Source organism: Helianthus annuus, chromosome 17, assembly GCF_002127325.2.
Source record: "Helianthus annuus cultivar XRQ/B chromosome 17, HanXRQr2.0-SUNRISE, whole genome shotgun sequence".
Taxonomy (NCBI): Eukaryota; Viridiplantae; Streptophyta; class Magnoliopsida; order Asterales; family Asteraceae; genus Helianthus; species Helianthus annuus.
Window position 1 is genome coordinate 83,097,096 of NC_035449.2, and position 72,089 is coordinate 83,169,184.

At 39.1% G+C, this 72,089-nt stretch overlaps 1 long non-coding RNA gene and 1 other non-coding gene across 51 annotated transcripts; both read right to left on the reverse strand.

The window, feature by feature from the left end:
- Positions 1 to 8,134: 8,134 nt before the first annotated feature.
- Positions 8,135 to 13,169, reverse strand: LOC110926422. Of its 50 annotated transcripts, none has more exons than XR_004886719.1 (12): positions 13,028 to 13,169; positions 12,529 to 12,919; positions 11,874 to 12,017; positions 11,678 to 11,782; positions 11,556 to 11,592; positions 10,922 to 11,071; positions 10,215 to 10,271; positions 10,021 to 10,050; positions 9,743 to 9,853; positions 9,424 to 9,512; positions 8,772 to 8,867; positions 8,135 to 8,634 (listed from the first exon to the last, which is right to left on the reverse strand). It is a non-coding gene; the product is annotated as an uncharacterized LOC110926422 (transcript). The 50 variants fall into 50 exon arrangements; XR_004886704.1 differs by having other exon boundaries at positions 9,983 to 10,050; XR_004886699.1 differs by having other exon boundaries at positions 8,323 to 8,634; positions 9,419 to 9,512; positions 9,743 to 9,879; positions 9,983 to 10,050.
- Positions 13,170 to 26,172: 13,003 nt separating this feature from the next.
- On the reverse strand, positions 26,173 to 29,222 carry LOC118488990. The gene is made up of 4 exons (XR_004885583.1): positions 28,693 to 29,222; positions 28,326 to 28,620; positions 27,164 to 27,251; positions 26,173 to 26,211 (listed from the first exon to the last, which is right to left on the reverse strand). It is a non-coding gene; the product is annotated as an uncharacterized LOC118488990 (long non-coding RNA).
- Between the last annotated feature and the right edge of the window lie 42,867 nt (positions 29,223 to 72,089).

Here is a 72,089-nt window from a genome sequence, read left to right on the forward strand (position 1 = left end):
TTGTAAAATAATGATGTTAAACTTAAGATTTCGGATATAATGTATGTTTTGCATGTTGATCTTGCTAAAACATGTGATTTTTGGTTCATAAATATATGATTATGTTGATATGAAAACCCTAGAAAATGATGAACATAAGATGAACTTGTTTGAATATGACTTGAAGATGTAAAAATGGCAAAGTTTGATCTATCTTTACTAGTAATCAGATTAGGAAAAAGTGTTAGTGAAACCTTATTGGTTGTTTCCTAATCTGGGTCTGAGTACATGGTACAATTTCGGGCTGTTGCATCTGCATCATCACGTGTACGTGAAAGGGACAGCTTACGACTCGCAACCGCACCGTTGCGACTCGCAACCAAGGCAAGACAACTCGAGACCACGTAGTTGCGACTCGCAACCACTGCATGACTACTCGAAACCACAAGATTGCGACTCGAGACTACGTCAGTTGCGACTCGCAACCACAGCATGATGACTCGAGACCACGGTTACGACTCGCAACCATAACGTGACAAGCCGAAACCACCTGGTTGCGACTCGAGACCAGCTGGTTGCGATTGGGCTGTTCATTTTGGTTATTGGGCCCATATGTGTATAACTTGGGCTATCTGTTGACTGGATTATGTGTTGCTGTGACTGCTTAATTGTTTAGGCCGGCCCAATAACCCAACGACTGTTTATTTATATGTGTGTTACGTGCCAAGTATGTGTTTTACGTGAATGCTTGTATACCGAACCTGACCTATACCAGTAACCATGTTAGGACGTGGTGACCAACGTGATTGACAAGTAACCTAAACCTACCGAGCAACCCAAGGTGAGTTCACAACTTAAAAGCATGCGTCCCGGTGGTTTGGGACACGAGACTAACAACCCTATCCCCTGGTAAAAGGGGATACCATTTACATACTTTCCCTAGTTATTGGGAACAAAACTTATTTTTCTTCCCGGGTATTGGGAAACCTTTTGGTTAATTACTGTTTATACGGATTGCAACCAACGGCACTAAACGAAACTCTATCACTCAAGTCCCTACTACAAATACCGATTAGTCGCCGGGTTAGGCGAGCGGGTTATTAGTTGATAGCGCTATTTAGGTGTTTACCAGCCTCACACCGTGCCCTGGTTTGGGACGGTCGTGAACTAATGTACTCAGAAATCCGTCAATGATGATAGAACATTGACAACGGGGCATCCTGCGGATACGCAACGGTTACTAGTGTTCGGTATTGGAAAAACAGTTTAGTCGCTAACTTTTGGGGTAGCTCCCCAGGGCATGTATAAACGGGTAAATTAACCGGTGAAACAAGTTTTTGGTAATTAAAACTGGACAACTAGTGAACTCACTCAGCATAATTGTTGACCCCTTACTGCATGCTTTGCAGGTAACCAATGATTCAGGAGCTGCTGCTTGGGGATGTGTAGTGTTCGTCAAACCCGTGTGTTGGGATAACTGTTTTGATCAATGAACTGTCTTTAAAACTGTTTTGGTTTATGCTTCCGCTGTTTTGTTAAACCAATTACCGAATCTAAACTCTAATGTTGATTAATTACTTCGGATATTAAATATTTCTACTATTAATTAAATGCTCAGTATAATTGGTGGCTGGATCCTGGTCAGTCACGCCCTCGAAGCGGGTGTTATCCGCAGGTGGATTTTGGGGGTGTGACAGATTGGTATCAGAGCCATTGGTTATAGTGAACTTGGTTTTAAAAAGGGGAAAATCTTTTTGGAGAAAACCAGACTATAACCCGTGACTCGTGACGACACTACACTCCAAGTACAAGGCTCAACACTTTTGACCTCATAGCTCGGACCAGTGTTTACTTGTTTGCTTACTTTATGTTTCCTGTTTCGCTATACGTACTAGTATGCCTAACTAGTGAACGCCCACATACGATATTGCATGTGATTGCACGTTAGCACACCAATATGAATTCATGTACACATTCTCGTATCATGTGATTAATAGGGTGGTAATTCCCTAAACCTCCATGACTTACACTACTTGATACTCTTTGAAATCTACTCGAGTGTGGGGAACCATTTGACATGAGTTAAGAGGAGCTGAGATGAACATGCAAATCACAATATTATTGTGGGTGCACACATAATAATATAGTGGGGTGGATGTGAGTCCCAGTAAGGCTTAACAAGTGAAAAAGGGGTTCCGTTTCGTTATTTGTATGATGAGAAACACAACAGTCCATAGGAGCCGTAGCAGTGATTGTCTCCTACTCGAACACGATCTTTTCACTTCTCACTGCACCCCTTTCGAACCTCGATGCTATCGAGTATTACCTGAACACCCATATGAACGCCTAGCGAACTGTGTAGAACATTAGGTGCTTGTACGAACATCCCCGGGATGGATGTTGAAACAACAATGATTGGTCTATATCCTTCTCACCTCTCTTCGCTTGCTGGAACTTAACGTGTTGACGTCTTAAATCCCGAAGTGCGATCACTCCTGCAACACTATCTCAACATACCGTGTATTAATCAGTCAAGAGGATAGACGTAGTACCTTACTGGCTTCAGCATTTGAACGACCCTAGTCACCGACAACGAGCATCAGCGAATTGACTCCAATCGAACCCTTAACCCTAGTCAGCGGCTCATAGGAGCCAGCTCTTACGAATCAGTCGGGCCATAAGCGATGACAATTGACAATGGTGCGGAAACGCGTAACGGCCAGCTCAATAAGTACACCTTGGGACGCGGCACGGAAACGTGACAAGATGGACTTGTCAGTGAAGGATCGTAGCGCACCATTTCAAGCAACATTAGAAACAACAGTCGCGACAACATCAAGGTCAACAACATTGGAAATGATGCTCATGGAAGGGCATTTAGGGTTGACGCAGGCGACGCCAGGCATAGTAGCAACATGGTAGCTTGTATGGGTAGTTGTTTGCTTCATCTCTATTCTGCTTGACCCTGATACTTCTTAAAACCGAACCAGATGCGGAATCGACTGATGGCAAGTCAAGTAGAATCTCAAAAGTTCGTTAGGATGTAAACACGACCTTGTGGGACGAGTGTCCAATGTCGACCTTCCTTCTACCACACTCGGTGGTTACAACGCAGTAGTTAGTGTGAATTGGTTACCCAGGAATCACGCGAATATACCCAGTGAGGAGAAAACTTTGTGTGGAGGATCGGCATTTATTCTAAAGCATCAGAGTAGTTCAATAGTTAGCGCCATTCCAGCTGTGAAGGCCAGAAGTGTCTACAGAGGGATTACTCCGCTGTGTTAGCAACCGCTACGGATGTTAAGGCTAAGGAAAAGTGGAACGAGGATCCACCAGTTGTTCGTTGTTTCTCTCGGCGTGCTATCCGAGGAACATTCAGTTTTTCTTCCGAAAATTTGTTAGGCGGAATCTCAGTTTGATCTCACGTCTGAGGCAGCCCTGATTACTTGTACTTTTACCATTTTGCGCCAGGAAGGTCGCAAGATCTATCAAAGCAACTATAGGAACCGTTGGACAGGAGTTTTGTAGGGTCTAGTTCTTCGCTTTGGGGGAGCCCCACTTATCCTAGGGAAGATGGGCCTTTTCGTGTGTATACTGACTATTAAGAGCTCATCAAGGTGACAGCCCAAAACCGTTTGACTCGATCCTGTATTGACAACCTGTTGGCCAGTTACATGGGTCATGCTCCTATGTGAAGAATGAGTAGCGAACGAACTAACATCAGATGGAAGTCCAAAGGGAGGATGTTCCTAAAACGGCATAGTGAACGCAATAAGGCCATTTCCAGGAGACACCGGATGAATTATTCCATGACCTTTTGGGGTGAACAACCCACCGGCTGCTTATGGATCACACTGCAACTGTGTTTATCTAGTACGTTTTGAATCACTTCTAGGAGAAAGGGGCACCTTGAACAACCCTTGTATTCCATTGTAGAGCTTCTAGGGGAGGAGCGTCTACGTGCGAAGTCTACCTAAGTATGACTTCAGGATTCGGGAAGTACACATTTTCTTTTTATCAAACAACGAAGTGGGAATACACATGGATCTCGCTAAGATCCATTTGGTTAGGAACTGATCAACATCAAAGATCCCTTCGAGGATACAGGAGTTTCTTGGTCCCACTAGATACTATCGCAGCTTAATCACAAGATTTTCGAAGGTCGCACAGCTTAAGTCTCGTTGGCACAGCAGGGTGTTGTGTTCGTGAAAGACCAAAACAGGAGGACGTCTTTTCAGCTTTCGAATCCCAACTTTGTAATGCACTGAGCATCATCTTCACCCTAGGGTACGGGTGATCTAGCGGTATACCATGATGCTTCGAATCAGGGTCCCAGTACACACGGATGTAACACGAGAAGGTTATTGCTTACGCCTCTCGACAACTTAGGACGCACGAAAGGAACTACACAACGCTTGATTTGGAACGGGGAGCAGTGATCTTCGCACTTAAGTTATGACGGCATTACCTATACGGAACCAAGTGCGCCATCTACACCGACCACAGAAGTTTAGAACACATATTCAAGCAGAAGGAACCGAATATGCGACAGCGACGATGGGTCGGACTGCTGAATGATTACGAGTGCTCTATCAGGTATCACCCGGGCAAGGCCAATGTAGTGGCAGACGTCCTCAGTCGGAAGGACACTACGCCTAAGCGCGTAAGAGCTTTACAACTCACGATCCATTCTAGTCTACCTTCGCAAATACGAGCTGCTCAGATAGAAGCACTGAAACCAGAGAACGTTAGAGCTGAAGCCCTACACGGGTCAAGGCAACGCTTAGAACAGAAGGAAGACGGTGCTTATTATGTAACAGGACGCATTTAGGTCCCACTCTATGGCGACTTACGAGAACTTGCGATGGATGAAGCGCACAAATCTCGCTACTCAGTACACCCTGGTTCGGAAAAGATGTACCACGATATTAAGACTACGTATTGGTGGCCTAGCATGAAGGCCCACATAGCAACTTACGTCAGCAAGTGTTTGACTTGTGCGCGAGTCAAGACGGAATATCAGAAACCCTCAGGCCTACTCCAACAACCAGAGATATCACAATGGAAATGGGAGCAAATTTCCATGGATTTCGTTACTGGCCTACTTAGATCACAGCGCGGAAACGATACTATCTGGGTGATCGTGGAGCGACTCACGAAATCCGCACACTTCTTGGCAATCAAAGACAACAGATAAAATTCTCCACTCTGGCGAAGATATACCTCAAGGAAGTTGTTTCGAGGCACGAGGTGCCCACCTCTATCATCTCTGATCGAGATGCACGTTTTACTTCGGAACTGTGGCAAGCAATGCACAAGTCTTTTGGCTCACGTTTAGATATGAGCACAGCGTATCACCCACAGACGGACGGGCAGTCCGAACGCACTATGCAAACATTAAAAGACATGCTTCGCGCTTGTGTAAACGACTTTGGCAACAGCTGGGAAAGGCATCTGCCACTCGTGGAATTCTCGTATAATAACAGCTACCACACCAGCATTAAAGCTGCTCCGTTTGAGGCATTGTACGGACGTAAATGCCGGTCACCTCTTTGTTGGGCAGAGGTGGGGGATGGTCAAATCACTGGTCCAGAACATGTGGTAGACACTACTGAGCGGATTGCTCAAATACGACAACGCATGGCGGCCGCTCGTGACCGTCAGAAGGCCTACGCCGATAAGGGCAGGAAACCACTTGAGCTCCAGGTTGGGGAGCGGGTATCACTCAAAGTTTCACCCTGGAAGGGTGTGGTTCGTTTTGGTAAACGAGGCAAACTCAACCCACGGTACGTTGGACCTTTCGAAATCCTTGAGAAAATAGGCAAGGTGGCCTACAGACTGAACTTACCAGCAGAACTCGGTGCAGTTCGCAACGTTTTCCATGTGTCGAATCTGAAGAAGTGTCTGTCAGATGAGACGCACGTAGTTCCTCTGAAGGAACTCACGATCGACGAACAGTTGAAATTCGTCGAAGAACCTGTCGAAATCACGGACCGGGATGTTAAGGTCCTCAAGAGCACTAGAATACCTTTTGTTCGAGTTCGTTGGAACTCACGTCGCGGCCCAGAGTTTACCTGGGAGCGGGAGGACCAGATGAAGTCCAAGTATCCCCAGTTATTCCCAAACGAAAACCCCAGCACTGAAGCTACAACCGAATTTCGGGACGAAATTCCAAACTAACGGGGGGATGATGTGACACCCCGTTAAAACACGCTAGCTTGGCAGTGGCTGCTTCAACTTTCGGGACGAAAGTTCTTAAAACTTGGGGATAATGTGACACTCGAGGTTTTTCCGAACGAACACCTTGTAATATTTTGTGTATGTAATTATTATTAAATGAAAACGTGATCTTTATTTGCTTATTGTGTGTTAAATGTACGTATTATATATAAATGTATGCGAGTCGAGACCATGACTCGCAACCGGGCGGTTGCGAGTGGGCCTTTGGGCCGTAACCGGCTTGGGCCGAAACCCCAAGCCCAAACCGAAACATCCCTTGGTATATATACCCCACCTTCCCCACTTTCCTTCACTTTACACAAACACACAAACACACACTCCTCCTATTTTTCTCTCAACTAGAAACCTTCAACAACAACACCACTCTTCTTCTCTTTTCGGTTCAAGCAAGGATCCCGGACAAGAAACTCGGTCAAGACTATCACTCGGACACTTCATCTTCTCTCATTTCCTTCCTTTCTTTCGGCTCATCCTCCTTCTTCACAACCGGTTAGTGTTGTTACTATGTGCATGAGATTTATGTTTGTTGTATGAACTAGAAATGCTTGGTTAGAATGATTATGCATGACTCTTAGGTTGATTTGTAAAGTTTGACAATATTTGGTAACATGTTTAAGAAAATGGTAGTTTAAGAATGATAATGCCTAACCATACTATGCTTCATTGTTTCCTTGTAAAATAATGATGTTAAACTTAAGATTTCGGATATAATGTATGTTTTGCATGTTGATCTTGCTAAAACATGTGATTTTTGGTTCATAAATATATGATTATGTTGATATGAAAACCCTAGAAAATGATGAACATAAGATGAACTTGTTTGAATATGACTTGAAGATGTAAAAATGGCAAAGTTTGATCTATCTTTACTAGTAATCAGATTAGGAAAAAGTGTTAGTGAAACCTTATTGGTTGTTTCCTAATCTGGGTCTGAGTACATGGTACAATTTCGGACTGTTGCATCTGCATCATCACGTGTACGTGAAAGGGACAGCTTACGACTCGCAACCGCACCGTTGCGACTCGCAACCAAGGCAAGACAACTCGAGACCACGTAGTTGCGACTCGCAACCACTGCATGACTACTCGAAACCACAAGATTGCGACTCGAGACTACGTCAGTTGCGACTCGCAACCACAGCATGATGACTCGAGACCACGGTTACGACTCGCAACCATAACGTGACAAGCCGAAACCACCTGGTTGCGACTCGAGACCAGCTGGTTGCGAGTGGGCTGTTCATTTTGGTTATTGGGCCCATATGTGTATAACTTGGGCTATCTGTTGACTGGATTATGTGTTGCTGTGACTGCTTAATTGTTTAGGCCGGCCCAATAACCCAACGACTGTTTATTTATATGTGTGTTACGTGCCAAGTATGTGTTTTACGTGAATGCTTGTATACCGAACCTGACCTATACCAGTAACCATGTTAGGACGTGGTGACCAACGTGATTGACAAGTAACCTAAACCTACCGAGCAACCCAAGGTGAGTTCACAACTTAAAAGCATGCGTCCCGGTGGTTTGGGACACGAGACTAACAACCCTATCCCCTGGTAAAAGGGGATACCATTTACATACTTTCCCTAGTTATTGGGAACAAAACTTATTTTTCTTCCCGGGTATTGGGAAACCTTTTGGTTAATTACTGTTTATACGGATTGCAACCAACGGCACTAAACGAAACTCTATCACTCAAGTCCCTACTACAAATACCGATTAGTCGCCGGGTTAGGCGAGCGGGTTATTAGTTGATAGCGCTATTTAGGTGTTTACCAGCCTCACACCGTGCCCTGGTTTGGGACGGTCGTGAACTAATGTACTCAGAAATCCGTCAATGATGATAGAACATTGACAACGGGGCATCCTGCGGATACGCAACGGTTACTAGTGTTCGGTATTGGAAAAACAGTTTAGTCGCTAACTTTTGGGGTAGCTCCCCAGGGCATGTATAAACGGGTAAATTAACCGGTGAAACAAGTTTTTGGTAATTAAAACTGGACAACTAGTGAACTCACTCAGCATAATTGTTGACCCCTTACTGCATGCTTTGCAGGTAACCAATGATTCAGGAGCTGCTGCTTGGGGATGTGTAGTGTTCGTCAAACCCGTGTGTTGGGATAACTGTTTTGATCAATGAACTGTCTTTAAAACTGTTTTGGTTTATGCTTCCGCTGTTTTGTTAAACCAATTACCGAATCTAAACTCTAATGTTGATTAATTACTTCGGATATTAAATATTTCTACTATTAATTAAATGCTCAGTATAATTGGTGGCTGGATCCTGGTCAGTCACGCCCTCGAAGCGGGTGTTATCCGCAGGTGGATTTTGGGGGTGTGACACCACACCACTTGCTACGATTCCTGCTGTGAGAGCTTTAGAGATGTACACCTAGTTGTCTTTACGGCCGTCTGCATAAAGATGGGACCAACATATTGAAAATGTGTTATTGTGAAGTTTCGAACATTCAGAACATAACATGTATAGGCAATAATAACTTACTCAACTAACCAAATAAGTATAATGCCTTAAAAGACGAATAATCTACCTTTATAGAAAGTCGTCAATAACTCGTAGGTACCGAAACATGCTCCAACGCCCAACATTCTCCCTGTCGCCAAACACCCGAAACCATTGTATAACCCTGCAAGAATACGCACATTGAAAGAGATTCACCTTCAGTCAATCAATTTCATAAATCTTGAATTCACAGGTCAACATTATAGAATTTAAATCAGCATCTTGAGTGTCAAATTCGAAGTGATGGTTCCTTGAAACGCTAACTGATGTGACAATGGATAACATCTTAGTTTAAATAAGCGTGAGATGCTATGAGGCGTTTTGGTCCCAAAAGTCACGACGCAAGGCACACACCTCACATACAACCAAATAAGCTTTGTTTACAACCAGAAACTGCATATCTATCATCTATTTTACGCATAAACCTATCTATCAAGTAAACGTTTCATCATTTTTGCATCCCTTAGTACATGTAACCCTCATGGTACCCTAATTATTAGAAAGATTAAAGGCATTCACATGTAAATAATATTATTTGTAAGCATGTTCTAGTGAGTTGATGACTGATGCACTGATCATATGAAAGCATAACTCTTTGGTAAATTAAAAACCAACTACATAGATGACAGTCAAATGTACATTACTGGTTAGCAGATCGTAAAATCTACTACAAACCTTACTTTGTTGATTCCTAGATCCTTTGTACCATATGTCTCGCAACTTCTCCATAATTGATAGTAGCTCAAGCTGGAAAAGAGATAATCTACATCTAAATAAATTAAAAAAAAAAACTCTTTATATAATTAAAGAATTAGCAATTAAAAACCTCCTATATATAATCATTAGATAAACTACTACTATACAATACAAAATGGGAATGAGTCTATGAACTTGATTCACATAACTATTCTCCTTATTATCGTTCATTCTAATAGTAAGTATAAGCTAAATTATCTCTATAAAATATGAAAATTCATTTAAAAGTAAACTTGTACATACCATGATAAAGCTCTTCGTTGACAACACAAAATAAATATGAACTCCTCCTCTCAGATTAACATCACTTAAGATGTTCTTGTTATTTCTAGTCTTGTGTCAACATGTCATTTGCTAGATTCATGAATGATGAGTCAATTCTTTCATGAGAAAAAAAAAATAGGATAACCAAGTGTTGAGCCATTAATAATTAAATAAAAAACTTAACTAAAGCCCATTTATGATACAAAAAAATTGTTTTACCATCATTTTGTACTTTGAATTATATCAGGTGAATTCACCTATTCGGTAATCTTTAGTCAGTCCAGGTACTGTTCTGCACAAAACAAAATATATTCAAGATACTTGCAATATAACTTGAAATTTATCTATTATAAATAACTTGACGTGTCAAACCGTATCTGATGTGTATGTCTATTGGGAGATATGGCTAGAAATTTTAAAGTATAAAGTATTTACATATAAAAAACTTTACCATTTGTATATCTTTTGAAGATATGTCTCTCGCCACTCCAGCAGAATTTTTTTATACCTCAAATGAAAAAAAAGGTTATAAAAATACATATTCTACCTATTGTAAAAGAGTGAAAAAAATGTCCAAATTGAAGGACGTCTTAATGTATGCCAATATATGTGTTGTTATCGTATTATTTGATTAAAAAAATTAACCTACACAGGGAAAAAGAGTAAAAAAAGCAACATCATAAAACACTTTGGCATATACCCAACAATATTTGGGTCTCGTAAACAAAAGAAATAAAAAATAATAAAAGTAATAAGCAAATAAAAAGGCGTGAACAGTAGGAATCTTATCACCCATACTAAGATTAGTACCATCACATGGTAAATTACAATAAATGGTGAATATCTTAAATCGGGTCATCCCGCGACAAAAGTACGATAGGATGGCTACATTAGTAAGGATTTCATATTATGACACAATAGACACCTGTTAATGTTGTTATAATTTCTAAAATATATTTGGAGTTCGCTTTGATTAAATCACTTAACTGCACGAACAAAATGAAAATGCCTAGTTACTTCATCTTTAACAAAAAACTGTTGTTTTTGCATAATTGATTTAAAAAAGATATATATGTTGTAAGATTAAGAAAAGTAATATCAAAAATCATAAAGTCCACTTAACTTTTTTTTTAAATCAATTAGTGTTTGTAGGTTTACCTCACCATTCGTGATGCCGTCTTCCTTGTCTATCTCTCTCTCTCTATAAGCATATCTCTCCACACCATGAAGGAAAGGAAACGCCTGGACACGCGTGAGAAGACCGACCCAGCTGCCTTGCAATATTCCACCGCTATTCTTTCCATTTGTCTATACATAAAGGTAATATTAATAAACAACTAATTAATACATGATCAAAATTAATCAAAGAATATTACAAATTTAGAAAAGGAAACAAAAATACACGTGATTCTATCTAGTCAAAGCGATGCACTTGTTTTGTTTTTTCAAAAATTAAAGAAAATGTTAGAGATGAAATCAACTTACTCTTAAGCAATTTTAGAGTTTCCAGCAAAAATGTTGAAATAACCGGACAATTTGAGAAAAAAAAATCTTAAACCCTGCTATATATTAATTTTGGAACTCAAAAAACAACCGAAAACAAATATGATTGTTAAACAATCAATCGCCTTTAAAATGTCAGCCACCCCTTTTTGAGTGTCATCGCCTCCAATTATACTATCTTGTTAGCATCATGGCCTACTCGTGGAGTTTGAAGAATAGTACCACCACATTTGATATCATTAACAATTTATTGGATTTAATTCCTCTGAGTAAAAGCACTATAGCCTACCTATAACAAAGAATACTATCAGTTGCTGCATAACCCACTGCAAGAAGGATGGAATTATATGGTAATAAATTAGGTTTATAAGTAACGGATTGTTTCAAAATGATTCCAAATCGAAGACTTACTGAGTAAATAGTTAGATACAATAAAGATACATGTAGGAGCATTCCATACTCACTATATATTCCTATTATTCGTAGATATCCAATAATGCTAAGGCATTCTGGTAACTGCAATACATAACAAAAGACATTGTCAAAAATAATGTAATATTACAAGTATCAAATGCACAAATAACAGTCATAAAATTATTCGTGTTACCCATTTGATAATGTATGTATCATAATCCTAATTAGCCATGCCTTAGATCCCTCCTAGTCGCAGATTGGACCTATTATGATAGCACTTCAAACAGATTATACCAGCTTATCAACACGACAATCGTTCGCCAATCTGTGCAAAACCCTAAGAATAAAACATCCATCATTTACCCAAAAAATTATAATAATAAAAAAATCTTCTTCACCTATTAATACACCTATTTAAGCTGATTAATTTTACCAATAACCAGAAAAACACTAAATCACACCAAATAACCCAAAATCAAACAAATTAATCCACCAATTCTGCAAAAACCCTAACCCTAAACCGCTCATCCATTACCAATTTACAAATTAGAGGTTAATTTTCCCACCTAATAACTATAAAAACCTTCTGTTACAAACCAAAACCAAAACTAACACAATAAAAACACATACGGAAGTTCGTGACTACAAAAAAAACACTAAAAATCGAGCAACTTTATAACAAATTCTATCAACGACAACATCCAATAAACAATAATCAAGAGGCTAGTATAATAAGAATTAAAGCACAATCTGATACATTAATAACAAATTCTACTTACCAAAATGTGTCACTACTGGTATAGAGAAGAGAGATGGTAAACCAAAAGGAGAAGAATATTGAGGGTTACCTCACCCAAATTCCGCTTTTGCTTCGGACTATCCACCTTCTTCAACACCATCGACTCCTTACCTTCGCTATTGCTCCGCCTCAGCAAAGACCAGAACATCCACTTTTTCGATCCGGAACCAGTAGAATTACTCTTTTTGCATTTAGTTATGTCATCATCATTTTCCACAATATTTTATCCAAACCATTTTATGTCAAAAACCCTAGAAATCGATTTATGACAGAAACCCTAGAAATCGATCAATAGATTTATTCCAGAAACCCTAGAAATCGATCAGTAACAAAAAAAAAACAAAAAAAACAAACTGAGATAAACAAAAGACCTCGACATACCTGGCTGTGCTTGGAATTGGGCTGAAAAACAACAATCTTGATTGATAGGTAACAAAGATCTGGATAACAGGGGAAGCAGTGAGAACAGAGGCCAAGTGAAATCAAATTAGGGTTAAGAGGAAGAAGGAAATCTGATAAATAGAAAGACTTAGATCGAGTTCTAGTACCTTAGATCGAGTGTATGATTGTCGATTGGTGAGATTTTGTGGAACTGAGGAAGGATCTTGGCGGTGGCGATAGGAGGGAGACAGAGCTGCAACTATGTTTCTTTAGGGTTGTGAAAGACGAATGAGAAAAAATGAAATATAAAGGATCCATTATCCATCATGCTTGACCCATATTCCGACCCGGATTATTTCAGATCCCGTGTCAAAGATAAGTGGACGGAATTTTCCCGCCAAAAAGCAAAAATTAGTGGCCTGATAGCTTGACACATCAGCAGAATTTATCACATTTATTATATATAATAGATGTCTCAAAAAAACCTTGGCCCAATGAGTTAAATCTAATGTAAAACAATTTTTATGACTCGCTAATATTTTTTCTTACAAAGCCACTAGAATATCGGTTCAAATCACTTTAAGTTCACTTTTGTCTTTAACAAGTCCAAAATTTAAAATTTGCGGTCCAAAAATTTAATGAAATTCACAACCCAAAATCATATTATGCTTTGGCCCATTTATACTTTTGAACTTTCAACCGCGAAATAAGATATTAGCTCAATTTGTTGATTTTAATAGCCCAATGTCGACACAAAAAGTTTCAGCTCAAATAAACTTTCAATCCAATCCAATATATGATCAATTATTACTCAGCCCCCCAAAAAAAATTCTATTCAAATACACAGTAATTTTTATTCATACATTTCAGCAGCTTTGCAACTTTACTAATAGTCTGATACCCTTCACACGTATGGCACTACAAATCCCAACACTACTACTGTCGCAAAGGGCAAATTCTAATTCTTTCTCTATAACCTACTCCCGATTAAAAATCCAGCTGACACAACTCTAAACTACACAATACAACTGTCGCTAATTCTTAGGGGAAAGTTCATGTACAAATAAAGTTAACGTACTAAACGTACGAATAACATGAAAAAGCAAAAAGCACACGGTGGTATTTTTGTAATTACCTGCTTATAGGGCAATTATCAAAATTACTCTACAAAATGATACTGTACTAATTTTGATCTTGTAGAGTAATTTTGTAAAATGTTCTTGTAGAGTAATTTTGATCTTGTAGAGTAATTTTGTAAAATGTTCTTGTAGAGTAATTTTGATCTAAAAACTATACCTAACAAAAAAATCCCCAAAAAACCTAACCCCCCCCCCCCCCACAAAAAAAAAAAAAAAAATAAACTAAAAGCTAAACCATAAAGCTAAACCCCATAACTAAATGCTAACATAATTACTCTACAAGATCAAAATTACTCTACATGGTCATTTGTAGAGCACTTTTTGAATTGTATGTTGTTTGATTAACTTGCAGAGTAATTTTGATTCACTTGTAAAGTAATTTTGATGCAGAGTAACTTTGATACACTTGTAGAGTAATTTTGATAATTACCGTACAGGAACAAATTACTCTACAAGAATATTTTACAAAACTACTCTACAAAAGATCAAAATTACTCTACAGGATTATTTGTAAAGCAATTTTGATAGTTACTGATAATTACGAAAATGCCACCGCGTTTTTTTGTCTTTTCCTTCAGTTCGTACGTTTTGTACGTTAAAGTTATTTATATTTGATCTTTTGTCCTAATTCTTAATCGTTGCAGATAACAACTATTCTCCTTCTTAGAACAATATCTAAAACTTCAATTTTAGATCTTAAAGACTTCTTCTATGCCTAATGAATCAACTAAAACAATTCAGTTCTGAAACAATGTATTAACAGTCAATCGGAAAAATTCAAAACTTCGCTCTTTTATGTTCACGAGCACAAATAATATGGCTGGCAATTCTGACACGAACATGATAACACGACACGAACCTACACGAAGTTATCTTGTTTCGTGTTTGACCTTAACAGGTTTCGTGTCTAAACAGGTCGACACGATAAGAGCTTAACAGGTTTCGTGTCTAAACAGGTTAAAACCCGTTAACCTGTTAAGACCCATTAAGTACATGTTAATAATTAATAATTAAAAAAAATATTATATGTGGGTGTGGCCATGGGGTCATCAATCGTGGTACTCGAGATGAATTATACGCAAACACATGCGGTTCTTTTTCCATAATCCAATCCCTAATTTTAAATCTCTCTCACAAACACCACCATTCTCTATCCAGTTCACAGCTTCTCCAATTCGGTCGTGTTCGTGTCTTAAACAGGTCGTGTTCGTGTCTTAAACAGGTCGTATAATACGTTGGTGATTTTTTTCGTGTCTTAACAGGTTGTTTCGTGTAACCTGTTTATTAACAGGTTCGTGTTCGTGTTTCCAAAATCTGACACGATAAGATTTTTTGTCGTGTTCGTGTTTATGTGTTTCGGGTTCGTGTCTTATCGTGTTCGTGTCTTAACAGATCGGGTTAACCCGTCATGCCAGCCCTAACAAATAACAACACAAATTCATCTGCTATTTCTAAAAATCTTCTATTTTATCGACTGTAACCTACAACTATTTTTTCGATGTTATCTTCATCAACAGTTCAAAATATCAAAGTTAGAACTGTTTCACATCAAAGTTGAACTGTTTCGATCCAATCACTTTGTTAAAAACAGTTCAAAATTTCTGTAAGCTATCCGTAATAATCAAAACTTGTACCGAAAATCAGTTCGAAACCTCAAATGACATACTGAAACAAATCAAATCATTCTGAAATGCATAAAACTCAACCGAAAATCATCCAATTCAGTCCGAAGTGATTTTTAAATGTGATGATCAGTTAAAAATCATACCTAAATGTCCATATATCACGCCACAACAAACTTTTATCATAGTACCTCACATCCAAACCTGCAACTACACTTTTTATCACTACACAACACTATCAAACACCAAACAACAATACCAATCTACACTGCTTTCAGTTTCGATTCAAATTTGGATTCCAAGATTCGTCGCAAATACACACCTGTTATCTTCTTCAAAAACCTTCAAATAACAATCAACAATCAAGTTCACAAAAATGTTTTTCAGATCTGAACAACAACCACGAGTTAGAACAGATCTGGTATTTCGATTCAAAAAACAATTCGCTGGTAATGTTGAACGCATCGTTCCAGGTTTGAAAGTTTGCCATATTTAGAAAAAGGAATGAGCAATTGATCGTTTGAAAATAATTTATTCAATATACTCTGATACCAATTGTTAGTCCAGTTGGACTTAAAAACTTTCTCGTAATATGGCAAATGATTTCAACAGATATGAAAATAGTGTGCGAAAATAGAAATTAAACTTTCAAGAAACAAGAACTACAGAATTTTCAAGTTTATATCACTTTGAAACAAAATGGTTTACAAGGTGATTGTGAGGCTATTAAATAATACAAATGAATACTTGTGAAATTCTGAGGTGAAAGAACAATGGAGTTTTGTAGTATGTATTGAATGCTAGGCTTAACTCATCGTCCTTTGCTGGAGAGCTTTCTATTTATAGAAAGTCTTGGGCATGAATAAACATTTTTTTATTCATGCACTTGTCCTGCAAAAATTAGCTTTTCAACATATTCATTGAATCCAATTGTGTCAACTTGCTTCGATGATTGTGGCAGGATAGAACCTATTAAAACAAGTGGTCTTAATCAGAATTTCTGATAACCACTTCGTCAGAAATTCTGATGAACAAATCAGCGGAAAATCCGATGATCAGATTTTGCCAGAAACTGATGATATTCATCATAAATATCACCAGATCTATCAGAATGGCCTTTTCTGATAGCCTTCTTTTGTTCTTGGTCAGCTTCTGATTCCAGAAGAAGATGCATTGTTCATTTCAGGTGTATTATCTCGTTTCTTCTTGTTTTTTTGATCTTCAGGACTTTATCTTTCTCTATAGATCAGGCTGAGTATCTTTTTCTTCAATACTTACATAAAAAGTTTCCTAACACAATCTCTAATACCCAAAACATGGTATTTATAATCTAATACACCTATTGGATTATATCTGCCATAACTAAAAGTACCTCGTAAATAGCGAAGAATTTGCTTTATGAGAGCTACATGAGATTGCTTCGGGCATTGCATGTATCGACTGGCTACTTCGACCGAAAACGCCAAATCTTGTCGAGTCCATAAAAGGTATCGGAGGCAACCGAAAATCTTTAATCTTTTGATATCTCGTTGCATCAAAATCTTCTTCATCTCGAATTTAGAAACTTTCATGTTCGGGTCCATGGGAACATTAATAGGATTGCAGTTAATCATACAGGCGCCTGTCAGTATTTTCCTTGCATACGTCTCTTGCTTAATTTTTATCCTGTCCTTGCTCTGCAACACTTCAATTCCAAAATAATAAGTAAGCTTTACCAAATCCGACATTTCATAGTTTTGAGCCATCCCGCGCTTAAACTCCATAATAAATTTCAAATTTGAACCTTTCACAATTAAATCGTCCACGTACACGCCGATTAATAACTCATATGTTCCAACGGTTCTTCCATATACGGCTTGTTCTTACAAGCACCTGTGAAATTTCATAGTTAACAAAATATTGTTTAATTCCGTATTCCACACAAGTGGAGCTTGCCTTAGCCCGTATAATGCCTTCGATAAACGAACCCTTCCGGTTGAACTACATAAACGTATTATTTTAATTCGCCATGTAGGAAAGCGGATTTAACATCTTGATTATGCAAGCCCCACCCTTCATTCGCTGTGAGTAATAAAAGTAATCGCACTATTTCAAGTCGAGCAACTAGCGCAAACACTTCATCAATATCAACTTCGGGTTGCTGAACATAACCCTTTGCCACGAGTCTAGCCTTTTGTTTATTTAGTGAGCCATCCGCGTTTTGTTTAACCTTGAAAACCCACTTCAATCCAATTGCTTTTGCACCACGCGGCTACTCGGTTGACGACCAAGTATTATTTTTATTTATTGATTCAATTTCCACGTGCAGGGCTTTCATCACTCCAGTTTAGATTTTGCGTCATCAAAATAAGTCGGTCCGTCATTCGCAAGCAATAAAAATTCTTCATCAATATAACTCAAATTTATAATATAATCATTGAAACGTACCAGTGTAACCGTTGAGCGATTAGATCTTCGAACGACTTGCTCAGGCGTCACTAAATTATTTGAATCAATATTGTCACTGTTCACGTTTTTTTTTCTTTGGTCGCTACTGGATCTTGCCGATTGGGCTTGTTGTTGTGAGGTTGGGCTTTGCTGATCACATGTACGTGACACTTCGTTATGCATTCTATCCATTTGGTCATTTGTTAATAGTGGGCTACGCTTATTATCTAAACAATTACTCCTATTTGAGCCACATGAATTTGATGTACTTGGACTGCTACTAGGTTTTCTTATCTCACTATTTATTTACTAAGCCAACTCCCGGATCGATTACACCATCAAACTCTACCCAAAACTCCCGTATAATTAACCGAATTCAACATCGGGCATTGAAGGGATGTTTAATTTGGAACCGATTTCTCGGTATTCGTGCAACCACTGCCTTCGTCTTCAACCATATTTTTCTTTCGTTGACTATACGTAAGATTAAACGAACCCGGTGTAACTGGTTTAGTTTCTTCCGGTCTACATGTTTAATTCCCAAGTTCCAGTTCGTACACAAACCCGAAAAATAAATATGCAACTAAATTTGTTTGAAATGAATAAATAATCCAAAACAAAAGCAAAAGTTTCTTGTTGTCTTATTGGACTTTAGTATTGTGATTTGGGCCTTAAAAGTTTGATTCAAAAATAAAACCTTCAATCCAATAATAATAAAAAACAAACCTACCGCAACGATGAAGCAGCAACAACTGAAACTATTAGCAACAACAGCAACCTCTTTAGCTTCTATCGACAACAGAAGCAACAACAGATTAATCATACTATAGTCTCCTCTTTTGCTATTAATTCGATTTCACTACCACAGGTTAGCAGTGCAAATCCGATCTTCTCTCCTCAGGCCGACCCTTTTCAGTTGCCCAACACTCACCACATAAACATCACCATTGAAAAACAACTCACCACCACAAACATCACAACGCGTTAAAAAGTTCACGCGTTTTGGGTTCCACGAGTTTTGAAAAGGGGTGGCGGCGGTGTTATTTCTTGTTCCACGCATGGTGGAGGGCCATCACGGGGGCGCCCGTCCCCCCTAATGAAGCTTGGGCTATTTACTTATTACGTTGACTTCAAATTTTATTACAACTGGATCACTATCATTTGGGTTAAATTCAAATTAATGTTTTGGCCAACAACTAATTGGTGGGCTATGCTTGGGCCATATATAATAAAACAATTCAAGGGTAGTTGAAAAGGGAAATAGTTTAGTTGACAAGGGAGAAAAAGAGTATCAAAGAAAATAAAAAGAGGGGTGGCGGCTACTATGTTGAGCAAGGAAATTGTTGCTACAACAAATACAAGACCAAGGCCTGTAGCGATATCTACGGGGTAAAAGGGTTCAAGGTTTCGATTAGCCTAACGCAGGTCATGGGGTCCTCCCACGTTTGCAGAATGTGGAGAGAGATCACTGTTTTTATTGTTGTTATTCACTTGTTGATTCTGGATTGAAAAGTGTTCAGCCCATAAAGCTAGTACCAAATGTTATGATGTTGTGCCAAGTGAAGAAAAGAACTAGCATAAAGCGAGTTCTTGAGAGGAGAAGAAAGATCAGAGATTGAGAGCAATCTCAGGTGATCTTGAGTTGGGGCTCCTGCATATCAAGAGGTTGTGATTTATAGGGAAGGGATTCTCCCTAAGAGGAAACCTTTGACCAGTGATCTTGTCTGCAGTGAGGGACTTGCCCATTTTGGAAGGTTAAAGGGTTTGGATCTGCGAGTAAAAGAGTGTGCTCTACCACATGCTCTTGTTGCAGGAGGATTCACACGCAAAGGGTGATGTGACAAGGCTCTGACTTGTCGTTTTTACTGTTCATGACAGCTGACCATTTCCGAACCTTTTAACCTTTTAAGTTGTTGTGTACTCTAATCAGTTTATTAAGGTTTGAGCTACCCCCGTCATCAGCCCCCCAAGTCAGAGGTGTTTGAGGTGTAGGCTCAAAGGCTTCTGACTTTTGTACACTGCTTTTATTGCTTAAAGGCTTCGAGGCTTCAAGGCTTTGAGGGGTTCTGGGCGGTTGAGTTTTGAGATTAATTTTGAAATGACAGTCGATGTGATGGATAGCAGTTTTTTGCCTGTTACGTGATAATAACTTCCTAGACTTCATTTTCTTTTTTTCTTTCGATCATCTCTCATGGGTACTAGCAAAGATCTGCCTGTGAGTTATTCTTATCTCACTCAAGAGGAAGTTGAGGATTTTTGTAAAGAATGGGGGATCGATATAAAGTTTAATCCGGTGGCTCCGGGTTTAGATAAATCGATCGATCAGTGTCCCGCTGGTTCGATTGCTCTTTATTGCTGTCATTTCGAGTTTTCCAACTTTTGAATGTTTTAGAGTATTATCGTGTGTCGTTTGGTTAGTTGCATCCTCAAGGTCTTGCTGGGATTTTACACTTTGAGGTTTTGTGATAGGGTATGACCCATCGTTGTTGTTCCGATGTTTCTTTCGGTTGTCCAAGAACGACGATTGGGTCATGTTTGAGACATCCCAAGTTGATGTTTGTTTGATTTCCTCAATGGTTACTACCTTTGGTTTTTGGAAGGACCGATTTTTCTGGATTTCTGAGTCCATTGTTCCCTCCAAGCTTGTTTGGAGGCACCCTAACGCTGTGTTAAACAAGCTTAAGCCATTTGAGTCTGAACTAGATAGTTGGTTGTTAAAAGCCATTAGTAAATGTCCTTCGGGGCTTCGTCCCTTTCCTGAACACCTATTTTTTAGTGTTGATGGGTGTGAGCACCTTGTGGGTCAAGCCGGATCGTGACCCTATGCTCATGAGGGATGATCAGGGTATGATGTTTTGCCTTATGCTTTATCAAGAATGATGATACCTCTGATGTTGTGTTTGCGGATGCTGAGGCTACCCCTTGCAAAGATGTTGTTGCCAGAGGTACTGAACACAGGTTCGAGGGTTCAGGTTATGTGAACGTTCGAAATGTCAAAGGCTTTACTAGGGTCGGTGCTTCCAAAGTCTCTACTCGTCGTTCAAACTGTCGTTTGATAAAGGCTACCGACCAACCATTGGCTTCTGAGCCAGTGGAATTGAGCGATGACATAGAGGCTTCGGACGACTAGGAAGTTTGGGTTGAGGGAAAATAAAAAAAAAGACAAGGAGTTTCCCTTGGTGATTGGTAAGGAGAGTAAAGCAGCGGGTAAGAAGGTTGTGAGCTTGAACGGTTTCGGGAAGGGTGGTGAAGGTTCCACCAATGTTAATCCAGAAGAGGTTTATGTGGCCGATTGGAAGGTCATAGTTGGTGACAGCTTCAAGTCTTCATCCGTTTGTGAGGATGTTCTTACCCATTTTGCTCCTCCTACTGTTCGAGGTTCTTGCTCGTCTATAGATGATGAACTAATGATTTCGAAAATGATGATGAGTTCTTGTAAACCTGTTGCCTTGCTTCCAGAATGTGTATCCCGATTTCGCAAAAGGATGAGAGAATATGAGGTCTTCTCGAAGAAGAGGGATGAGATGAAGGCTTCACTAGCTGCTCTAAAGAAGGAGGCAGAGGGTTATGTTGAGAAGGAGAAAGATGTTGCGGATTAATGAGCTTTCTTCCCAGCACAAGACTGAGATGGTTGAGTTGGAAAAACACTTGGAGGCTGACAAGGTTCAAGTCAGGATCGATAAGGCTACCTTGGAGGTTCAGAAAAAAAAAGCCTTCATAGAGGAGAAAGAAGGGTTAAATGCTTCACTTGCTCAGGCGACTAGTGATAATAAATGGCTCATTGAGCATGGGTTCTAGCAAGTGGTTACCTATCTTCTCCATTCGTCGGAGTTCAACAAAGTCTTGGGTGATGTGTACACCGAGCTTCTTGCTCATAGGAGACACCAATGTTTGTTTGCTGGTTACAAAGCTTTGTGAACCTGGGGAACCTCAGAAAAAGTCCTATCTTTTTCAACCCAAAGCCTTCGAAGTCTTCAAGGAAACAGTTTTTAAGAGTGAGCATATGATTTACCCTTATGTGGGTGAAGTCTCCAAGTGTTTTGGTAAACCTTTGCCTGCCTTGTAGGAGCTAAAACCTCAGGGCCTTAATGAGGCTGTTTATAACGAAGTGCTGAAGTCCCTCTCGAAGAAACGCCCTTGCTTCAGAGATAGCGAGGAAAACGTGTTCTGAAGGTGGTGAGGGCTTAAAGGGTTTAAGCCTTGAAGCTTCCGAGGTAGCGGGTGCAGCAGGGAGGAAAAAGAGGAAGGCTAAAAAGACCCAAGATGATGGAGGTTCGAAGAAGCATGATGCAGCAAAGTCTACCATCCCTGGCGCTGCTAAGTGAAGAAGAAACTTTAATTCGTAGCATTTTTAGGATGTCGAAAAATGTTATGGATTGTTTGTTTGAACATCCTTTTATTTTAAGGGAACCGTTTAGGTCCCTTGGTGATTAAAGCATGAAAGGCTTGTGGATAATGTTTTATGTTTGATGGCCAGTATGGCCCTTGGTATCTTTAACTTATCTTGCTATGTTTATTGTGTTGTTCTATTTATTCCCTTGTGTTTTCATTGGTTTTGTATGTTGTCTTTGTTTTGGGTGGTGCATCTTTTGTTACTTATACCTTAAAGGGTTCAGTGCTGCAGTCACTTAGCTTTAGGATATTTTTAACAAGAAGATACAACATCTATCCTATTTATGTCATTCACTTAGTCATTTTCTTTTGGTTCGTAAGCCTATGTTAAGGCTTAAGGAACATTTAGCATAGGCTGCTCAAACCCGTCTATGAGACATATATTTGTTGAAAAAAATTTCTAAGTCTCATGGAGTTGTATTGATTTAGGAACTCACCCCTTATATAGGTCCATTCAACCCTTGAACCTATTGAGCGATGTGGCCTGGGACCTCATCCCCTTACATGGCCATTGCCATGGAGTTTCTTGCTAGGTTCTCAACCTGATTATAGGATAGAAAGACAAATTTTGATAAAAACTTCATCGTTCATTCATTTCAAAGTTCTTCGGTTACAAAGGGGATCGAACAACTTTTTGAAACTCTTTCTAATGCATTTTTTGACTAAACATGGAACCTTTTGAGGTTTTTGTCATTCCAATGGCGGGGAATCTTTTTTCCTTGTGGACCAGCCAGCTTGTATGATCCCCTTTGTGGGCTTCAAGGATAGTGTATGGCCCTTCCTACTTAGGGCCAAGCTTTCCTTGGCTTTCTTTCTTGTTGGCCTCATTGTTTTTAAGCACAAGGTCCCCAGGCTTGAAGCGTTGATGCTTCACCCGTGTATTGTAATATGATTCCATGTTTTGCTTGTACCTTGCTTTTTATATGGCTGCTTGATCACGAGCCTATTCGACGAGTTCCAGATTCAACATCGTCTCTTTCTTATTTGACTCGAGGTCGATGTTGAATGTTCTTTGTGTGGTTACTCCGATTTCAGCTGGGATTACAGCCTCTGATCTAAACACTAGGCTGTAGGGTGTTTTCTTGTGGCTCGTCTTCTCGGTTGTTTGAATTACCCATAGCACATTGGGAAGTTCTTTGAGCCAGTTGTTGTCGTATCTTCCCAATCGAGATTTAATCCCTTCAACAATGCTGCGATTTGTCCTATCAACCTGGCCATTGGATTGTAGGTAGGATACCGGGCTGAATACTTGAGTTATTCTGAACCCATTACACCAGGAGCTAGAAGGCTTCTCGACAAACTACTTCTCGGTATCCGTGACTAGCACCCCTGGGAGCCCAAAACGATAGATTATGCGTTCCTAAACAAAATCCGTGACCTGTTTACCGGAGATTTTTGCCGATGATTTTACTTCTGGCCACTTGGTGAAGTAATCCATGGCTACCAATAAGAGCTTGACTCCTCATTTGGCTGGTGGGAATTGACCAACAATGTTCATTCCCTACTTGTGAAATGGCCAAGCCGAGGAGATGGGAACGGAGTCATGTTTGGGGCTTTTGGGTACCGGAGCATGTAACTGACAAGCTTCACATTTTCGCAGTTTTTTGGAGGTATCTCGATGCACGGAAGGCCAAAAGTGTCCGAGGTTCATCAACTTTGACACTACCGATGTTCGGCCACAGTGAGCTCCACATATCCCTTCGTGAACCTCTATGATTAGATATTGGCTTTGTTCTGGGCCAACGCATCGAAGTAGTGGTGCAAGGTATCCTTTTTTTGTAAAGGATATCTCCTTGTAACACATACTGCCTTGACTTGATACGAACCCTTTCAGCCTTAGTCTGATCATCAAGTAATTCACCATTTTTGAGGAACTTTTCAATGGGAGTCATCCAATTTGGCCCTTCTTTAGTGATGACGTCTTGAACCTCAAGTTTTTGGATGGATGGGATTTTTAATACCTCAACTAGTACCTTCTTGGTGAGGTGGGCAAACGTAAGAGATGCAAGCTGGCTTGGTGCATTGGCTCTCTTGTTTTGAGATCTTGGAACTTATTTGATGGCACATGTTTGAAATGCATTCATCAATTCCTTTGATTTCTCTCGGTACTTCTTTCATGTTGGGTTCTTTTGCTATATAGCTTTTATTGACTTGGCTTGAGAGAGTCTGTGAGGACTTGAAGCTTTTGAACCCCTATTTCTTTGGCTAGCTTCAGCCCAGCGATTAATGCTTCGTACTCGGCTTCATTATTGGTGGTCTGAAATTCAAGCCGAAGAGCATATGTGAATTCTAACCCTTTAGGGTTAATTAAAACTAGCCCAACCCCTGACCCTTCGATACTGGAAGCTCCATCGGTAAAAAGCTTTCAGGTTTCAGGTTCAGACGGTTCAGCGGTGATTGTGTTAACTTTCGTCGTGACTTCTTTAGGGACTTCTATAATGAAGTCAGCTGGGACTTGGGCTTTGACAGCTTTTCTTGGGACATAGGTGATTTTGTGTCCACCTAGTTCCACAACTCATTTGGCTAATCGTCCGGAATTTTCTTGTTTTTCAAGCACACTCTTAATAGGTTCGTCTATGATCACTTGTATCGAGTGTGCCTGAAAGTACCTTCGAATCCTTCTGGCTGTTTGGACTAGGTCTAGAGCAAGTTTTTCCAAAGGAGGATACTTGGTCTCTGCTAGTTTTAGAGTTTTAAAAAAGTAAACGGGTATCTGAACTTTGTTTCGTTCAATGATCAGAGCCTACTTAAGGCCTTTTTAGCAATCAAGGGGTAGATAGAGATCGTTCCTCCTGTTTCCGGAGCCAAAATGGATGGGAATGAAGCCAAGTGTTGCTTTATTTGGTTGAAGGCTTTCTTTTGAGGTAAAACGCTTCAAAGCTATAAGCTTTCCATCGAGAGTCTTTCTTGTTAGCACATCCTTTGAGGGTTGGCTTTTATGCATTGTTTCCCCACGATGTGCCCTATAAACTTGCCTTCTTCAAAACCAAACGAGCACTTGACTGGATTAAGCTTCATGTTGATCTTTGTTGAGTTTTGGAAAGTTTCTTGTATGTCATCGAGCATTTGGTATTCCGTTTTGCTCTTGATCACCAAATCTTCAACGTAAGCTTCTATGTTCTTGCCAATTTGTTCGGTAAACGCTTTGTCAACCATGCGTTGATAAGTGGCACCTACGTTTCTTAAACCAACAGTCATTTTTTGATAGCAAAATATACCTTTATCAGTGTGTAATGCGGTTTTTTCTTTGTCTTTTCTTTCATTAGGATCTCATGGTAACCCTTTTAGGCGTAAAGAAAACAGTTGAACGGGAAGCATGTGAGCGAGTTATCCTTGAGGTCTATCTGGGGCAGCGGGTAGCAATCCTTTGGGCATGCTTTGTTCAAGTATTTAAATACGATACACATTCTCCAAGACTTTTCGGGTTTTCGAACCATTACCGGATTGGCCACCCATGATTGATACTTAACCTCTCGAAGGATTCTGGCCAGAACAAGCTTTTCCATCTCTTGGCACTCTGCAAGGCTCTGTTTCTTTTGTACAATAGGCTTAACATCAGGTGGGATCCTTAACTCGTGTTCAACAAAGCTATGAGGAATGCCGGTCATATATGTCACACCCCGAAATATCAGAGCTTGGCGTGACTGGACCGGTATCTTCATTGCACAGCGGAAGCAAATAGCTAAGACTTCTAGAAAATGAACGCCGCTAAGTACTTGAATTCCCATGGGTTCTCCTATTCCAACCGTTCTATAGTTTTGAAAATGCAACCTGAGAAAGAACATGCGAAAAAGTCAACATAAAGTTGAGCGAGTTCATAGTTTGTTTTGAAAAGATTTAAAGTAAATCTTTTTGATAACCGGTTTTAAAGTTGCTGAGAAAATATAGTAAAATCATTTTCTTGGCATGATATATGAAAACTGTGAGTCTAGCCCACGAGAGTCTTTGTCCATTGCACGAGAGAGAATGGGCCGAGCCCAAACGAACCTTTGTAAGCAGGATCAGCGTGTCCTCTTACTTAGGTATAGTTTGAAAAACGTTACCAAAGTTTGTAAATCCATGTATTTGTGAGTTTACTTCAAATGAATCTTAAAAACATTTGAAAATCTGAGTATTAAAACTGGTATGTAAGCGTCTATGAACAGATCATTAATGTTTTGCAAGGACATTAATATGTGTGGCGACATAGGAAGCACTCAACCCTAGCGGATTTCCCCCGGTCCACCCGGTTAGAACAACAAAAGCACTACATGGGCCACACAAGGACCCAAGAGTGGGGCTCGCTACACCCGATAGATCTACCACTTTTGCCCTCGGTCTTATACAAGATTAATGGCACTTAAGAGAGATTACTATTCGCTCACCTGATCTAACAGTTCATTCCCTAGCTTAACCATACCCTAGTTAACGTATAATGTGTGAGTTATTCATGTCCTTGGGCCTCTGCCCATGTCCTTGGGCCTTTGCCCACGTCATTTGTGTTATTAAAACTCATGCATGTTTCGAAAAACACTTATGTTTTCATAAAACCGGTATGTTTAGTATAATCTTTTCGTAAACCATTTGAGTTCGTTGAAATTCTGTCGCAAAATGGTTTATAAATATGTGATATTGATTTATCGAAACCTTGTGTGATTTTGCAAAACTTGCATGTCTTTCCACCCCCGAAAACATTTTATAAAAAAAAATGTAAAACAGTGAAAAGTGGGGGTTATGAACTCACCTGTATATTCCTGTGCATAGCTAGCTAAATGTGATTCCGTAGTGTCATCCCACGAATGTGAACTCGCTAGCGTGCAACTAAAGCATTCCTAATCAAGGAATAATTATAAGTTTCTAACTAAATTGACGTAGCTAAACTACGTGTCCGAGCTCTACCGAGTCGTTAACAAAACGACTCTACGAAGGAAGGTGTTAATATTTTGGTTTGAATTAACCAAACTATTGTTAGTTGATCCCGTTTATGACCAGGACAAAAACTAAGTCTCGAAAACGACTTGGCTTTCGAATGGTTTAAAATATATACATTTATATATTTAAATAAAAATATACTTACGACATCATGTTATTTTTCGCGAATAGAAATACGTAGGTGGATAGCGGTTCGTGTCGTCGTAAGACGAAAATAAAAGTGTATATATAAATATACATATATTTTAGTCGTGACGTTTGAAATATAACTTAGAATTCAAACAATTGAACTAAATATAACAACTATATTTAGTTCGTAAGAACGTTTAAAATCGACGTTTAAAGTAAATATAAACCTTATATTTATTTTATAAACGTGTTCAAGTATTTCGAAACGTCTATGTTTAAGATAAATAGAAACTTCATTTTTTTTTATGAAAATGTTCTAGTATTTCAAATTATCGGTGTTTTGAAATAAATATAAATAAATAATCGTATTTATTTTGTATAAGTAATCGAGCTTTTAAACGCGTTTTGAAATACTATAATGAGGGTCGAGTGTTAGTGGTTTGAAATAAAGGTAAGTAGTATTCGTCGAATGTTATAACTTCGTTTGTAATTTGTAATCGTCGCCCAAAATAACCAAAATAAATATATTTATATTTATTTTATAAGAAGAATTCAAAATCCAATAAGTGTCGTTTTTAGATCATAAATGCGTGTCGTGTTTCGGGTTTTTAACGAAAATTGGGCAGAGTTTCCTCTGTTTTTGGAATAACCTCGACATCTAAAGTGTCGATATTTTAATCAAACTCAATCAATAATTCAACGGAACCAAAATATGCATAAAATTCTCGTTAAAATATCAAAACATAAACTAGTATTTAATCAATTCGGGTTGAGCTCGGGTCGCGTATAAGTCTAAAATCTAATGAAAAGTGGCGTAACAACGATTCGCTACGCCTAAACTTTACCGGGTCTTGCGTGTTGACTGCTGTTGACTGACTGACTTCGTTGACTGAGTTGACCAGTTGACTGAGTCAACCGGGTTGACTCGCATTGACTGAGTTGACCGAGTTAACTCGGTTAACCGAGTTGACCCAAACCATGTCTGAAGTAGACCAATCTGATTGAACCGAACCCGATCTGAGCCGAGACCCAAAATTCTGACCGCTGACCCGGACCGTTGACTTCTGTTGACCGAAGTTGACCAGGTCTGACTCCTGTTGACCGAACCGAACAAAAATCCCGAACCAAACTTGAAATCAACTGTATAACATCACCGTCATCATCATCGGACATCAATTTAAGAAGAAATATACAGAGGAGGGGGAACGTTACCGTGAAACTCATCAGACGAGTCTCCTACCGCCGCTGCTGTTAACTCCAGCGGCTATACCGCCGCGGTCGACCACCGATCTTCACTAAATTTTATCAGAAATCAAGCAAATCCCCATCGTCACTGGTGTCGTACTACCGCCGCTGTGAGCGGCTCCATCTCCGACACCTCCGACTTTCTCTTCGTCTCTCTCTCTTTCTCGCTAGTCGTCTCGACCGGCACCACCCACCACAGCGCCGCCGCCTGTGGTGGTGGTGTTGCTGTTGTAGCCCGCTATCACCATACGATCGTGGTGGTTGGCCGATTAACAGGGGGCTGCGGGTGATCAAAGATGAAGAGGGAGGAGGTGAAGGTGAGATGTGTGGTTGTCGGTTTACCGGCACCGGCCGGCGGTTTCACCGGAGGTGGAAGGGAGTGGTGTTGTGGGTGGGGTTTGTCATGTGAAGAAGATGAAGTCTTTGTGTTTGTTAATATGTGTGTATATTTAGAGATGGAGCTTAGGAAGTTAGGGTTTCTCACAAAAAGGAGATGAAGTGCAGGGATTGTGATTGTGTGCGTGTTTGGTCTGAGGTTTCACTTTCAAGATGAAGTGACTCTAAAATTTTATAGTTAGGGTTTTCTTGTGGGCTTGGGCTTAAAAGCCCATTAACGTGTTTTAAGCGGCCCAATAAAAATCCAAAGCCCGTTTTCAAACCCGATTATCGTATAACGCCATAAAATATAATCTTAGAGACGAAACGTCTAAAAATTTACATCGGATGTTGATATTTGACGCGTATGATTGTCGTCACGTTAAAACGCGTAACTTGTTCCGTTTGTCGTTTCTAACTCGTTTTCGATCCGCTTTCAACTACGGAAAATAAAATTTAAAAACGAAGCTAAATATATCATAATATATTAATATCGAGATGGAAATTCGAGCCCGGTGCTTCCGTTTCGTCGTTGATTGTCGGCGCGTTACTGTTTCCGCGTTTTTCGTTCACGTTTTCCCTTTGTGTCGTTCGAAAGGATAATATTTCGCAAAACTACATTCACAACTATAAGTTATACGTATAAACTTTGTATTTTTCGGCGTTTTCGGTAGTTTGTACGGTGTCAGTTCGTTATCGCTTAATATTCAGTAGATTTCACGAAAATCCTCATACGCGCACTGTAACGTTCGATCAGCGTTCCCAGGCATACCAAGAGCCTAATTAAGTTAATTCGTGCCTTAAACACCACGTATTATCGCCTTAAACACTTGTTAATTGCGTAATTAAAAGCCCTTAATTACCGGTTGTCACATTCTCCCCCTGTTACAGAAATTTCGTCCTCGAAATTTAGACTATGTTAACTCCTCAGAGTTGTGCTGTTCCTAGGTAAGTCCGAATAATACCAAAGTGAATGACCATGTAATTGAACCAAAACTTGTTCATATTACGTGATTGCAAGAAAATTTTGCATCAATAGGAACCCAACGGTTTAACTGAGTTTGTTCTAGAAATCAATGTCACGTGAACGAGATGTTGTGATACTATCACCAATGTGACTAGGTTTACTAGGTTCAAAAAAAGAGGAGATTCAACCAATGGAATTCCAATGAACATTCGCAAACTGCAAATCAATTTTTGAAACAACAGAATTTACTACCAACAGAATCTTGCGTTGGTTGTTGTATGATTGAAACTCGAATTCAACAAGCTCAAATAAATAGAATCATAAAAATGATTTATCAACTATCGAACCCTTAAACGAATAAAATCACGCGTTGACATTATTGAGTTGCAAGGATACACCGAAATGAAATTCAACCGATCCTGGTGTATCATCGTCTTAATACATAGTTGCATTAAGACTACTAAAATGATGTGTCAAACGAAAAGCATATACAGTTTCGCATGAAACGACTGATCGTAATTAGCACAAGCTACAAGTTTATACCGACGCCACAAGGTGTCATAGTGAATGAAGCAATTCAGCAATAGCGGTGATCGAACAAATATCACCTGTGTTTTGCATGAAACGCTCGATAATGATTAGCCCAAGCTACAAGTTTATACCGACACCACAAGGTGTCGTAGTGATCGAAATAATTCAATAATAATGGTGACTGAACAAACATCACCTTGTTTTGAAATCAAGTGAGAGATTCAACGAAGTAAATCTGAATGTCTGTTTCAAACAATTCTCATAGGATTTTCAATTGAAAACGAAACAAATAAATAATGTTTTTCGATCGAAAATGAAAGAGCAATAAATATCACAAAATGTTCGATCGATGCTGAAAGAATCGTTAAGAGGTACACCGAAATATGACATAAATTTGTGTACCATTATCCTAACACACGATTGTGTTAAGATTGCTTTAATATGATAAATCAACAAAGCGGATTTAATGTCAATAAACAAATAAATAAATAATTAAATTCGTACATGAGGTGAGCAACGAGATTAGCGCAAGCTTCAAACTTGTGGAAAACGTCACCGCAAGGTGTTCGTGATCAAAGAAACAATTCAATGAAGTCGAAGTCCAAACAAGCATGTATGGTTCAAAGCAAATGAAGTGCTTGTTGAGATTATTTCGAATATGATGGCCGCAATCCATCATATGGAATCTTGAATCGAATGTGTATTACGAGCAAGTTCGATCAATTGAACTTGGTAGAAACACAATCCAACAATAAATTCATGTATCAATAAGATAGTTTCGACATGGCCACAACGAAAAACCATGTATACCATTCAAAAGAAAATGAGTTTTCCAAGAAATCTGTCGACTCGATATCAAAGAGTCAACGCTTTGCAATAATGTTGTTCATCTAGGTCACAATGCAAAGATCAAGTATAGCGAAACAATATTTGAGCTTTGATGAAACAAAAATTTGGAGTGAAACCACATGCATAACAAACAACGCATGTGTAACATATGAATTTGTCAAGAATGAAGCAAATGTGTATTCGTTATTATGAAAGAAAATCTCCATTATGAAATGACGATTAGGGGGAGTAGAAATGCGAAAATCTACTCGTTATATGCAAAAAGTCATAATTTCAATAAAAGAAATTTAAGGACTTTACCTGGAATTTCGAACATAGCGTAATCGCCATAAGTGAAATAGGGGGAAATGCGAAGACGTGCGACTTCTTTTGCAGCGCCAACTATTGTAAGTCTCTTTAAACTAAGTATCGACTATTGTGAAATCTTGTTTTAACGTACCTTAGCGTGACTCGTGTCATTTTCAAGATCGCGTGGCAACGTACCGCATTTCAGTTGTTGTTTCTCCCGCTGACGAGCTTAGCATCGTTGTTGTCGTGACCATTAGTGGTTTCCCCAAGGCCCTGCCTCGAAAGTCGTGTGTGATGTACTCCGACGTCCGCTGACGTATAGCTTAAGTTTCACGTATACTTGTTCACTAGCGTTTCGTTCTGCGTAGAATATGATGTGCTCCGACATCCGTTGACGTATAATTAATTTGAGTTTCATGTATTCTCGTGCACTAGTGTTTCGTTCTGCGTAGGTTACCTGCTCGGGTAAGTAAGATAGCATAGACGACATAATATAATGGCGTTTGCGCGAGTTAATAATCACAGTTCCTACGTGAGGACCTTTAACGAATTTCGTCATAAGTTTTCCAGAGGTCCTAAATGTGTGTTATACAAAACTCTCAAAGTTTTGATTTTTGTGTGTAATTGTTTCGTGTACTGTGTATCAACACAACACTTGTGTTTGTTTAAAACCAAAATTGTTGACTCATTGTTCTTGGCAACGGTTGGAACCCATATTCGAATCCTAGGCGTTTAATACGTATTCAATGTCTTAAAAATCTAAGTCCCCAGAGGGAAAGTGAGGTTAAAGCCTAGGTATCTATACACAGAAACCTAATTCGCTGAAACCTATAGCTCTGATACCAATCTGTCACACCCCGAAATATCAGAGCTTGGCGTGACTGGACCGGTTGTCACACCCCAACCAATGGCGGAAACATCGGGATGAGACGAAGTGTGAAGATTGCTAGAGACATCATAACGCTATTTGTGACAATATTTAGAAAATCCAAATTTCATTTCATTTCATAACTTCAAATAGTCAACATTACAAGAAATTCAAATACGACAAGTTTAACATAACAACATGATAACATAACAAAATTTTGATACAACATTTTAAACCCTAACGTCTATATGTGTATCTAGGCATCAACGCTACTTCATTTCATAGCATCATCGTCCTCAACCTGTAACATGTTTAAAATAAAGTTCAATGCAAAAGCAAAGGCGAGTATACAAGTTTGATACGTACATAGCAAAAGATAAGTTTGAACAATTCCTCATAGCAAGCATGTGATTCAAGATAAACATTTAAACATGGCATGTGTCTAACATATCAAACCAAGAAAACGCAATATGCTCAAGACATAACCTCAAGTTTACGGGCGGGTCGTTAATCCTATAGCGCTACATATGTCAAGGTTTGGCTCGTACGAAGTTAATGATAAGTTCAACACATAAGAATAACCCAAGTTTAACGTATCAAGTCATCACGCATACAAGCATGTTATAGGAACGTTCATGTGTTTAACAAAGTGTTCATGTGTAAGTTAATAGGTAAACATGTTACACCCCAAAAGTGGTAAAAGTAAAAAGGGGGAAATACGAGTATACTCACAAAGTTTGCATATGTTTTCCGATTATCCAATTGTTGACGAGTAGAGATTTAGAGTCCGAATGTATAAGGGTTAAAGTTCAAGTATGTTTAGAGTCGAGATTCGGTGTTTAAAACAACATAAAAATAAGATATGAGAATAACATGGAAAATAATCATTTAGTACATATGATGCTTGTTCTTGACACTAGGAAACTCGAAGGAGTTTAGATGTTTTCATGGAACAAGGTTCCATTAGAATCGTGACAAGTTATCATAGTCTAGGATGATGTAATCTAGTACCCCGACATATGAACACTAGTTCATCATCAAAGATTCGATTATTCGAATAATATATTTAGGTTATATAATATATGTCCAATAGTTCAAGCATGAGGTAGAAGATTAAAATCTTCATTTTGGTACCTCTAAATGTCATAGAAGTCATGTAGGAGGTAGGAAGATCAAGTCTTCCATTTAGGCACCTCTATGTGTTCACCACTACACTTGATGTAAAAAAAACAACCAAGGAGGGTCATGAACATACAATAAAGAATAAGAAATATACATACTAACTAAGAGAAATCATCAAATCATGTGAGGATTGTATGTTTGGACAACCCAAGTTGTTCCATAATCACTCATGTATCAAAGACAAAGTTTGACATGACTTGTGGGTTAAAAACCCTAAACAAAACACTAAGTTTATGAGGTTTAATCCTCTGATTTTAAATGTCTCAACCTTGTTTTTAAGCTTAACCAACCATGGGATAAGTTGTAAGCATTAGGACATAGGTATGAGATGTGTTGGACACAAGTTGCATAGGTTTAAACAAGTTTTTGATGAACATAAAAACAAACAGAAAGTTTATGGACTATTTCGGGGCATTTCCAGGTCTGATTTCTCCAAGGAGAAGTCTAGGAATCGAACCCCATGATTATACAAGCAAGTAGGAAAAAGAATCGAGTGAATCGGATAAGAATTGAGTGAGTTATGCTCATTTTCGTGAAGGGGTGTCAATCTACTCGAACCCTTGCTTTCAGCTACGGTTTGGTGGATGTTTTGTGAGTTTTTAGGGTTGTAAAAGTGGTAGGGAGGCTGGTTATAAGGGGTATTTATAGGGGGAAGGATTAGGGTTTCAATGGGTTGGGCTTTGGAAGTGTTTAGAAGGGGTTACACCTTGAAACTAGCCCACAAAACCCAACTATATGGGGCTGAATTTGGCTGAATTTGGGCTGCCATATTTCTTTATTTTTTTATTTTTTTAAAACATTATAATGAGTAATTTTGTTAGTTAAGTTGTGTAATAATATGCAACAATGTTTCCCCTAACTTGTAACAAGGTGAAATATGAAATAAAACATGATTTAACTAGGTAAAAAGTGTAACGTACAAGTTTTATTTACGAAGCAAGTTCCGTATTTTACAACGATTACAATGAAAGAATGGTTATAAGAACACAAGATTTCCAAAGTTAGAATTTCACGTAAGGTTTCCAAATGTAGGAAGTTTGAAAACGCAGGGCGTTACAGTCTCCCCTCCTTTAGGAAATTTCGTCCCGAAATTTATTCAAGAGGAAGGCTTGAAAGAGTTTTTGGCATAAAGGTGATCATTAAGAATTGAAACTTGGGAAGTTTGAAAGTTTTGAAAAGTACCAAATTTTGGAGAACATCAAGGTAGATTTGCAAGGGGAAGTTTTTAAGGATAGTATAAAAAAATCATACTTTCGTAAAACCTGTTTATTGAGAGGGACGAAAAGGTTTGTTACTTTAAATAAAGCAATAGAGAGATACTAAGTATAGTTACACAAGAATCAAGAATAGGGAGGCTATTTTATAGGTAATGAGGTAAGTTAGGACTCAAATGTTTAAACAAGCTGGATTGCGAACGAGTTTTGTATAAAATAATACGAGTATAGAATGAACGAATGGCTCTTAAAGAGTACAAGTATGTGAATAGCATAAGTGTTGGATAGATGAACGTAGTGTGTTAAGGATGAAGTCTCGTCATGAATAATCGGATATAATGCGTTTGTGAGTTGCGTGAAGTTGTATTAGGTCCAAAAGGTCTGCAACACACTGAATTCTCATGGCACGTTTTACGAAAGTTTGGTAACATGGTGAAAACACTTATATATAGGAAGTACCAGCGGCGTATCCACCATGTTTTAACCACATTACGTCCGTTTCGTTACTCGGGGTCATGTTACGTTCCGTGTCTTACCATACACAGTAGTACACTCTATGGTTCTCATACGCCTATCACTATAATCCCGTGTGCACCCGCGATTATACTGATTTTCGCATGATCCACATAGCTTGTACTAGTTATGTATGAATCAAGGTATACATGAATTTGAAAATAAGAATGTGTACGTAGAAGAATGTCGTGTGTAAGCATGTTTATGTTTAAGCATGTATGGGACCCACGTAAGCGAATCCCTCGGATTACGCTCGCGTATAGGTACGAATGTACGAATCATGAGTAAGGATGAAAGTATGAGCATAAGTTTAAGTATGAATACGCATGTATGTATGAGCATAAACATAAAACGTGTAAGTAGTATGTGTATAAGCAGAAGCGTAAAACGTATAAGTAGTATGTGTATGAGTACAAGCATAAAAGGTATGAACATAGGTGTAGGTATGAAAAATAAATATTGCGTATATGGTGTACGTTGAGACATTGTAGAGAAAAAAAAAAGGTTAAGTATGTAGATACGAACGATATAAATGATGTTATCGCGAGATATCGACTAAAATGTGTATGATGATGTGCATGTATAGTTGTTTAAACAAAACGTTGAGTTTGTCGAATCAAAATTAGATTGAGCTTGGTTTGAAAGGTAGAATATAGTTTGTATATGCAAAGGAACATAAAGTACTCATTGGTCATGCTTAACGTATTTTGTAATGATTGAAATGCTACTTTTGTTTAAAAAAAAGGAGTTCACGTATGTTGAAAATTGTCGGTCCCCATGAAGTCTTCTAGCCCACGTGTTTTGAAATTTGGATGACGAGTTAAGCGTTGTAGAGAAGGTTTTTTTTTTTTTTTTTTTTTTTTTTTTTTTTTTTAAATAACGGGTTTGTTTCATTTGCATCAAAACATGAAAATTTTGGACTTTGAAAGTTCTTGTGAAAACGTCGACCCTTAGAAAAGAAAAGAAATTTAGTAAAAGAACTTAGTGATTGTTTAAAAATAATTTTAACAAAGGATTTATTGATGTTGGAAAGAGTATTTGGTAAACGGTCATATAACATCTATGAGGTCTTATAAGTAATTGAGAAAGGTTAGTTTGATTTCGATTAAGAGTGGAAGTCTCTAGTATGATGATATAATGTGAACGTGTTTCAGTTAATAAATCAGATGTGAAGTTCATGGGCAAGAGATTCATTAGACCGATTAAATTGATAGGTAGCATTTCGTAAGGTTTGGAAATTCATGTAGTAAAACGGTAAAGACATGATTAAGAATCTTGTGTATATGATTTGAGTGAAAATGGATGGTAGAATAAGAAGTACGTTTGATAAACAATGTATTTTGAAATCGGTATAAGTAGGTATTTTGAATAATGATAAATGATTTAGGTATAAAACATGATCGGGTTTGCATAATAAAATATTTTGAAAGAGAAGTTTTGGGTAACGGTCACCTAAGTAAGGGAATCACCCCTAACTCGTTGGTGAGGTCGTTTTAAGGGAAGAGGGGTGGAGTCAATCGTCAAGCTAAGGAAGTCACTCCAATCTCGATGATACCTCTCCACTAGTTGTTACAAGGAATATGAATTTAAATTATATGAAAATCATGCATATATAAATGTATCGACAAGGTTCGATATGTTGTGCGTGTGAAAAGAGAAATCAAAGGTAAACTCGAGGTTGAAAGATTGCATCGTATAAAATGAACAATAGAAACACATGTTTGACCAAAGTTTGGAGTGTTCCAAAACGGAACTTTGACTAACCAAAGTGGTCGAAAAGTCTTTTGAATTTGAGGAGCATGCTTTGGCCTAATAGGTAAAATACTCTCGCCGACAAGTCGGTTAACGGTATTTACCCTTCCGGTTACTACATGTCCCAAATCAATCGAAATTTCGAGACTTGGCGGGATTTATGAAAAAAAAGCCAAGGAGTGGAACTAGTCGACAAGGTGCGGGTTTCACCCCTAACTTGACGATTTCGTATCCTAAGTGTGGTTGGTACTCGTCAGGTCAAAATTTAATTTCGACGTGTTGACGAGGGTCCACTAGAACTTGAAATTTGAGATTTACCATTAAGATGTGGATTTCACTCCTAGCTTAATCGCGATATCTCGTGTAAAAAAAAAAGAATAGGTAGATTGAGAGTCGTTCACCAAATTGTGGGTTTCACGCCTATTTTGGTGAATTCGTCTCATTTGTACAATATGAGTGTTGTCGGATTTAGAGTAATCGAGTAAAATGCATGAGGGAAGTGTATGTCGAAGGAGATACACAAACAAGTATAAACACATAAGAAAGCATATCAAGGATGATACTTAAATAACGAAATAAAACAAGTATTAACACATAGAGAAATAGGTCAAGAATAACACATAAAGAATCGAACAACGAAACAAGTGTTAACACATAATAAAACAAGCATTAATGCGTAAGAATAACATGTCGAATATTACACATGAGTAACATACATGTTTAAAAGAGCATAAATAAGTAACAAATAAAGTATCATGTAGTAGTCCAAGCAAAGCATACGAATAAGGTTCTAAAACTATAGACTAGGCTAAAGCATTCCTACTTTTCCTAATTCCCTATAGCTATGGCTCTGATACCAATCTGTCACACCCCAACCAATGGCGGAAACATCGGGATGAGACGAAGTGTGAAGATTGCTAGAGACATCATAACGCTATTTGTGACAATATTTAGAAAATCCAAATTTCATTTCATTTCATAACTTCAAATAGTCAACATTACAAGAAATTCAAATACGACAAGTTTAACATAACAACATGATAACATAACAAAATTTTGATACAACATTTTAAACCCTAACGTCTATATGTGTATCTAGGCATCAACGCTACTTCATTTCATAGCATCATCGTCCTCAACCTGTAACATGTTTAAAATAAAGTTCAATGCAAAAGCAAAGGCGAGTATACAAGTTTGATACGTACATAGCAAAAGATAAGTTTGAACAATTCCTCATAGCAAGCATGTGATTCAAGATAAACATTTAAACATGGCATGTGTCTAACATATCAAACCAAGAAAACGCAATATGCTCAAGACATAACCTCAAGTTTACGGGCGGGTCGTTAATCCTATAGCGCTACATATGTCAAGGTTTGGCTCGTACGAAGTTAATGATAAGTTCAACACATAAGAATAACCCAAGTTTAACGTATCAAGTCATCACGCATACAAGCATGTTATAGGAACGTTCATGTGTTTAACAAAGTGTTCATGTGTAAGTTAATAGGTAAACATGTTACACCCCAAAAGTGGTAAAAGTAAAAAGGGGGAAATACGAGTATACTCACAAAGTTTGCATATGTTTTCCGATTATCCAATTGTTGACGAGTAGAGATTTAGAGTCCGAATGTATAAGGGTTAAAGTTCAAGTATGTTTAGAGTCGAGATTCGGTGTTTAAAACAACATAAAAATAAGATATGAGAATAACATGGAAAATAATCATTTAGTACATATGATGCTTGTTCTTGACACTAGGAAACTCGAAGGAGTTTAGATGTTTTCATGGAACAAGGTTCCATTAGAATCGTGACAAGTTATCATAGTCTAGGATGATGTAATCTAGTACCCCGACATATGAACACTAGTTCATCATCAAAGATTCGATTATTCGAATAATATATTTAGGTTATATAATATATGTCCAATAGTTCAAGCATGAGGTAGAAGATTAAAATCTTCATTTTGGTACCTCTAAATGTCATAGAAGTCATGTAGGAGGTAGGAAGATCAAGTCTTCCATTTAGGCACCTCTATGTGTTCACCACTACACTTGATGTAAAAAAAACAACCAAGGAGGGTCATGAACATACAATAAAGAATAAGAAATATACATACTAACTAAGAGAAATCATCAAATCATGTGAGGATTGTATGTTTGGACAACCCAAGTTGTTCCATAATCACTCATGTATCAAAGACAAAGTTTGACATGACTTGTGGGTTAAAAACCCTAAACAAAACACTAAGTTTATGAGGTTTAATCCTCTGATTTTAAATGTCTCAACCTTGTTTTTAAGCTTAACCAACCATGGGATAAGTTGTAAGCATTAGGACATAGGTATGAGATGTGTTGGACACAAGTTGCATAGGTTTAAACAAGTTTTTGATGAACATAAAAACAAACAGAAAGTTTATGGACTATTTCGGGGCATTTCCAGGTCTGATTTCTCCAAGGAGAAGTCTAGGAATCGAACCCCATGATTATACAAGCAAGTAGGAAAAAGAATCGAGTGAATCGGATAAGAATTGAGTGAGTTATGCTCATTTTCGTGAAGGGGTGTCAATCTACTCGAACCCTTGCTTTCAGCTACGGTTTGGTGGATGTTTTGTGAGTTTTTAGGGTTGTAAAAGTGGTAGGGAGGCTGGTTATAAGGGGTATTTATAGGGGGAAGGATTAGGGTTTCAATGGGTTGGGCTTTGGAAGTGTTTAGAAGGGGTTACACCTTGAAACTAGCCCACAAAACCCAACTATATGGGGCTGAATTTGGCTGAATTTGGGCTGCCATATTTCTTTATTTTTTTATTTTTTTAAAACATTATAATGAGTAATTTTGTTAGTTAAGTTGTGTAATAATATGCAACAATGTTTCCCCTAACTTGTAACAAGGTGAAATATGAAATAAAACATGATTTAACTAGGTAAAAAGTGTAACGTACAAGTTTTATTTACGAAGCAAGTTCCGTATTTTACAACGATTACAATGAAAGAATGGTTATAAGAACACAAGATTTCCAAAGTTAGAATTTCACGTAAGGTTTCCAAATGTAGGAAGTTTGAAAACGCAGGGCGTTACACCGGTATCTTCATTGCACAGTGGAAGCAAATAGCTAAGACTTCTAGAAAATGAACGCCGCTAAGTACTTGAATTCCCATGGGTTCTCCTATTCCAACCGTTCCATAGTTTTGAAAATGCAACCTGAGAAAGAACATGCGAAAAAGTCAACATAAAGTTGAGCGAGTTCATAGTTTGTTTTGAAAAGATTTAAAGTAAATCTTTTTGATAACCGGTTTTAAAGTTGCTGAGAAAATATAGTAAAATCATTTTCTTGGCATGATATATGAAAACTGTGAGTCTAGCCCACGAGAGTCTTTGTGCATTGCACGAGAGAGAATGGGCCGAGCCCAAACGAACCTTTGTAAGCAGGATCAGCGTGTCCTCTTACTTAGGTATAGTTTGAAAAACGTTACCAAAGTTTGTAAATCAATGTATTTGTGAGTTTACTTCAAATGAATCTTAAAAACATTTGAAAATCTGAGTATTAAAACTGGTATGTAAGCGTCTATGAACAGATCATTAATGTTTTGCAAGGACATTAATATGTGTGGCGACATAGGAAGCACTCAACCCTAGCGGATTTCCCCCGGTCCACCCGGTTAGAACAACAAAAGCACTACATGGGCCACACAAGGACCCAAGAGTGGGGCTCGCTACACCCGATAGATCTACCACTTTTGCCCTCGGTCTTATACAAGATTAATGGCACTTAAGAGAGATTACTATTCGCTCACCTGATCTAACAGTTCATTCCCTAGCTTAACCATACCCTAGTTAATGTATAATGTGTGAGTTATTCATGTCCTTGGGCCTCTGCCCATGTCCTTGGGCCTTTGCCCACGTCATTTGTGTTATTAAAACTCATGCATGTTTCGAAAAACACTTATGTTTTCATAAAACCGGTATGTTTAGTATAATCTTTTCGTAAACCATTTGAGTTCGTTGAAATTCTGTCGCAAAATGGTTTATAAATATGTGATATTGATTTATCGAAACCTTGTGTGATTTTGCAAAACTTGCATGTCTTTCCACCCCCGAAAACATTTTATAAAAAAAATGTAAAACAGTGAAAAGTGGGGGTTATGAACTCACCTGTATATTCCTGTGCATAGCTAGCTAAATGTGATTCCGTAGTGTCATCCCACGAATGTGAACTCGCTAGCGTGCAACTAAAGCATTCCTAATCAAGGAATAATTATAAGTTTCTAACTAAATTGACGTAGCTAAACTACGTGTCCGAGCTCTACCGAGTCGTTAACAAAACGACTCTACGAAGGAAGGTGTTAATATTTTGGTTTGAATTAACCAAACTATTGTTAGTTGATCCCGTTTATGACCAGGACAAAAACTAAGTCTCGAAAACGACTTGGCTTTCGAATGGTTTAAATTATATACATTTATATATTTAAATAAAAATATACTTACGACATCATGTTATTTTTCGCGAATAGAAATACGTAGGTGGATAGCGGTTCGTGTCGTCGTAAGACGAAAATAAAAGTGTATATATAAATATACATATATTTTAGTCGTGACGTTTGAAATATAACTTAGAATTCAAACAATTGAACTAAATATAACAACTATATTTAGTTCGTAAGAACGTTTAAAATCGACGTTTAAAGTAAATATAAACCTTATATTTATTTTATAAACGTGTTCAAGTATTTCGAAACGTCTATGTTTAAGATAAATAGAAACTTCATTTTTTTTATGAAAATGTTCTAGTATTTCAAATTATCGGTGTTTTGAAATAAATATAAATAAATAATCGTATTTATTTTGTATAAGTAATCGAGCTTTTAAACGCGTTTTGAAATACTATAATGAGGGTCGAGTGTTAGTGGTTTGAAATAAAGGTAAGTAGTATTCGTCGAATGTTATAACTTCGTTTGTAATTTGTAATCGTCGCCCAAAATAACCAAAATAAATATATTTATATTTATTTTATAAGAAGAATTCGAAATCCAATAAGTGTCGTTTTTAGATCATAAATGCGTGTCGTGTTTCGGGTTTTTAACGAAAATTGGGCAGAGTTTCCTCTGTTTTTGGAATAACCTCGACATCTAAAGTGTCGATATTTTAATCAAACTCAATCAATAATTCAACGGAACCAAAATATGCATAAAATTCTCGTTAAAATATCAAAACATAAACTAGTATTTAATCAATTCGGGTTGAGCTCGGGTCGCGTATAAGTCTAAAATCTAATGAAAAGTGGCGTAACAACGATTCGCTACGCCTAAACTTTACCGGGTCTTGCGTGTTGACTGCTGTTGACCGACTGACTTCGTTGACTGAGTTGACCAGTTGACTGAGTCAACCGGGTTGACTCGCATTGACTGAGTTGACCGAGTTAACTCGGTTAACCGAGTTGACCCAAACCATGTCTGAAGTAGACCAATCTGATTGAACCGAACCCGATCTGAGCCGAGACCCAAAATTCTGACCGCTGACCCGGACCGTTGACTTCTGTTGACCGAAGTTGACCAGGTCTGACTCCTGTTGACTGAACCGAACAAAAATCCCGAACCAAACTTGAAATCAACTGTATAACATCACCGTCATCATCATCGGACATCAATTTAAGAAGAAATATACAGAGGAGGGGGAACGTTACCGTGAAACTCATCAGACGAGTCTCCTACCGCCGCTGCTGTTAACTCCAGCGGCTATACTGCCGCGGTCGACCACCGATCTTCACTAAATTTTATCAGAAATCAAGCAAATCCCCATCGTCACTGGTGTCGTACTACCGCCGCCGTGAGCGGCTCCATCTCCGACACCTCCGACTTTCTCTTCGTCTCTCTCTCTTTCTCGCTAGTCGTCTCGACCGGCACCACCCACCACAGCGCCGCCGCCTGTGGTGGTGGTGTTGCTGTTGTAGCCCGCTATCACCATACGATCGTGGTGGTTGGCCGATTAACAGGGGGCTGCGGGTGATCAAAGATGAAGAGGGAGGAGGTGAAGGTGAGATGTGTGGTTGTCGGTTTACCGGCACCGGCCGGCGGTTTCACCGGAGGTGGAAGGGAGTGGTGTTGTGGGTGGGGTTTGTCATGTGAAGAAGATGAAGTCTTTGTGTTTGTTAATATGTGTGTATATTTAGAGATGGAGCTTAGGAAGTTAGGGTTTCTCACAAAAAGGAGATGAAGTGCAGGGATTGTGATTGTGTGCGTGTTTGGTCTGAGGTTTCACTTTCAAGATAAAGTGACTCTAAAATTTTATAGTTAGGGTTTTCTTGTGGGCTTGGGCTTAAAAGCCCATTAACGTGTTTTAAGCGGCCCAATAAATATCCAAAGCCCGTTTTCAAACCCGATTATCGTATAACGCCATAAAATATAATCTTAGAGACGAAACGTCTAAAAATTTACATCGGATGTTGATATTTGACGCGTATGATTGTCGTCACGTTAAAACGCGTAACTTGTTCCGTTTGTCGTTTCTAACTCGTTTTCGATCCGCTTTCAACTACGGAAAATAAAATTTAAAAACGAAGCTAAATATATCATAATATATTAATATCGAGATGGAAATTCGAGCCCGGTGCTTCCGTTTCGTCGTTGATTGTCGGCGCGTTACTGTTTCCGCGTTTTTCATTCACGTTTTCCCTTTGTGTCGTTCGAAAGGATAATATTTCGCAAAACTACATTCACAACTATAAGTTATACGTATAAACTTTGTATTTTTCGGCGTTTTCAGTAGTTTGTACGGTGTCAGTTCGTTATCGCTTAATATTCAGTAGATTTCACGAAAATCCTCATACGCGCACTGTAACGTTCGATCAGCGTTCCCAGGCATACCAAGAGCCTAATTAAGTTAATTCGTGCCTTAAACACCACGTATTATCGCCTTAAACACTTGTTAATTGCGTAATTAAAAGCCCTTAATTACCGGTTGTCACAATATATTCTTAGCACCAAGCAAAGACATAGTGCAAGAGCAGCTTTTCAAGGTATGAGAGGGTTTCTTTGGAAAGGTTAGTGTTTACCCTTATCCCCTGTTGAGGATATTTTGGGTTTATGTCCAACCCTTGTTCATCGTCTTCATCCTTTCTTGAGCTTTCAACTTCGACCACAAAAGCTTCGTGGGTAGGTTGAAGGGTTGCTATCCCTTTTTCAGTGGGAAACATCACAGTGCATTGACCAACTGAAACTGCCATTCCAAACACACTTTGCCCTGACCTTCCTATGATGCCATCATAGTTGGAAGGGATATTGATCACCGTAAAAGTGAGTTGTTCGGTTCGTCCATTTGTTCTCTCGCTGAACAAACATTAAGGGTTATTTGGCCTAAAGGCTTGATAGGTATGTCTGCGATACCTTCGATGGAGGATTCAGACTATTGAAGCTTTGAACGTTCATCGTCGCTGAGAGGGTTAAAGCATTTCTCAAACATGATTTTGGTGGTTGCGCCGGTGTTAATGTAAGCGTTTTGTGTCTTGATGGTTCCTATGTTGGATTCCATCACTAGAGGGTTTGAAAGCAACTCTCATTTCGGTGGTAGGAAGCAAACATATTGACGTTCCCATGCCTTGAAATGATGGCGTTTGTGGGAAGCTTTGTTTTCAAGGATGACTATGTTCACTTCCTATTTACTTTTTTTTCAACCATCTTGTCCTTGACCCCTTTAACCAAGTGAGTCTGTTCGGACTTGACGGCTTCTTCGATCCTCTTTTTGAGTTGGAAGCAATCATTGGTATGGTGACCTTTCTATTCGTGAAACTCACAATACTGGCTTGATTTTTCCAATCTTTTGTTTTTTGGCAAAGGTTGAGGAGGGTGGAAGCTGTGTTTTACCTCTTCAGTTGCCAAGATCTCTTGTGGAGTCTTGGTTAAGGCTGTAAAGTTTATTGTTTTTTCTCGGCTTGGAGGGTTCCGGCCTTCAGGCCTTCTCGGATCCGAACCTTTGAACCGTTCGTCATAAGAGCCATACTGGAAGCTCCAGTTAAGAGTTCTCTATTTTTTTTGTTCTTTGATGTCTACAGCTTATTCTCCTCGAATGTGGGTTTCAGCCCTTTTGAGTGCTTCTTCAAGGGTTTTGGGCAAGCATTTATTGAAGTCTCTTGTGAGATATTTGGAATTTAGCATTCATGAACCCTGCAACCCTAATCTTTTCATCGGCGTAAGTTAAACCTTCCTTCTTGTACCTTTCGATTAAGTCTCTGAGACTTTCATCATCACGTTGTTATGGGAAACCTTTGCTAAGATCGTCAAAGGTCTGAATGCTTCGTTCATGAAGGTTATTGAACCATATGCATGAAGTCCCTTCAAGGGTTCGCATGAACATGAGACAACATCCGAGGTTGGGCCATTTTTCAAATCTTGCAGCCCCGACAAAGATTTGGAGGTGGTCTTAAGTACCGTGATGGCATCTGTATCTGTGTTTGAAACTCATAATCAACGATTTATTGGGAGAAACAAGACAAGTTGTTTGGCTGGTAGGATTTTGAAAGGTCTTCTACTACCCTTGAAGCTGGGTTACCGTTGATGAAGTGCTGCAAAGGAAATTGTGCCATCATCTGTGTCATCAGCTAGGGCATAAGGTTAAAGCCTTAAAGGCTTTTTGATGGCACTGTATAAGGCATTCCCATTGATGTGCTCATGACCGCACCTCGAGCCAAAGGCAGGGTGGTCATGGCTTGTTCCCACGAAGTAGCAATGGGAGGGGGAACACTTGAAGCTGGTGACTACAACAATTGATCAAGAGTGGTTTCATGCCCAATAGGTGCACTGGTTGTAATGGGTTGGGAGGTAAATAAGGGAAAAGCGGTTGGACTTTGCCACCCAAAAGCTCAAGGGCTTGAGTGGTTGGTCTGTCACACTAGGACCAGCTTCAAGGTAAGATGTGACTGAACGTGAGCTGCTAAAAGGAAGAGATGGGTGGCCAGGTAACAATGAGGGTTCAGACTCCTCATAATTTAGTCTTATTCTCACCCCCTTTTCCCTTTCTAGGCTCACATACTAGTGTAGAAGAGATCTCAGTTGTAAGACATTTCTAGCTACTCCCTCGGGTGTTAGATCTATGCGTTCCGGTGTACGCATTGCAACGGTTTGAGGAGATACAACCCCTGATCGAGATGGGGTTGACGTTTGAAATGAAGTGAACTACGGGAACATAGTCCCCGTTGGAGTACTTCCGGGAGTAGAGAAAGGTGATCAGAGTTTGGTGTTAAATCGGTGTTGTTAGGTACCTGATTTACCTTGCCGGGAGATTCGCTTTCAGACATGATGTAAAGAGAAAATGGAGCTACACAACTGGTCTTTAAGATAAAGTAAGCGGCGTAGCCCCACGGTGTGCGCCAACTTTTTGCTACAACAAATACAAGACCAAGGTCTGTAGCGATATCTCCGGGGTAAAAGGGATCAAGGTTTCGATTAGCCTGACGCAGGTCGTGGGGTCCCCCACATTTGCAGAACGTGGAGAGAGATCAGTGTTTTTATTGTTGTTATTCACTTGTTGATTCTGGATTGAAAAGTGTTTAACCCAGAAAGCTAGTACCAAATGTTATGATGTTGTGCCAAGTGAAGAAAAGAACTAGCATAAAGCGAGTTCTTGAGAGGAGGAGAAAGATCAGAGATTGAGAGCAATCTCAGGTGATCTTGAGTTGGGGCTCCTGCATATCAAGAGGTTGTGATTTATAGGGAAGGGATTCTCCCTAAGAGGAAACCTTTGACCAGTGATCTTGTCTGCAGTGAGGGAGTTGCCCATTTTGGAAGGTTGAAGGGTTTGGACCTGCGGGTAAAAGAGTGTGCTCTCCCACATGCTCTGGTTGCGGTTGGGCATGAGGATTCACACGCAAAGGGTGATGTGACAAGGCTCTGACTCGTCGTCTTTACTGTTCATGACAGCTGACCGTTTCCGAACCTTTTAACTTTTTAAGCTGTTGTGTACTCTAATCAGTTTATTAAGGTTTGAGCTACCCTCGTCATCAAAAATAATAAGGAGAAAACAAAGGTACCAATACGAGAATTAGGTCAAGTGTCTCCGGAGATAAAAGAATCACGCAGCTAATCACAAAATTAACATGACAAGTCAATTAATTTAAGCTAGGCAGCCGAGTAACTAAATTGATTCTGTTATGAACCAAACTTCCTTTATCATCTTTGATTGGATAAAATGTTGAACAGTACGTTGAGGACTCTTTTATTTAACTTTTGCTTATAATTATGTGTTAGATTTTAGTAAAGCTTTCATCTTTATCACGAGTGATGTGTTTTTGTATTTATTCATATTGATTATATCATCAATTTGTTTGTTTGTTCAATTCTTGGCATGTTGAATTACCCTCTTGTTGGAAACAGTTATCTCTAGGTTGGTGAATTTTAGTCATTATATGGGGCTTTGTTGGATATATCTATCTCTAAGTTGGTGACTTTTAGTCATTAATATGGGGCTTGAGAATTTAAGAACACTCGTAGTGGGGTTTTTGAGCGAAACGCCCCCACACGTCTTGGAACCGCCCTTAAGGGTGTTTTTTTTTTCAAAAAAAAATTGTTTTGGCGTTCTTTTTTCCACGTCGTGTTCATTTTGTTTTGGCATTGTAACGGCTATTTTTTTCCTTTATTCAACTTATATATATATATATATAGGGGAAGGTTCAAATGAAAACCACTATTTATTGTGAAAACTCGAAAACTAATTAAAAAATGCCAAAAAAACATACAAAAAATTTTTTTTTTTATTTTTTTTTTTGCAATCAAAATTTCGCAGGTTTTTTAATATAAAAAAAAATTTCAAAAAAAAAAAAAAATTTTTTTGTGTAGTGCACATGTGTAATACTGCACATATGTATAGTGCACATGTGTAATACTGCACATATGTATGTGTACTACACATGTGTATTATTACACATGTGCACTACACAATTTTTTTTTTTTTTTTTGAAAAAAAGTTTTTTTTTATATATAAAAACTAGCGATTTTTATAAAAAAAAATTGAAAAAAAAAATTTTGTGTGTTTTTTAGGCTTTTTTTAGTTCGTTTTCGAGTTTTCACAATAAAAGTGGTTTTCATTTGAACCATCCCCTATATATATATATATATATACCAACCTTCACCCATTTTATACAAACCAAAATAAAAAACCTTCACTTACAACATCAAACAACAAATCCTTTTGTAGGTCCCTCGGAGGTTGAGGATAAACCTATTCCTTGTTATGTTTAACACACTAGCAAGTGCGGAATCCAAGCTAGAGTGCAAACCGTAGTTTAGATGAAAGCAAAGTAACAAGAGAAAGAGTAGACAAGCAATATATCAAAGTTTTCTCTTGTATTTCAGTGGACACGGTTACAGCCCTTGACCAAACTGAAATGCTCTCTTACAAGACCTTGGTTCACTCACAATGCTCTCACAATATCTCCGAATGACTTGCAATGACTGTGAAACCTACATGGGATATATATACCTATAACAGTTGACATGCACGAAGGATAATGAGTTCTGGTCGAAGGATCATCTATCGACCAGAATGTCCATCGAAAGATTCCGAAGGATCCATATATACCTCGAAGGATGATATATCCTTCGAGGTCCATAAGTATCCATCGAATGATGTCTTTCGAGGTCATCGAAGGATACATAACATCCTTCGATGACATCCTTCGAAACATACAAATTTATCACACTAAGTGTTGACTGTTTGGCCAAGTCAAACCAGGAGGATGGTTGACTTGGTCAAACATACATTCCAACACATAAACAAACATAACAAAAGACGTAAACACAACAGACAAAAGACATCGATTTATACATTACAAAATACAGACAAAGTACAGACACAAGTGCACCAACAAACTCCCCCTTGGCTGTAGCTTTGTCTCGGTCTTCGTGTCTTAAGTCTCTGACGTCCTTTCCACTGTCAAATGATGTGATGACCATGCACTTCCTGCGTTGACCAGCAGATTAAAGCAGTACAAGGCCATCTTCTGAAACTTCATAGCTTGATCTCGATCCCGAACCAGGTAGTTTATCTCATGATCCTTCAGAACAATAATATCCGATCTGGACATGTTAGTAATCCACATCGGATCTATTATTCTAAATTTCTCCTGATTATCTCTGAATAGGATCACGGCTTCACCAGTATCCGCGTCATAGACCCAGCAGCGGAAGTTTCCAAGAAAGTCGGTCTTCATCTTTAGCAACGGTATCTTCTTCATCACTTTGGGAGGATCATACACTAACCGATAGCGAGCGGTGTTTGTTTCTGGATCAAGTGTAAACCTGATCTGCTCGTATCTGGGAAACTGTGGCTTGTACAGAGGATCCTTCCAACCCAATCTCCTTTCCAACCTGATTTTCTTAGCGAACAGATCCACCATCTTTTCTTCGTCTCGATTGATGACATCTAGTTGAGCTAACACTGCAACATCATAGTATGGAAGTGTGAGAATACTGAGAAGAGTTCTGAAATACTGAAGACCATTTTCTCTTTTCACGACCATGCAGTGAAGTTCTTTGACGAACATCCAACTAATAATGCGACCCCGAGCCCGATTCTTCTCCAAACTCATATAGTTAACCTGATCCAACGGAGCGAGCGGAGGAGGATTCCTAGCAAGGAAATCCGCTCGCCATTCATTCACAGTTTTCTCACGGTTTTCTTGAGCTGATGGCGAATCAGAAGAAAGATTGGCAAACTCTGCAGTCTTTTCAGCCACAAAATCATCATCCAGAGCATTCATCTCCGCATTGTCCTTTCCAACATATACAGGACGTGCAGGATCCGAACTGATGAAGATTTCTTCAATTGTAGAGAAATCAGTTTGATCCTGTACCATCGGAGTAGCATCAATCATACACACAGCAACTTCATCCAAGTCAGTCAAGATCAGTATTTGTTCATCAGACATTTCAGAAATAAACTCTCCCTCTTCTAGCAATTCACCCGTGACAGGATGATACTTCTGAGAACCTGAGAATTCAGGGAGATCTGCAAATGTTTCTGGTTCCAGGCTAATATGTTCAGGCCCTTTAGACGTTTCCAGTGTTTCTGTCTGTTCTGATGGGCCAGTGGTAGCTGTTGGAGGAGCAGAAGGAGTGTCTTGAGGTGTACCAGATCCACCTGCAGCACCGGATGCAGTTGCACCGGAACCTGAGGCAGTTGTTTGATCTGGATTAGCTGCATCATCATCTTTATCATCCTCACGCCTTGAGGGAACTATCCCTAAGGTACTGCACCTTTCACTCCACAATGTACCAACCTTGGAATGAATCTTATTGAAGTTTGCATACATGGGTTTGAAGGCTTCCATCAGTCTATCATCACGACTACTTACCTTCTCCCTCAACGCTTTCGCCTGAGTCTCCAAGTTAGTACTATGCCTTTTCATAATTTCGACCTCCCTATCTCGTGCCTTGTTTGCCTCTTTTAACCTTTCAATTTCCTTGGCCTGTTCCTTGATCTTGATATTCTGAGCTTCAACAATTGAACACAGCTGGTTGTGTGCCATTACATCCTGTTTTCGCTGGACACGATATTCTTCAATTGTTCTTGTGTGTCGACCAACTATAGAACCCAATTCACTGACTTGTTCAATCAGGAATTGTATCTTGTCAGCTTCAGAAAATCCAGATAAAGTTTCTGCCAGAGTTGGCCGTGAAGGCTCAGGTCCAGAAGAACCAGACTGACCAGCCTGACCCGAAGCACCTGTAGGACCAGATATAACGAGAGAAGGTCGGGCATGTGTACCTGAGGCGGGAGTTGCAGGCGGCTGTTGATCAACAGTCACCGTGCGCGTCCCAGAGGACCTCTGAGGAGAAGACATTAGCTCCAGCGTCTCTTTTTCAGTCAATTGATCACCAGAGGGAGGAAACTGCTGCTCAGGAACAGATGAAGGCTGAACAGAGACAGGAACAGAGGAGTCATCAGCAGCTTTCTTTGATGAACGAACATCCTGCCTTTTTGCCTTCCTCTTCTTAAGAAAACCCGGAGAAGTAAGCGTATAATCCTCATCCTGGTCAGATTCTCCAGTTCTACCTGTCTTCTTTATTCGCTTAAACCGGGGATTCCCACGACGATCAAAGACCTTCTTCATCCCTGGAGGAGGAGGATTATCATCCTCAGACGATGAACCACCATCACCAGAACCTCCTTCCTCTTCAGAAGATGAGCTGCTTTCATCAACTAGCTTCCTAGGCTGATCTATCTTGCCTTTACCCTTGTCAGTCGCAACAGTACCAGACTGACTAGCAACACCACCAGCACCACCTGCACTACCACCTGTTTCAACAACCACAGTACCACCATCACCACCTGCACCAATACTAGCATCAGGATCTACAAACAATCCCTGAACGTCTTCTGCAGCAACATTGAATCAACCTCAACACGTGTTGCAACACTAGAACTGCCAGCAGACTTCCTAGTTGCTTTGATTCCATGTTTAGCCCCGAGCTGCGTATCAGCCAAAGCGATTAACTTTGGCTCTTCATTATCAGAATCGCTCACGTCTCGACGCCATCTGTTGTTCTGCGGTGCCTCGTAATCGGGAATATCAAGATGACCAATAAGTTTCCTAATTGGGTCCGATTCCTTATAGGCGGCCATAGACTTGAATATCAGCAGAGTACGCTCATTCATTGGATTAACAGGTAGAACATCTGCTTCAGCCTTTGGAAGATCAGGACTCTGATCGTCTATCATCATCTGCAGAAATCTGGGATATAGCCAGAATTTGGTGGATGTTCGCTGTGTTGCTGATGGAAGGGGCCTTCGAGCGTTTTCCTTTAGATTGTCGAAGATATAGCGAGATATGTTGAACGGCTTGTTCAGAATCAGAGCCGTAAACAATCCAGTTAAATCGATTGGCGACAGATCATACCCAGAACGCTTGTTGCTCAGGCAATGAATAAGGATATGCAACAAGAGCTTGTATCGAAGCGGCATATACTTCTTGTTAATCTGATTGGCAAGAACGTCGTCGCTGTACCACAGCCTCATCAGTAACCCCCGCTGACATTGTAAATCTATAGAAGTAGGATCTTCCGGTTGATCTCCAAGCCGTAGACGTTCTCTGATAGTGTTTTCTGTAATAACCACGGGTTTTTCAGCAACTGATGCCCTGATCACTTCCTTATTCTCTACCGTTTCAATCACAGCTGAACTCCAAAACGCCTTGATGTGCGACTGATAGGCAATGTGCTGTGTCGTGATAACATAATTGATACGCGCCCTATGAAGATACTCCATGATTCCAGTAAACTCCGGACTGATACTGCCTTCCGGTTGTAAATACGCAGCCATGTTATGTCTAGATTCAGACATAGATTCAACTTCCGATTTCTCCTTCTTTGTTGGCTTGGCCCGTTCCTTTTTCGCTACTTTTGGTGCCATTTCTGTTCATCAAACATAGACACGTAATAAGAAAAAGTCAAACAGTCAACAAGGAATTCCACACTTAGAAAATTTTCAATTTCTTAGAAAAATTCTAAGTGTTGAACTCTTCGAAGGATCCAAATTATCCATCGAAGGATTGAATCATGGCACGAAGGATGACAATCTGTTCGAAGGATGTTAGTCAGCTCGAAAGATGTCACCTTTCTTGAAAGATGACAACCTTATCGAAGGATCATCTTTCGAATAATCAAGAATTTTGAAAGATATCTTGATCATTCGAAGGATTGATCAATCGAAGGATGATCCTTCGAGATATCTAACATCTTTCGAGACTCAACTCGAAGGATGTTGTTCAGCACATCTATCGAGGTGATGAGTCATCATCTTTCGCTTTGATTACCGGCAACTGTTCATCGGCGAGATTCCGGTGGATTTTAAGTTTAATTCCGGTGATTTGTTTTTAGTTCAAGTGTGTTTTATGCCAAACAAGAACAACATCAACACCATTTCAAACCATCAATATTTAGACCCAAACCGGACTCGAACAAACACACATGCACTGATTTGAACCATAAACCACAAACATTTCCATGTTTATCCCAACCCAACACTTGACACCATGACTCTGTTTTAAATCAAACCATGTTTCATTGATCAACCTTGATGATCATCAGAACCTAATACAAAACATTATTCTACACATCCACATATATCTAGTGTTATCATTTTAACATAAGTAAGAACAAAGAAAAATGAAACACATAAACAATGAAGATTACATAATGTTAATGTTATTGTTTGAATTAATGTTTGTTAGGAAAAACAAGATCATCCTACCGAGTTTGATTAAGAATCCTGATATCAACAAGTTTTAGGAAAATTTTGGCAGAGGTTCGAGAGGATGAGAGGATTTGTGATGAAATTTTGAAACTGTTAATGACAAATGAAGAAGAAGACCCTTTATATACCCTGACCTCGAAAGTCCAACCGTCTCGAAAGACCCAAAACCATTCGAAAGATGTAAAGGTGTCTCGAAGGATGACCTTGGGTTCGAAAGATCCCTATTTGGCTCGAAGGATCCAGATATTTGAAAGATCTGGATCGAAGGATACCAGATATTTTTGGAATCCTTCGAAAGGTATCTTTCGATCTAAACCATCTTTCAAAGGATCTGGTCAACTCGAAAGATCAATTGGTCAAATCCTTCGTTGACCAAAACATCTTTCGACTGAGACAGTTGACTTTCATTGACTTTCTTGACCATCTGATCTTTCGAGGGCCATTGCTTCCTCGAAGGATCAGATTTCCCACCAACACTTTGGATTTTTGGGAATTTCAATTTAAACCCTTCAAATTTTGGAGGTTTTCAGAAATGACCATTTTGAAAAGTTGTCCGTTATGAAGTTCTGCAAAGGTTAGTTTTATGAAGTATATCGGCTTGTCAGGTATCGGATCGAGCACCAACATCAGTTAATCAAAAATAATATTAAATTGAAAATCTTTTTGGATTTTGAGGTTTGATAAAATGAAAGGCAACAATTTTAATATCCTTTGAATGTTATCAAACGACATCACTGCTAATGTCGTGCTGATATGCACCAAACGACAAAACTGTTTAAAATAAAGCAGTAAATAAATATGTACAACACAACAATATTTTTGCGAGTTTCTGGCGAAGAGAATCATCTCAGCTTGCGGTCTTTTGTCAAAACACATTTCCTTTTAAAATTCCTTTACAGAAGTTGATAAGTATTCTACCACAATTACCGATATTGTTATCCACTTAAACTCAACAATCAAGTGTAATCATAATACAATGAGATACGTTTAAGGTATGATTTATACTTACCGACCGGTGTTCATCCACTCACGACACATTCCCGTATCAAGGTATGCACGAGAGTTCATCTTACTGGGGAGTATACCATTTATCATCCGTTTTTAACGTATATATATACAATGTGAATAAGTCACTTATTTGAGTTGAAAACAAGCCCTATGTGATAGAATCACTTATTGATGAGGAACTTGAGTTTCAATGCATGAGGGCACAGGAGCAAGTCCGTGAACAGGTCAGTACTTCCGTACAGCAGAGAGACGAACTTGACTCCCGGATAAATGTGATATTTTATCACTTATTTTGTATGGACATGTGATTGTTTATCACTTATTGAGGTCGAATGCAGTATGAAATATGTACACGTATGTATGGTATCATGGAAGAACTTAGACTTTGTCTTTTATAGAAACAACCATGATACCCAGATGATAAACAGCATAAACCCCGAATATCTCAGAACCTCGGCAATCTATCAAACGAAATTTCGGTACCAAGACCATATGCCAATGAGCGGTTCCCACGCGGTTTTCAGTTCGTTATGTTTATATCTCCTGCATACTTTAAAATGATCGTGAGTCTACCGGTACATCATAAGTAGAGCTACTTATCATTTTCTTTTCCTTTTGATTTTTAGAAACATGTTTCAACCGACCTCTGATGTAATATCACTTTCCCTTATATTACCAAGAAACTCATTTTTGGTTTTCTATTGTTTTTGTGTTTTTTTCTGAATTTTCTCCCCCTTAAATGCAGAAAGTAAATAAATTAAAGACATATTTTTGTATTTTTGTGGTTTTTCAATGTTTTTGTATTTTTCTTGAAACTTTCTCCCCCTAAAATTCAAAAATAAAATAAAGTAAAAATATTTTTGGATTTTTGGTTTTTAGAAAAATATTTACAAAAACGATTTCCTGATGTCGGTTACTCTTGCTTCACCTTAATGCCGTTTACCAGAAGTAAATAATCAAATCTTGATTTATCAAATGCTTTGGTAAAAAGGTCGGCACGTTGGTGGTCGGTATGAATATGAACCACATCGATAAGTCTCTTTTCAAAGCAATCACGTATGAAGTGATATTTAATATCGATGTGCTTCGTTTTTGAGTGCTGTACAGGATTTCTAGTGATCTGTAAGGCAGCCTCATTATCAACATAAATAGGAGTAGTTTGGAATTCAAAACCGTAGTCCCGCATCTGTTGTTGGATCCATAGAACCTGGGAGCAGCAACTAGACGCAGCAATGTATTCTGCTTCACATGTAGACGTAGCCACACATGTCTGCTTCTTGCATTGCCAAGTGACCAGGCGATTGCCTAAGAACTGACATCCTGCTGTAGTTGATTTTCCATATTTCTTGCAGCCGCCGAAATCAGAATCACTGAAAGCTTTGAGATCGAAGTTATCATCCTTAGGGTACCATAACCCGGTGTCAGGGTAACTCTTCAGATAACGAAAAATCCTTTTGACAGCAGCATAGTGAGAGACCTTCGGATTCGCTTGGTACCTAGCGAGAAGACAAGTTGGATACATAATGTCGGGTCTTGATGCGGTGAGATACATTAAGGATCCAATCATAGCACGATAAAGTGAAGAATCCACAGCATCCCCTTCTTCATCCGGAGTAATCCCGTGATTCTGCAGAAGAGGAGTAGAAATTGGCTTCGAATCGGACATCTGGAACCGGCTCAAGATGTCTCCGACGTACTTGGTTTGGTGAATAAAAATTCCAGATTCGGACTGATTAACTTGCAAACCCAAGAAGAACGTCATTTCACCCATCGCACTCATCTCGAATCGATCTTGCATCACCTTTTCAAATTCCTTGCATAACTTATCATCGGTAGAACCAAAGATAATGTCATCGACATACACTTGTACCAACAGAAAATCTTCACCTTTTTCTTTGATGAAGAGGGTACAGTCGATCAAACCCCGTCTAAAACCATTGCTCAGCAGGTAGGTAGACAACGTTTCATACCAAGCCCGAGGTGCTTGATGAAGACCATATAACGCCTTGTTAAGTAGTAAAACCCTGTCAGGATGTAATGGATCTTCAAACCCTGGTGGTTGCTCGACATATACTTCCTCTTCGACTACTTCGTGTAGAAAAACACTTTTAACATCCATCTGGTACACCTTGAATTTCTTGAAGGATGCGTAGGCTAGAAAGATTCTAATAGCCTCCAGACGAGCAACAGGTGCATACACTTCATTGTAGTCAATACCTTCAATCTGACTGAAGCCTTGAACCACTAACCTTGCTTTGTTTCGGACAACAATCCCACGGTCGTCCTTTTTGCACTTAAACACCCAGCGAGTTCCGATCTTTTTGTAGTTGTCGGGCCTATCAACCAATTTCCATACGCCCAACTTCTCGAACTGCTGAAGTTCTTCTTGCATGGCTTCCACCCAGGAATCATCTTTTAATGCCTCCTTCCAAGATCTAGGCTCTTCTTGGCTAACATAGCAGGCGAAAGACCAATCATTTTGTTGTCCCGATTCTCGTATCTCAGCATACAAGCCAGCATTTTCGTTATTTCTGATTTGATTCCTTGTCCTTACACCACTGAGAACATCACCTATAATATTCTGCTGAGGATGAATGTTATGAATTCGGGTTTCAGAAACTGGAGGAATTTCAACATTTGACCTCAAGTTATTGATATTTAAATTCCCGATATCATTCTGAAGCTGGTGAGTTGTAGAAGATGATGCATTTTCTTCTTGGATAATTGGCGCAGACACTGGATCCGTTGCTTCTGAAGTACCTTGAACCGGACGCAGTGCTTCACCATCATTTGCATCAACATACTCCTCATCTTCCGATGACAAATTGTAATCGACAGCATCATTAAACACCTCATTTGAAACGAGATTGTTGACAGAAGAAGAAGCTTGTGAGTCAACAATGATTGGACGAGCTAACTGAGAGCCAGTCGCATTCTCGCTTTCAGACAACATTTGAGCAATTGCATTGTCATCATCAAATGTCGGCAGATTAAATGAGTCGAAAAGACCATCATAATCGAACATCCATGGATCTCCAGTAGGCTTTGGAGGATTAGAATATCTTTGAACTCTTACTTCACCCCATTCTTCAATCCTTTTGGTAGTCAGGTTCCATACTCGCAGATTAGGAGTAGCATACCCAAGGAAGTAACCTTCGATAGCTTTGGCACCAAACTTCCCGTCAGGCTCAATCATGGTACATGGTGCACCAAAAGGTTCTAGATATTCCAAGTCAGGAGTCTTCTTGTGTAGGAGTTCGAAGCACGTTTTTCCATGTCTTTTCACTGTGAGAACCCTGTTTAACGTGTAGCAAGCCGAGGCAACAGCTTCAGTCCAGAATCGAACTGGAAGCTGAGACTCAACCAACATGGTTCTTGCAGTCTCAATTAAGGTTCTGTTCTTTCTTTCAGCGACTCCATTTTGTTGTGGCGTGTACCGAGAGCTGTATTCATGAAGGATTCCTTTTGCAGTACAAAATTCATCCATAACCCTGTTTTTGAACTCGGTTCCGTTGTCGCTTCGAATTCGTCTCACCTTTAGATTATACAGATTTTCCAACAAGGTGATCAAATTCTTCAGAATTTCTGAAGTCTCGCTCTTGTGGACCATGAAGTCAACCCATGAAAATCTTGAATAGTCATCAGTAACTACCAAGCAGAAAACTTCTCCGTGCACACTCTTGTGTTTGACTGGGCCGAAAAGGTCCATATGCAAACGCTCGAGTGGCATGTTGACAGTGTTAACCTTTTTCAATGGATGTGATTTCTTGACCTGCTTTCCTTTCTGACACGGCACACAGACATCTTGAAGTTGAAAGTTCTTCACATTGACACCTCTCACCAAATTGTTTTTGACAAGGTGATTCATTTTTCTGAGGTGAATATGACCCATCCGTCTGTGCCAAGAGATCGTCTCCTTTTCAGTGGCTTTTGAAACAAAGCAAGTAACTTGTTTTGACTGAGTTATTGCTTGACTCATATCAAGGACATACAAATCATTGACTCTTGGTGCTGATAAGAGAATCCATTCTGCGGGAATCTTGAATCCTGGCTTCAGCACATAACAACCGGCATCATCAAAATGCACGGTGAACTTCTTGTCGCAGATCTGAGAAACACTCAGGAGATTGTGATCCAACTGTTGCACATAATTGATTTTGTCGAAACTCACAATTCCATTTGAGATCATTCCCTCGCCGGTGATATACCCTCCTTTGTCTCCAGCAAACGCAACATATCCTCCTCTTATACTTCGCACATCGAAAAGAAGACGATAGTCGCCCGTCATGTGCCTGGAAGCCCCACTATCAACAATCCAAAGACTATTAATAGTTCCTCCTGGAGCCGCCTGCACATGCAACTAACATATCAGTTTGAGAGGGGGACCCAAGCCTTTGTGGACTTGGGTCGTCCTTGATCATCAAGGAAAGTGATTTCAATCACTTGATGATTAGGAAATAGAACCTCTGGTGCTCCCCCTGATTGAATTACCTGTTTTTGTTTCCAAGCTTGTTGTCCTTTACCAGTATTTGAATTAATTGTTTTTGCATTTACTGGTTTTACAGTTGTGGATTTAGCTTGTACAGGTTTTTCTTCTGATTTTAAGGCCTTCTCAATTACCTTTTGGTTCTTTTGTTTTAACTTCTTTTCCCTTTCTTTCAAGACACGTGGGTCTTGTTTCGGGGAAACCGGTTGTTTTTGGTAATTGGTTTCTTGGGGAGCACTTGTTTTTCCTTTCAACTTTTGCAGGTATGGGCAGTATCTTACAATGTGCCCAACTGTGCCACATTCAAAACACATTCTCCGCTCTACAAACCTCGGAGAAACATGTTGATGACCAGACGGAGAACCAGACACTGAACTTTGTGATCTAGATGTGCTTGGACCTGAGTCACATCCATTGGTGTGTTGGGTATAATTGTTCTGATCATTTCGTTTTAAAATTCTAACTTGTTTTACAAAATCAATGTTAGATTTATTTTGAAATGTTTCAAGTTTGTCAGTACCCTTTGATCCAACAAAGTTCACTTTCTGTTCTCTTTTCTTAGCTGGAGCTCTTTTGTTCTGCACCCTTTGAACCTTAGGTTGCTCACCCTTAGATTGTTGAATTTTAGGTTGTGCAGTCTTAGGCTGCTGAATTTTTGGTGCTTGAGCATTCTTGTTTTGAGCCTTCTTTCCCTGTACCTGGCCCTTACCCTTTCCTGAATTGACTTGTTGTTTTCGCTCAACTGGTAGTTTTTGGTTTCCGTATTGTTTTCTAATTTGTTCACACGGAATTGGATCACATTGAGTGACTGTCACTTTGTTACTTTTGTTTCCCAAAAACTTATCAGTACATCCTTCAAAAATTTGCTCAACTAAATCTTGATTTACATTTTTAATTGGAAAATCTTTGTCAGAGTAGATTTTGCTATCTCCTTTGAGCGTATACAACAAGTTATTCCCTTCAGAGCTAACTACAAGGAATTCCATTGCTTTTGACATTCCAGTCTTACTCGGTTTCACTGGTGGATCACACAGAATGTGATTCTCGATAGGAATATCTGTTGTAACCGAGTTAGACTGTTGTTTCTCAATCTCTTCAGATTCATCGTCCGAAGAATCAGCATCCTCAATAATGGGAGGACTCTGTTCCTTAACACACGATGTATCTGTCACGTTCTCAGATTCTGATTGACCTGAGGATGATGTACCAGTTGTGAACCCGAGGCCTGCTGCAAAGTCATCTAGACCGAGTGGCACAGTAGGTTCAAAACGGGGCATATCCTCGTCATTAGGCAATTTTGAATAATTGTGATTCATTGGGGGAGGGCATGATTTGTAACCAATACATTTTGCATCCCCCTTTTTCTTTTGGACATCAATAATGTGATCCAAAACATAGCGGGAATTGGAATAGCTTTCCAATTTCTGCTTGATTGTTTCACATTCGCATCGAGCTGTCGCTAACTCTACCATTTGTTTCTCAATTGTGTCAATTAGATTATTGTTAGCATGTTGTTTTCTCAAAACAGCCTTTTGTAATTCAGAAACATCATGTTTTAATGACGCAATTGTTGCTTTAAACTCTTTTTCATTTCTGGTTAAAAACAAGTTAGCTTCAGTTGCTTTAGAAAGATCAACAATCAATTCTTGATTGTGTTTGTGTGTGATTTCAAACAGACTTTCCTTTTCTGCATATTCTAAACATTTAGCACATTCAACAGAAGCAGAATTAGAGTCAGAATCACATACCTGAGAGGTTTGTCCTTCAACATGAGCCATAAAGGCTGTATGAAAAGAAAAAGATCCATCTTCAGAGAAAAATTGAGAAAGCTTCTCGGAAGTTCCAGCAGCTTTCTGGCAAAGAATAGATCTCCTCTTGCATAATGCTTCAACGTCAGCCAAGAGCTCATCAACCTCCAAATCTAAAGCATCACTTGATAAATCACCAGCATCAAGTGATTCCCCATCCATGCTCCCACTGTAACCCGAGCTATCTTCATCTTCTGAAGATTCACCAGCAGACACGGGTTCTACAACTTTCTCAACCACTTTAGCATAACATGCTGTTCCACCATTTCCTCCTTCACCAAGCTGAAGATTCCAGTTGCAAATCTCATCAGCTTGAACAACTAATCCTCTGTGGGGATTAGAGTTTGTGGATCCAGATGTATTTCCTCCCACGGGAACTATTTGTCTGTCAGAATTGTTCTGTTGCTGCTGAGGCTGTCTCTGATTCCTGAAAGGATTCTGATTGCCTTGCTTAGGTGGCTTCTGACATTCCCGCTTGAAGTGACCCTTTTCACCACAGTTGAAGCAGGTGACAGCATTCTTATCAAAACCATACTTGGTGTTGTTGTTGCTTTCCAAGTTGGTTCTCCCCGTTCTCTCCATAAATTCCTTTGCTCTTCGAATAGCACTAGCAAGAGCCCATTTTATATCCATCATCTCAAACTCTTCTTTATCAACTTGCTGGTAATCTTCGTTGGTTAGATTGATATTTCCAATCTGACCTGCAACCAACCCACAGTAAGCACTAACCAAGGTGTTCAACATCTCCATATGCTCCTTGGCTATCTCGACACTGACTTTTGAAAAGTTTGAAGTGTCCAATCTGACAGTGTTCGGATTGGAAGTAGCTTGAAAGCTTGAAGAACTTCCATAAAATCCTTGCTGTTGTGGTTGTTGCTGTTGAGCTCTGTTTGGATCCAAGAAAGGCGGTGGTGTGAATTGTTGAGCTGTCTGTTGTTGTTGTTGTTGAGAAGAAGAATCTGGTCTTGAATACATCATTGTGTATGCTGAAGGATCAAACTGATTCGTTGTGGAAGGTCCGGTGTTAGAGATGAAAGCTGTTTGAAGCTTAGCATGCTGAGAGGCTGGCTTTTCTCCACTAATGCCACCTGCAATCCCAAAATACATCTCTGGATTCTGAGGAGTTATTGTTCTTTTTGCCTTTAGCTTTTCTTCTACATCTTTGTTCTCCAATTTCTGAATTAGCTCATAAATGGTGATTGTGTCCAGAACACCGTTTTCTTTGAGAATCTCAAGATAACCGCTCCATTTTGCTGGTAAGCCATCAACAAATCTCTTCACCATTTCTTGTGGAGTGGCAGTGACTCTGAAGGCAAACATTTCACTCAACAGATGATGGAATCTTGTAGATAATTCTGCCAAACCCTCGTTCTCCATACACGTGAAACCTTCAAACTCTTTCTTCAGCAGCTCTTGCTTGATCTTCCTTGATTGAGCGTTTCCTTCACACCGTAATGTGAGCATATCCCACAAGCTTTTAGTAGTTGTACAGTAAACGAACTGGTGGTATATGTCTCTGTGAAGAGCTTGCGTGAGAATCATGAATGCTTTCTTTTCCAACTCAAATTTCTTCTTATCATCATCAGACATTGTGCTGTAAGTTTCTGGATTCGATCCTGCAACTTCCAACTCGTTTTCAAATGGAGTAAAGAAACACATCCATAGATCTTGACCTTGCCCCTGAACATAAGTTCTCAGCCTTTCTTTCCACCATCCCCAATCATTGATGTGATTTAGTTTTGGCGGTTTTGTGCTTGTACCAGTTTCACTATCGTTCTGCATCATTGCTTGAATGCTGCTGCTTTGATTTGTGACCAATGCCCATTGATTTGCAGTTATCATTGCAGCTTGAGGTGGGGCAATAGCCTGCATCCATGCAGTTTTGTTGAACTCTGGCGCAGATTGCGTGGCTGATGATTGCGTAGCCGAAGATTGTGGAGTCAAAGTTGTTGTAGTCCACGCGGATGGATCCCACTGACCGTTTGTTCCCATTTTATAAAAATTAATATATTAAGTGAAAATTGATTTAAAATTTGAAAAATAAGTTTTTCTTTTTGAAAATACAATGTTCACAAACTATGTAAAGTTGTGGAAATGAACAAACAGTCGAAGGATACTGGATCGAAAGACCTGAAAATCACAACTTGTTAAACTTAAACAAATAGGACTCGAAAAATAACACTAGCCGAAAGATACTTGTTCGAAGGATCAACAGTGCTCGAAAGATCACTGTTGAGTTTCGAACAGTAACTTCGAAAGATTCTCCTACACGAAGGATCCTTATCTTTCGAAATGTAACAGTAGCTCGAACGATGTATCTTTCGAAAAGATTCCTTGGCTCGAAAGATTACTCACTGACTTCGAAAGATGTTCAAAGGATGGGTATCTATCGAACCTCCTTGATCGAAAGATGATCTTTCGAGTTCGAAAGGTATCTTTCGACGAGTCTGACACACTGACAAAAGGTTGACAGATTTGTGAAAAGGTGATGTGGTTGGTGAACCAACTTTCGGCAGAAGGGATGTTCTGCGCCAACCTTTCACCAACTTCAGATTTGACTTTGAAAAATTGCCCAAAAAAGGAAGCTTCTTATCCACAGCCAAGCACCGGAGTTTAGCCGCAAGTTTGGCCGGAATTTAGCAAACCTTTTTCAAACAAGATTTTAAGTTACCCAAACCTTCCCGTAACACACCCGGTTAGTTTAGAACACGTTTTTAAGGCTAAAAATGCAAGAAACACACTAAAAACGGGTGCTAAACCAAGTGAGTTTTGTCCAAACACTTCCAAAGTCTTGTACAAACCCGGTTTTTAACAAGGAAAAGAGCCACGGCTCTGATACCACTTGTAGGTCCCTCGGAGGTTGAGGATAAACCCATTCCTTGTTATGTTTAACACACTAGCAAGTGCGGAATCCAAGCTAGATTGCAAACCGTAGTTTAGATGAAAGCAAAGTAACAAGAGAAAGAGTAGACAAGCAATATATCAAAGTTTTCTCTTGTATTTCAGTGGACACGGTTACAGCCCTTGACCAAACTGAAATGCTCTCTTACAAGACCTTGGTTCACTCACAATGCTCTCACAATATCTCCGAATGACTTGCAATGACTGTGAAACCTACATGGGATATATATACCCATAACAGTTGACATGCACGAAGGATAATGAGTTCTGGTCGAAGGATCATCTATCGACCAGAATGTCCATCGAAAGATTCCGAAGGATCCATATATACCTCGAAGGATGATATATCCTTCGAGGTCCATAAGTATCCATCGAATGATGTCTTTTGAGGTCATCGAAGGATACATAACATCCTTCGATGACATCCTTCGAAACATACAAATTTATCACACTAAGTGTTGACTGTTTGGCCAAGTCAAACCAGGAGGATGGTTGACTTGGTCAAACATACATTCCAACACATAAACAAACATAACAAAAGACGTAAACACAACAGACAAAAGACATCGTTTTATTCATTACAAAATACAGACAAAGTACAGACACAAGTGCACCAACACCTTTACACCCCATTTTATATAAAAAAATGGATTCCCCCACCCCCTCGTCGTCCATTACAAAGTATTATTACAAAAACTTTTTAGCGGGTGAGGGTGACTGGACCGATGAGGAGGTCGAGCAAGAGGCGGTTACGAGTGCGTGCAAACTAGCGGCTCGGTATATGAAACATTGTAGCCGGCCTCAACGTCAAATTTTACCAAGAGAATATATTGGATGAGACCGACGTGAGATACCTTAGAGCATTTTTGTCAATGTACATTACTATACTATAAACATTACATGCATTCATATTTTTTTAGTTAGCTTAAAGTTATATATGTTTGTTCAAGGTATTATAAATTTCTACGCTGCGCGTTATCTGAGAGAGCCCATATGGTACGAACTTCAACAAATTTACGAGGTCCATTCTAATCTCCATGGTTTACCGGGTATGATCGGGAGCTTCGATTGTCATCATTGGCAGTTGTATAATTGTCTGACCGCATGACGAGGTCAACACACACGAGGTGACCAAGATGGACCATCTGTTATTCTTCAAGCGGTTGCCTTACATGAACTTTGGGTTTAGTCGGCTTACTTTGGTGTAGCAGGGTCATTCAATGATATAAACTTTTTTGATCAATCTTCATTGGTAGAGAGGACTATATTTCTAGTAGAGCTGTGAAAGCATCTTTTTATGCAAACGGGAACTACTACCCGCACGGATACTATTTGTGCGATGGAATTTATTCTAAGTATTCGATTGTCGTGAAGACGTTTAGGGACCCCTACGATGAAAAAAGAGTTTACTTTAAAAAAGTTCAAGAGTCTTCGCGGAAGGATATTGAGAGATGCTTTGGGGTTCTTCAACAATGGTGGCATTATTTGAGAAATCCTTGTCGTGCATGGAACAAAGAAAAAATGAGAGATGCTATGTACACTTGTATAGTCATGCATAATATGATTTTGGAAGACGAAGGAAGAGAAATATGCCAGAACTATGTACCAGAAGTCGTTCATGAATATCCCCAAGCAACAATGGAAGACAGAGTGAAGAATGCACATGAAATGCGGTCTGAAGCCGCACCTAATGCGTTAGCGGTTGATTTGGTTGAACATGCGTGGTCGGGTCGGCATATTCCAAATGAGGGAGAGGAAAAATCGAATAACGAGGAAGATGAAGATGACGAAAATGGCGAAAGAGAAGATGAAAATTAAGACGAGTAGTATTATGTGTTTGTGTTTTATTATTTATGTAATTTTTATTTAATTAATAAACTATTATTAGTTTTAATTTGAAAAAAGAATAATTAGGTAATGATTGCTTTGGGCATTATGGAGTATTATCCCACTACACCCATTTATGAAAAACGCCCCATAATGCCTGTTTGCTGACTAGACTGACATGTGTCGCAAAACGCCAAAGTGTTGGGGCATTATTCATGTATAGCACTACACATGGTCTAATAAGTGATTAATGAATATGGTAATCTAATTGGTTGAATAAGTGTGCTACCTTAGGATTAGGTCTGAATGAAAAGATATAATATTTTGTTAGGGTTTTATTGTTCATTAGGCTACGTTAGAGCGAGGTGCATCCCCTTAATTATGTTTAGGCAGTTGTAACTCATAAGCAGAGTCAGACAAGAAAGTTATGATTTCAAACCTATGTAATATATTTTTCTAATTAATATCTCTCTAGTTTTTAATTGCATGCTTAGTTATTTAATTCCCCTAGTTAAGTCTTTAGTATCAGGAGTTGTATACATGTCCAACACCCTGAATTTCAAACAACTCGTATGTTATCTTAGTTGAACAAATTTAAACAATGTGAAAGCATATTTTTATAAAATTTCAGCATGATGGCCCCATAAACGTGTTTCTATACGGTAAACTTAAATTTCGATAAAAAGACCAACAAATGAAAAGCTCTGTTTAACAAAGTAAGATAACCCAAAAAAACAACATCTTAACTCTATTAACAACCATCACTCTACACACGTTAGGGCAAGTGCACCCATCGCGGACGTAGTATAGTGACGACAAGATACCGTGGTCGTCCAAGGACACAAGAGATTTTAATATCGGCTTATCGTCTACGTCTAATCGAACCAAACTTTGAGAAATTATTTTTATACAAGAAAGAATCACTTGGATCCGACTTATCTTTCATGTACCCTTTTGATGATTTCCGCACTTTGGGCATTTTAAGAGATTATCTTAGTAATAGTAGTAGGCCCCTCTTTTGAAGGCGACATTACCCTCAACCTAGTGGTTTGAGTCAGCAAGGATACAATCCTACTAGCTCAGAATATTGAAAGAAAATTAAGTAAGTTATTAATGCAAAATGTGGTGGGGCCCCTTCCAGGCAGCGGTCACCCTCAACCCGTTGGTCTGATTCAGCAGGGATACAGTCGTCGCGGGGTTGGTTTAAAGTTTTAATAGTAGTTTGTAAATAAGGGGTGCAAGTGATTTCTAACTCTCAATCGGGCCAGTCATTCCCGGCCAATCCATGGAGTAGTACTAAACTTGCACCAGGTTCTCGCAGGATCTATACACTGAACGAGACATAGAATTACCGGCCACCCTTCTAACCCCCTTCCAAGTAGTTAACATGCTTTATATAGACCGTAAAGACATGAATATGTGTGTAAACGGCATATGAAGAATGGTTGAATAAATTCGCCTTCAATATAAAAAACTATTTATTAAAGTCATTAATACATACCCAACTAAAAAGTTGCAAAAAATTGAAAATCATAAAAGAAATACACCAAAGATATGTCTTCACCAAGTGATGTAAGAATTTAGCCAAGCATGGAGTTTGTTTGACAAAGATTCTTATGATCAATCTTGGATCCTGAGACTACAAAAACACACTCTAAAAGATGGAAAATGGATGATGGTGGTGGTGGATGAAGGTGTTGTAGTGGTGGTGGAGTGGTGGCAAGTGAGAGAGAAGTGGATTGCCAAGGGATGGTTTGAAGTGGAACCAAACACTTCTATTTATAGCTGTCTTCAGAAGCTTCAGCACAGCCCCGTAGCCATCTCTCTTTGTCTCTCTTTCTCTTCCTCATTAACTGCTTGTCAGATGTTGTACTAACATGGCCCCGTGTGTCAATGTCGGCTGTAATTTTTGTCCTTAGTAGTTGTCTTTTTGTCTGCACAGCATCCATCTTCGGACACGACCCGTGTCTAGTGGACACGGCCCTGTGTCAAGTCTTCTGTTCTTGCTATTTTGTGGTTTCGATGTGAATCGGAGCTTGGCGAGCTGCGGCAATTCCTCCTTCTTTACATTTATGTTGGTTTTTTTGTCTTTTTGCTCCTTTTACAAATTTAAGCTCTTTTAACCCTGAAAATAAAAAAGGAACGAAAACACGAGCTTTTTCCAATGTTAGTACTAAAAAGGGTTGCTTTTACGCCGTATTTGATATAATTTATATGTTATATTTTAAGAACATCAAATACCCCCACACTTGAATCTTTGCTTGTCCTCAAGCAAAACTCTATTACGTGACTTACACACCCAAATGGATTAGGTAGAAGAGAAGGTTTTGGTCCTATCTTTAGAGTGTCGGGAGTCCAAGTTCTAAATTTATTTTGTTTTTTTTAATTTACAATCCTATTCGTCATGATTTATTTAAAACTCAATTTAAGAAAAATTAATTACTTTGGGCAAAACATGCCTTTATAAAATTCCATTTGGTTATACACAGATTACACACCTCACAAGTATTCACTCAACACTCGGCCGATGATGTATTAAGTGAAAAACACTTGTCCCCGTGTTTGGAACTTACTCCTATCATAGGCTTGACAATTGATCAAACCTCTTCCTTTTGACGTTAAATCCGTATAAATATCAAGAGGGCTTTGAAGGGTAGGTGGTGGTTCGGGTTTGGTATGTTTTTTATTGGAAAAGGGTGAAAAGCGTAAAATATCGGTTTTTCTATTGTTTGTGGCTTAGCAAAAAATACTTTGGCATATTTTTCTAATTTTTTTTCTTATTTTCTTTTTTTTTGGTTGCCAAAGTTGAAACTGAGCCGTAATCGTAATTTTATAACCGATAAGTTTACAAAAATAAAAGATGAAAAATGAAAAGGTTTGTTTTGTGAGTTTAGCAATGAAAAGGTTTTAAGGTTCAAAGGGTTTAAATACAGGGGTGTTTTTTGGATAAAGCAAAGAAAAATAAAGATTTGTTTTTGAAAAATGGGTTGGTGCTAATGCCTCTATATTCAAGTTCTAGATTCGTGAGAACCAAACGGACAATTCACATAATAAAAGAAAATTTGAGCAATTAGTATAGATGTATATTTGTATGCTCAGTAATGGCTTAAAACTCACTTTTGTGGGAAAAGCGTTGTAGTGTAAGAATGTAAATATAATCAAATTTTATAAAGATTTGTCATACCCGTTTTTGTAATTTTTCTAAATTGGTTCTTTTTATCACGACGCTGTCAGTTGTAAATTCATAAAAACATAATTTTTAGAACTTGTTTTACCCAACTAAACTTAAGATAGTAAAAAAAATGAAAAGAAAATTTTGAAAAAGTTTGGGGTGTTTAGCAGTTCCAATGCGAGTTTTGTGTAAGGCTTGATTTTGGACAAACGATTCAAGGTTTTTATTATCCGCCCCCCACACTTAAATTACATATTGCCCTCAATGTGTCCCAAATAGGATTTATTTTGGTAAAATGTGTAAAAAGTATGAAAATAGCAAAAAAAAAAAATTGTTACTGGCACTTGCAGCACGGACCCGTGCTATGGGGACACGGCCCAGTGTCCAAAGTGCCAGTAACAAATGAAATCAGAAGACTTACAGTGGGGTGGCCATGGGGGCGTGCTGGGTGAGCACGGCCCATGCGACTTTCTAGATAGAATATATTTGACAACAGCAAGTTGGGCACGGGGGCATGCTGGGTGAGCACGACCCCATGCTGCAGCCACTATTTTGCATAAATTGAGTCAGGAGGTTTCTGATTTACGTGCATGGATTCCATTTTTCGTCATCCATTTGGTATTTCAGCTTTCTCTAACACATACCACTTTCGAAAAGGTTCGCTCATGCTGTAGGGAGCATCCCCACTTAGTGATCGGTCCGCTAGTTCACGCAAATCCGAAGAAGTTATCACTGCTATTCGTGCAGTAGTAGATCAAGGTATGCAACGAGCAGAAGTCATGATTAAAGGTCCCGGTCTTGGAAGAGACGCAGCATTACTTTCTTTAAAATACCACCTTCCAAACATCCATTTTCATTAAAATAAAAATATTACAAGGAAATTAAAAATTACAAACCTAGATAAAACTAAAGCTAGATAGATAATATCTCGAGAATGCCTCACCGAGATCAATTTTTTAACAACCTAAAAGCTCATTCCTATATCTATGAATGTTAGATGATTCAGGACTAGAGCTTTTTGTGGGGAATACTCAGTCTAGAGGTCGTTGAGCAACTCTTCAATCTCCCTTGGTAGGAAGATAAAGGGTTCCTCTTCCACCTCCTCTAAAGGGGGTGCGGGATTGATCGGGACCTTAAAGGTGGCGTCAATAGGGGGAGGCTCCGGAATCTCGACATCCCAACCCGTAGGTTGTATGACCTCATTGGCTAGGTTCGAATCCTCTTATGGGAAGATTAGCTCCACGGGAGGCAAAGCCAAGATATTCAACCTTTGATGTAAAAGGTTGATTTTTCTAAAACAATCTTCTAGCCCCATGGTAAGTTAATTCACACGGTCTATGAGAACCTCCTCTACCAATGTCATCTTGTCAAGGCTCTGTCTTAAGGCACTCACATATCTTATGAGAGTGGCCTCGATTGAGAGCCTTCTTCCTTTTCTCTGGTTTCTGGAGCTTGTCGACGATGTTTCACTCTGTTGGCTCGACATCTTTAGAGACAATGACTAATGGTTAGAAAGAAATGGAAGATCAGAATACTCAGCATGGCCCCGTGCCAGCCTGGCACGACCACATGCTGCTCCATCTGTTCCAAATTCTTAGTTCTAAAAATTTTATTTTAAGTTAAATTTGACCGAGTTTTAATTTTCTGAATGTAAATAACTTAAAAGAATATTTTACTAATGTGAATTTGCAAAAATTTGAGCTAAGAATCAAGAGTATGACCCTCCTATTGAAGCTTTTGAAGCTTGAAGCTTCAAGCTTCAATGGAGTTCATGGAGAATGAAGAAGGGGAAATGCACAAAAGATAAAAGACCAGAAGGTCAAATGAGACCTTTTTAAGAACATACCTTCTCTGGTATGTGTGAAGAATCTTAGAGCTCTTGCCTTTTGAGAATGGTTCCAAACATTCTCCTAAAGGCTGACTTTATAGACAGTGACAGCACGCGGGCACGGCCTCGTGCCGGATGCATGTGTCAGAGAATGTTGTCCGTTAGTAGAACACGACATACGTCATTGCTGACACGGCCCCGTGCCGAAAAAATACGAGGGGCACGACCACGTGTTAGTTCGGCACGCCCCATGTTGTTAGAAGAAAGTTGGGCACGGCCCCGTGTTCAGGGAACACGGCCCCATGTTAGGAGTTTTATGAAGATTGTCTAAGTTTTTAAGGAATTATCCGACATCGGGTGGTTCCTTACTAGGTGGAACAATATCGTACTGTCGGATATATCGTAGGCTTAGGCGAGGGATATGAAAACGCAAGAGGTTATCGAAAAGGTAGAAAGCTTCTTTAAAAATAGGAAAAGGGACCTTCCCTTATTTACCTTTTCCAGGCTCTTGTTAACGAATGTGTGAGTCGATTCGCTTCTGTCCATGCTGTTGGTGTGAAATGCACACTCGGTAAGTGGGACCATCACTGCTGAATCGAAACAGGGACGACTATCGCTTTCGTTTTCGTGGTCGTCCATGGTGGAAGGTTGGTTGACCTCGGTGTTGTTGTATGTTCCTGAATTTCCCTCCATCGACTCTCCTTTGGATGGAACCCTTGAATACCGCGCCTTTATTAAGGATTCCAATTCTTTGATAGGATAAACCTCTCTTCTATTTGACCTATGTCTTCTAGGTCATCTAGGTAAGAGGTTTAATGGTGTTCAGGTGGAGGGATTTCATTATTATTTCCACTCCCGCGTGTCTCAAGGTTTTTGTTACAGGAAAACGATGGGGCTAAATAGTGGGAAGTGAAGTTTAGAACGCCACATTCCGATTCTTCATGCTCCTCCCCACAATAATCGCACCATAAACCGTAAGAGTGGCGAGGATAGAAATAATCAAAGAAATCCATTTTTTAGACCGTCGGGATCAGGTGGTCACTATTTTCTTACAAACAGAGAGTTTGACACGGCCCCGTGTTAAGGTAACATAGCCCCATGCTGCAGTCTATATCTGGTAGAAAATAGTTTTTAAGAAACTTGAGAGTTGACATGGCCCTGTGTTAGAACAACACGGCCCGTGTCAATTCTGCAGAAAGTTAAAAATTAAAAGAAAAAGAAGAAAAATCTAAAAAGAAAAGATAAAAAGGATTAGGCCATTAATTTTAAGTTTTCTTAAAATTCTTGTGTCCCCGGCAACGGCGCCAAAAACATGACGTGTGTCAGTGTGAGTATATTTTTAGTTATAATTTTAGCTCCATTTTAACTCGCCGATTTCAAGTTTTAAATTTATAAAACACAATATTTTACTGTCACTCTACACACGTTAGGGCAAGTGCACCCATCGCAGACATAGTATAGTGACGGCAAGATACTGTGGTCGTCCAAGGACACAAGAGCTTTTAAGACCGGCTTATCGTTAACGTCTAATCGAACCAAACTTTGAGAAAAGATTT